Consider the following 72,089-nt stretch of genomic DNA (forward strand, 5'->3'; position numbering starts at 1 on the left):
CCTGGAGTCCACTGGTACTAGAGTTCACTGGTCCTACAGTGCACTGGTACTAGAGTCCATTGTCCCTAACCTCATTATATTATTTGATGGTGTATATTACAACTCCAAACTGATTTTCAAGTTCAATTTACAAAAATAAAAGACATGATTCTGTTGACATGCACCATTAATCACTTTTAATTGTGCTGCTGTCTATAAATCTGTTGAATTGAAAATCAACAAATAATGGTAATTCACCATAATTAAATGTTTTTTAAAATTGTCACACTTTTGTAACATTACTTAACCTGCGTTAGTGCAACATATAGCCTACCATAAATGTAAAAACAACTTCAACATGCTCTCCTTAATACTAAGATTAAGTAGACCCTAGGAGTAGTGGGAAGTTCCCGGTTGAACATTATTAGTATTTGCTCACTAATGTTCATTAGTTAACCTATAACCTAAGGCAAAACTTAAGGTACAACACACTTTTGAGATGTCTGAAATTTTATTTCAAGGTTATTCCAGGCATGAATATGGGAAATGTTTTATAATATTTACAATTACAGGTAAGAAAAATAAATAAATGTTTCAACCCACCACCCACTGTGTTGTTTACCTCTTTTGGTATCCAAAAGAATGAGAGTCCCACAACACCCAACCCCTTTCCCCCAGCACCTCTCATAATTAAAACCACAGTACTAATGCCAACCCTTTTCCATTTTACATAATATCTTGTGGTGATATTTTGGATCTGAAGGCATCGGCATTAAATGAGTCATGAACGCGTACAGCAACGTTGACTTCTGAATAACCCCCTCTTCTCCTCGTTTGAACATCTCATCAAGCTGAGCGGTGGCATATGTCACACTCATTCATTGTGTCCCTCCCATGTCCCCAAGGAGGCCTGGACTTCTTTTAACAAGGTGGGGGAATACCTGATCTCTCTTCTGCTTTAAGTGGTCGGCTCTCGGGTTGCACTCTCCCCTGGGGGCGGTGAGGCACTTGCATTTTGTTGCCTGTTTTCCCACAGAACCTCAGAGCCGACACACTGTCCTGCGTAAAACACTGGAAACCGGAGACGCCTCTCCACAATCCAGGCTGAAGGGATCGGAACACGCAGGGGTATTGACTTTCAACTCCCACGTCTGACAGAGGCTTTACCAGAAAACACCGCACCACACTCAGGCTTGTCAACTCCTGCTGGCGGATGCTACGGTGCTCATTTCAGCTTTAGCAGCTCAGACGATTTAATCCATGACCTTTACTGCTACTCTTCCTACAAACACACACACACACCTCACATTCTGCACATGGGAAATGATAACGTTAACTAATGATGAGAAGCAGCTACGGTGGTAACTATAACTCAATAACTGTTCTGCCATAGCTGGTGTTTTCGTGTATTATATATTGGCGGTAGTAAAGATTTTGCGGTAAAATACCTGAATTCACAAAGTGCTCAACCCAACAGCTCTGTTTGTACAGTGGTCCTCTTCATTAGTGGCCCCTCCCAGGAGAGGCCACCCCTAATATACGGGCACAGTTCTACTGCAACAACTATCTTTCTATTGATTTTACTTCTCAAGAGAGGCCACCCCTCAGACGCAGCCAGCAGCCCACTTAAAAGGATGAAAATCCCCTCAACAGTGGCCATTCCATGGAAATTCCCAACCAGGTTTTTCCACAGAAGTCGCATCAAAACTCTCCCGTGAACGTGAGCTTGCGAGATTACAAAACAAAAGAACAAAAAAATGGCTCCTTTATGCTAGGAACATGAGGATAATCACCGGCACCAAGGGTCTACACTTTAAGAAAGTGCTGTTCTGCTCCATTCTACTGTGAAGCTATGAAACTGACGATACAATAAAAGTTGTACGAACATTTTCACGCTACTGTATCACAATGCCTCAAGGTCATGCTGGGATATTTTATACTCTTTTTTTTTTATATATTGTTTTCCTTTTTGGAGAACCCAAAATGCAACAAGTCAAAATAGACTGGAACAAAGAGATTTCTTATTTGTTTTTGCACAGCTGGGATTTAGTTCAGTTTAGTCGAGTTCAGCACGTGTTTCTGCCATCAAATCTTTCCCTCTCTGTACCAGAATTTCACCCAAAAAACTCTGAAAACACAGCTGCTAAATGGACCACAGATTCAGTCGGAGCACAACGGGAATATTTTATCACCTAAGATGCGAGTCTCCTGGAACAGAGTTAATGCCTGAGTGGGTCAAACAAGCCACCTGATGATTTTAGAGTAGTTTATTGTCTAAATCAAATTTTAAAAAGTTAAAGTAATGTGGTTGTTAAAAAAAGTACAATTATCAGAGTGGATAATTTATCCACCTTGTATTTACCACGAACACGGATGCTGACGGTGCAGGTGGTGGGTTTACAGTCTCCACTCTGCTGTTTGTGCGGTCAGAACGAAGGTGTTCAGCGCTGCGCCGCACAGCTGTGGATCCTGATATAAAGTTGGGAATCTCATAGTTCAGCACAGTTGGGATGTTTTAATTTTCCGGTGGAAGTGCAGACAAACAGGATGGGGGTAAATTCCCAGCATGCTTGTGCTTGAAGACTCTTAAAATTGGGGGGAGCATGTATTATGATTGTCTGTTACCAAGGTAACAGTCACATCTTGGTTTCTGTGACCCACAAAAGGTGTTAAAATTTGTAACAAGCTTTATGCAGGCAGTCATTCATTCATTCGTTAGCTCCTTCTGCAGCACTGTATATAATGGGGCAGCGCAGTCTCGTTTGAACCCCTGTGTGATATCACAGGATTTGACCACATCTGGGGGACAGCCTGCCAAACATGGCAGAGACTAATCCCGGAGTTTCAGCACAAACCATTCAGTCCGGCTCAGCAAACTTTAAAGCATACTCGCTGTCACCTAGGAGACGCATGACGGTTTAAAATGGTTTCCGCTGAAACCCCCATCCTCCCAATAGTTTGTGCTCACACTCCCACACTCCACCCGGGGATTTGTCTCTCCCCACACACAGCGTCACGTCTAATGAAAAAAATGGTGTACTGTTTAGTTTTTGGCTGCAATCGCCAAAGCAGTAGCGAAAAGTACAGTTTTTTCAGTTCCCAGTGGAGAAGAGAAGATGAGGCAAATGGGAGAGGTCGTGTCGGTACGTGTTAGCCTACACAGCCACACAGTAGCTGCGCTCTCTCGCCTGCAAAACCACCTCGACACCTTTGAGCTCCGGGTCATAAACAAGCCGCAACACATTAGATTAGACAGAACTTTATTTATCCCTAGACTCCCTCAGGGAAATTGAGGTTCCTGCAGCATCATATTAGCAGCACACAGGGTAAGAAGCACACAGCGTATGAAAAGTGGAAAAAAAAGAAAAACAGTTTGCAAATATAAATACAAATACACAATATAAATACCAGACATACTGATCAATACTGGTTTACTGGCTACTACTGTTCCTCTCATTCTCATTCCTGACCTCTGCCTTCCTGTTCCTCTTTCCACATGTCCACTCATCACTTTTTCTTTGCACTTTCACTTTGTCATGTAATTTGCCCAAAAAACTCAGAGAAAATGCCATGTTTCTGATGGGGACAGACGAGGCCTGTCCACGGATGTAGAAAAATTGCATCATATGTGTCATATTTTACCTCTTTAGCACCGCCCTCAAATGAGACTGCGCTGTCCAATTCTACCTTTACCATGTTATATTATTATTTTAAAAAAATCTCAGTTTCACAGACAATGTTGTTTACCAAGACATACTGATGCTGTACTTGCCCTATGTATCTAATATAACCCTCAGCATTTCAATGTACTATTTGTCTAGTTTATTATAAAGTAACCCGTTTTTAGATACCGTGCACAGTGCATGCAAACAGCCTTCCCCAAACCACTTTAATTTCCACCAGAGAAAATTCTACAGTAAATTATTGCAGCAGCACCAAAAACATCTTGAGACTGAGCTTTAAAGGACACATGCAGTTTGACCCATTTGCCATCAATAAATACAGTACTCTGATTGTTGGCAGCATGATTCTGCAGAACTTAAGAATGGATTCCTACACTGTTATCTTCATTCATCTTGTCTATGACGGGACACATACAGGCTTTGGGAACTCTGTGATCATGCTTTTGTATTTTTTTTTTTTTATTTTTTTTTTAGGTCATTTGGTTTTGGGGGGGGACTTGAAATATTAAGTACATTATGATTTACGATTATGATAAAAACACACACAGTCATCCTACATCTGACTAACTAAAACAGATGCAAAACTACATTTTTACATCTGTTTTGTCTTGAGGATCCTGAGAAAACATGCATTTAACCCTGTTGGCTGTTGTACCTACCAATCAAAAATTCTGAGGCTTCAATTAAGCAGCAGGTAACTGCACCATAATTCCTTCTTCCTGCAAAAAAAAAAAAAAGAAAAAAAAAAGAAAAATAATAACACTCACTCCTGCATCCAGGCATGAAGCCACGCCGTGGATTCCTGCAGCGTCTCAGAAGATAGATGCCGCTTTGGCAGTGTGAATTTGCTCCGGACCAACACACGGATTCCTGGTTTTCCTCTGGAAAAGTTGCACGTTCCTGCTGAGAAGCTGCTGAGAGAAAAGACGAGAACATGCAAAACAAGCTTGTTAATTCATCCTCCTGCAGGGTTTCTTTTATGTGACTAAAGGAGAAGAAAACAAAACCATTTTGTTCATGCTTTGGTTCTGTACAACAGTAAAAATATATATAATGAGATAATAGGAAGGATCATGGAGATTCGGTTGTTTCTCTTTGGATAACATTTATTATTTTTGCAGCGATGGCCTTTGGAAATGATATGATTTGACAAACAAGCTCATTTCATCCTCCGTCCACTTTCAAAAAGACTTGTTCCTGTTCTCCGTGATGCATGTGATAATAGGATGATGATAGGGTGCATTACATATGCAAAACAAGTCTACTTTTTCTATTGATCTGATGCATCAAACTTTAATCTGTTTTTCTTCATGATCTGCCCTTTTAAACTGTAGGTTTACAAGATGTTTGTGTTTATTGTTTTTGAGTTATCTTGTTAACAAACTGGAGGGGATGGACAATGGAGCAGCTTTGCTGACCTGTTACTAAAATACAGGGACAGGTCATTTCAATGGAGTCAAAGGTCAAAACAGACATTTCTGATCATGTTAATGAAAAACGGTTGAATTGGGACAAAGATCTTTGAGGTAAATGAATCATTTAAATGCAAAATGTGCTGTACAACCCCTGGCAAAAATTATGGAATCACCGGCCTCAGAGGATGTTCATTCAGTTGTTTAATTTTGTAGAAAAAAAGCAGATCACAGACATGACACAAAACTAAAGTCATTTCAAATGGCAACTTTCTGGCTTTAAGAAACACTATAAGAAATCAAGAAAAAAAGATTGTGGCAGTCAGTAACGGTTACTTTTTTAGACCAAGCAGAGGAAAAAAATATGGAATCACTCAATTCTGAGGAAACAATTATGGAATCACCCTGTAAATTTTCATCCCTAAAACTAACACCTGCATCATATCAGATCTGCTCGTTAGTCTGCATCTAAAAAGGAGTGAACACACCTTGGAGAGCTGTTGCACCAAGTGGACTGACATAAATCATGGCTCCAACACGAGAGATGTCAATTGAAACAAACAACAAAATGTTGCAAAAGATGTTGGATGTTCACAGTCAGCTGTGTCTAAACTCTGGACCAAATACAAACAACATGGGAAGGTTGTTAAAGGCAAACATACTGGTAGACCAAGGAAGACATCAAAGCGTCAAGACAGAAAACTTAAAGCAATATGTCTCAAAAATCGAAAAATGTACAACAAAACAAATGAGGAACGAATGGGAGGAAACTGGAGTCAAGGTCTGTGACCGAACTGTAAGAAACCGCCTAAAGGAAATGGGATTTACATACAGAAAAGCTAAATGAAAGGCATCATTAACACCTAAACAGAAAAAAACAAGGTTACAATGGGCTAAGGAAAAGCAATAGTGGACTGTGGATGACTGGATGAAAGTCATATTCAGTGATGAATCTTGAATCTGCATTGGGCAAGGTGATGATGCTGGAACTTTTGTTTGGTGCCTTTCCAATGAGATTTATAAAGATGACTGCCTGAAGAGAACATGTAAATTTCCACAGTCATTGATGTATGGGGCTGCATGTCAGGTAAAGGCACTGGGGAGATGGCTGTCATTACATCATCAATAAATGCACAAGTTTATGTTGATATTTTGGACAATTGAAAGGATGTTTGGGGATGATGAAATCATTTTTCAAGATGATAATGCATCTTGCCATAGAGCAAAAACTGCAAAAACATTCCTTGCAAAAAGACACATAGGGTCAATGTCAATGAGCAGATCTGATTTGATGCAGGTGTTAATTTGGTGGATGAAAATTTACAGGGTGATTCCATAATTTTTTCCTCAGAATTGAGTGATTCCATATTTTTTTCCTCTGCTTGGTCTAAAAAAGTAACCGTTACTGACTGCCACAATCTTTTTTTCTTGATTTCTTATAGTGTTTCTTAAAGCCAGAAAGTTGCCATTTGAAATGACTTTAGTTTTGTGTCATGTCTGTGATCTGCTTTTTTTCTACAAAATTAAACAACTGAATGAACATCCTCTGAGGCCGGTGATTCCATAATTTTTGCCAGGGGTTGTATAAGCTGAGTGGTTACTAAAGCCCCTAGTTGTTCACATTCAAATGAATTCTAAATTGGGTGACCAAGCTGGCATAAATATTACTTTTTGAGTTTATTTGGATCTGTCTAATTCATTTGAGTATAATCAATGTGACAGCAAAATGAACACATAATAACACGATGTCCACTGAAAAAAACATGGCAGAACATAGTGCAGTATCCAATATATATAAAACAAAGTGTAATATATTCAGTAAGTGTGTTCAATACTTTTCCCTGTGTCATTCCATTTTATTACATGTAACTTAATATCTGCATTTATTTGTTTTGGTTTCGTTGCGTCTATGGATCATTTGGGTTCTTACCAACATCTGGTAAAAACTTTATGTTAATAGCGGAGCTAGGACCACTACCTTTGCACCCCCGCCCCAGGACTAAACCAAACCAACTGTTTTAGGTTCCTTAGATGACCCCAAAACACAATCAGGATGTTCCCCAAAATAAAAACTGGCCTCAAGCCAGTTATCCAAGATGGCCACCTATATATATATATATATATATATATATATATATATATATTTTTTTTTTTTCACTAAAACACCTTTAAGATACGAGGTCTATTAGAAAAGTATCCAACCTTATTATTTTTTCAAAAACCATATGGATTTGAATCACGTGTGATTACATCAGACATGCTTGAACCCTCGTGGGCATGCGAGAGTTTTTTCACGCCTGTCGGTTACGTCATTCGCCTGTGGGCAGTCTTTGAGTGAGGAGTCGTCCACCCGCTCGTCGATTTTTTTCATTGTTTATGAATGGCTCAGAGACTGTTGCTTTGTTTGATAAAAAATTTTTCAAAACTGTAAGGCACAACTGAGTGGACACCATTCAATAAATTCAGCTGGTTTTCGGTAAAAATTTTAACGGCTGATGAGAGATTTTGGTCTGGTAGTGTCGCTTTAAGGACGGTCCACGGTGCCTGACGGCGATCTGCGCTTCGAGGCGGCAGCGTCTCGCCGTTTCAAGTTGAAAACTTCCACATTTCAGGCTCTGTTGACGCAGTAAGTCGTCAGAGAACAGAGAACTTTCAGAAGAAGTCGGCATGAGGAGTTTATTTGGACATTCCATTGTTAACGGTCATTTTGTAATGAAAGAACGTGCGGGCAGAGTCGCATGTCGGGGCGGACCCGACCGCGGGGGGTCGCGGCAGGAAAAACACCTCCGTGTTGGAAATCTTAACGGGCAAGTTGGAACATGCCCAAGCTGTTAAACAATTTCTCAGTTACTCACTTGTTGAAAGCCATCAAAAGCCGCCTGAATTTTACAAATGGTTTTCAACACGGAGGTATTTTTCCTGTCGCGGCGCACACAGATTTGCCGAGTCGTCACGGAAACGACTCCGCAAATTTGCGCGCACGTTCTTTCATTACAAAATGACCTTTAACAGTGGAATGTCCACATAAACTCCTCATGCCGGCCTCTTCTGAATCTTCTCTGTTCTCTCATGACGTCCTGGGTCAACAGGACCTTAAATTAGGATGATTTCAGCTCGAAACAGCCAGACAACGTCGCCTGGGAGCGCTGCGCGACGTCCCGCTCCGTGGGAAGTCCTTACACCGACAGAAACACCCCATAATCTCTCATCAGCCGTTAAACTTTTCACAGAAAACCAGCTTAATTTCTCGAATAGTGTCCACTCGGATATTCCTCACAGGTCCAGAAAAAATTTTGATAAAGCAACGCGCGCCGTCTCGAGCAGCGTGTGAAACAAAGGAATTCAGCCGAGAGGGCGGGACCACATCTCACTCAAGGCCTGCCCACAGGGAAATTACGTCACCGACACGCGTGAAAAAACTCACGCATGCGCACGAGGGTTCAAGCATGATTGGTGTAATCGCACGTCATTCAAATCCATATAGTTAAAAAAAAAATAAAAGGGTCGGTTTATTATCTAAGAGACCTCGTATAAACAGTGGTGGGCACAGATAACCAAAAAATTAACTTTGATAACAGATAATCAGATAACTGAAAAGTTATCTTTGATAAAGATAAACCGATAAACCACCCAAAAATGTAACGGAAGTTACAGATAATCGATAACCGATAAATTCCAGTATTGTCTCTGGTACATTTGCAATTACTAAGAAGCTGAAATTTACTTTTAACACGATCACTTTTGAAAGTATCAACGTGACAAAAGACCCAAAGAATGAGCCAGTATTTCCATGTTTGACCATATCTTGACACATAAATGTTGGCTTTATACTGTGCGTGTTTTGGCCATTTTTCAGATGATTTTTCATTTGTGCGAGAATTTTTTGGACCGAGTTTCAGTTTAATCGCGCGTCCTGCATCGCGTAGTGGAGTAACAAGCTTTAACATCTCACGACCACCTCCTGCTGCTGAAGAGCTACAAGCATCCAACCGCAGAGCTGTCTTGTAATGTTTTTTTGTTGTTGTTTTGTTTTTAAACTTAATTTGTAAAAAAAAAAAAAAAAAAAAAAAAAAAAAGCCACCAGTCACCAGTTCTCCTTTGCCTACAGAGGACAGAGTGGTTTCTTCTGAAAACACCTCTTTTCTGTTTGCAGGGGGTAGAACAATATACCTATTAGCAAACCTTTAACAGGTAGGTCTCAACTGCTTTTAAGTTTTAAAAATGTTTTTCACTGTTCACCTTGGTTTACTATGTTATCGATCTAAAAGTTATCGGATGGCAATTCATCGGAAGATAATTAGTCTGATGATGGTTTAAAGTTATCTAAAAAGATAATCCAATAATGAAAACATTATCTTAGATAATTATCTGTTATCGGATTATCGGAAGTGTGCCCACCACTGGATATAAACAACTTAAATATCAAAGAGATTCAATGTGAAGACCATTGCAGGTCACAGCAAACTCATTTGTGCCTAAATTTAATTCAATCATGGGTTTAAAGTTCAAAATGGCGTCCAAAATGGCTGCCAATAGAACTTATCATTAAAATACATAGTAGGAACAAACAACAGACTTAATAATGACAGAAATCATTGGTGTTTAAGTGAAAAAACCCTATATTGGTGACCATCTTGGACGCCATCTTGGATAATTGGCTTGAGGCCAGTTTTTATTTTTGGGAACATCCTGATTGTGTTTTGGAGTCATTTAAGGAACCTAAAAAAGTTGGTTTGGTTTAGTCCTGGGGTGGGGGTGCAAAGGTAGTGGTCGTAGCTCCCCTAGTATGTCATTAGAACCTTTAGAAATATATTTAGTGAGAAAAATGGTTACATGTTCAATACTTATTTTACCTGCTGTGTGTGTGTGTGTGTGTGTGTGTGTGTGTGTGTGTGTGTGTGTGTGTGTGTGTGTGTGTGTATATATATATATATATATATATATATATATATATATATATATATATATATATATATATATATATATATATATATATACACATCCATCCATTTTCTTCCGCTGTATCCGGAGTCGGGTCGCAGGGGCAGCAGCTCAAGCAAAGCCGCCCAGACCTCCCGATCCACACACACCTCCCCCAGCTCCTCTGGGGGAACCCCAAGGCGTTCCCAAGCCAGCCGAGAGATGTAGTCTCTCCAGCGTGTCCTGGGTCTTCCCCGGGGCCTCCTCCCAATGGGACGTGCCCGGAACACCTCTCCAGCGAGGCATCCAGGGGGCATCCGGAAAAGATGCCCGAGCCACCTCAGCTGGCTCCTTTCGACGTGGAGGAGCAGCGGCTCGACTCCGAGCTCCTCCCGAGTGACCGAGATCCTCACCCTATCTCTAAGGGAGCGCCCAGCCACCCTGCGGAGGAAACTCATCTCGGCCGCTTGTACTCGCGATCTCGTTCTTTCGGTCATGAGCCAAATCTCATGACCATAGGTGAGGATCGGAACGTAGATCGATCGGTAAATCGAGAGCTTTGCCCCCCTACTCAGCTCTCTCTTCACCACGACGGTCCGATACAGCGAGCGCATCACTGCAGATGCGCCACAGATCCGTCTATCGATCTCATGCTCCATCCGTCCCTCACTCGTGAACAAGACCCCGAGATACTTAAACTCCTCCACTTGAGGCAAGGACACTCCACCGACCTGAAGAGGGCAAACCACCTTTTTCCGGTCGAGAACCATGGCCTCGGATTTGGAGGTGCTGATTTTCATCCTGGACACTTCACACTTGGCTGCAAACCGCCCCAGTGCACGCTCAAGGTCCTGATTTGACGAAGCCAACAGAACCATATCGTCCGCAAACAGCAGAGACGAGATTCTGTGGTTCCCAAACCAGACCCCCTCTACACCCTGCTGCGCCTAGAAATTCTGTCCATATATATATATATATATATATGTGTGTGTGTGTGTGTGTGTGTGTGTGTGTGTGTGTGTGTGTGTGTGTGTGTGTGTGTGTGTGTGTGTGTTGTGTTCAGTTTAGTCAGGTCAGGACGTGGTGCAGTTTGTTTCATTGTGATAACAGCCACATGAATCACACTGTTTACTGATAATCACATGTTCCATGGATGTATCAATCTGTTTTCTTCATCTGTACCTTAAAATTGATTAATTTGTAACACTTGCAGCCAAAAACACATCTCTATCTTGAACATATCTTAAGATTGAGGTCATTTAAGGGTCTCAGTGATCAAACCACCTGCAGCAAACAAACAATGGTGTCTTTCCTCAGTGATCTGCAAAGGCTGGAGACACACCGCAGAGCGAGACAATGTCTGTAAACACAACGTAGGAGGGCATCATCAAAACATTTCAGCTGGATTAAAATGTTTGAGAAATTGTTTGCAGAAGAGAAAGGTTTGTAAGATCCACAGGGCTGAGCCTGCAGGGATTTACAGCTTGGACAATGGTGCGACCGCTCTCATCTCACACACACACAAACACACACACTTAGTGCACATTGTGTGCACACAGGCAATACAGACAGGATGTACAAAAACAAACTCCAGGTATCATTACAGCAGCAAATCATATGTTGTTATATACCTGAGGTGTTTATTCATAATTACGAATAATCAATTTATTTTTGATCATCAGCTTTGAACACCAGCACTGCAAGTTAACTCCTGAAGGCTTTGTTTGGTTTCTCCTTTCGTCACTGTGTGTAACTTACATCAGTGCACTTCATTATGGTACACTATCAGCTGTCAATCACAGAAAACACATCCTCAGTCTCCTTAAAAACTGATTTGTTCCACATTTGAAAAGAGACTAAATCCACATTTGTTTTGACAGTTTTGCATTTATTTATTTATTTTTTATTATTGGCAAATGATTTGGAGGTCGCAAACTAAATACAGACAGAAAGAACACTACATGCAGAAATCTGTGTAATGTGGAGACGTGCTGACAGCTCAGGGAAGCTGCAGCTGTTTTTTCCACTGGAGAAGGATGTGAGAACAGTGGGGGGTGCAGGTATGAATCCCCAGCAGGTCTTCAGCAAGGCAGTCTGATGATCTCTGCAAAAAGCACCAACCAATATTTCATTGATTCCACCCCCTCCCGTTTCTGTGACAAAAAGAACAGGATTCAAAGATGGCGCGTCCTCGGAGCACTAACCTAAATGTAGCAGCAACAAAAGAGGCTTCAAGTTGCCGTGCCGATGGGACAGTAATAGTCTGGTTAGATTTTGCCGAGACGGGCTCACCTGATTTGGAAACAGCTGCCATAGTGACTGACTTCTCCACTCCTCATGCATATCATGTCTGGATGCAAGACGGTGAAACGGGCACAGGCAGAACTAAATGCAGATGATTTGAGGGGTTTGGAGTCCAACCTGCACAATTTTGCAAAGAAATATCATATATATTAGGTGGTGTGGAGGTTATGTCATACACAGATGCTGACATGATTCTGTGGACAGATTAACTTTGGGTCATGGAAGAGGTGCTGGTGGACACCCGGACCTGCCTGAAAGTATCCTTTTTTGTTTATTATTCATAACAAGAGCAATGCAAAGCATGGAGTATGCCCTTTTGAATGTTAAGATGTTTTTTTTTTTTTTTTTTGATAAAGTCTGAAAATTATTTCCATAGCAAAAGACTGGTGCTTTAAGGGTGATATGTGATGGATTTACCCGCATTTTAGAAAGGGTACTTCCTCTTGCCTCCCCCAAAATACCACCAAGAAATCATTTCAATCAGATGTGTTCTTCACTTATTACGCAAAAATAAAGATAGCCTCTATGGTAGCCAGTGGATGACAGATGAGAACTATTTTTGAATGAAGCCTTCCTCTAGCTCCCCATCCCCACCCCCCAATTCACCATAAAGGAATAGTTTCAATCTGATGATAAGACCTTTAGTTATTATGTGGAAACGAAAATCAAGATGGTGCCTGTGGTGGCCATATTGGATGACGAGTGACAGCCATTTTCAAAAGGAATCTTCCTGTAGTCTCCCACAATACAACAGCAAAAGATACTTCCAATCAGACAAGGCGTTCTTAAGTTATTGTGTAAAAACTAAACATTTACAGGATACCCAGAGGGACGCCCAGAGGGATGCCCAGACAGATATGTGGGCATAAAGACCTGCAGCTAGATCCAAACACCATTAAAAAAGACGAATTATGGTTACTTAAATCTAGATCTCACAGCATTCTATGTTTTCTAATCTGTGGTTATGTCAGGCTTCACACTCAGAATGAGTCTAAGATCCACTTTAACGTTCACGGACTGAGGCGGAGCTCAGCAGTAAAGGAGCTCAGGTTGCCCCCGTGTTCATTCAAAGGAGACGCAGCACCGCAAGCAAACAACAGGAGTGAAAGGCTAACCCTGTTGTTTTGAGCCAACTACATCCTGTACCATAGCCTATAATCTCTAAACGGAGGTCTTTTGTTGAGTAGAACTGAGCTAACTGCGGGGTGGGGCGTGGCGGTACTACTGTACCATACCTCCACACAGCTGTCACCATGAAATACGGCCGATTCCACAAACGGACAAAAGCCAAGAGAAAGAGACGAGAAGAGCAAGTGACAGAAACCACTCTGAATGGGGGGGGTGCATTGCAGTGTGTCTGTCATGGCTTTCTTGGTCAAACACCACAAGGAATTACTGAGCAGTGGATCATCTTAAATAACTATATTTGTATCTTAAATTTTATTTGTAGCACAGAACAAAAGAATATGGTTTTACAATGGGAATGTTGTACTGCAAACAACAACACGCAGTATTCACACCTGCTGGCTAAAAGCAGTTACTGAAAGACAGAGATGAGTTTGAACGGGACTAATCAGACTCCCATCTGCACATCATCAAGTTCATAACAGCATAAAATGTCAATGAGAATTTCTACTGAAAACGGTTACAATGTGTCAGACAGGCCAGCAGAATAAATATAACAGGGGCTTATCCAGTGGATCAGTGCTCCCCCAACCTCTTTAACACCCCCCAATTTGTATCTAAACAGGCTGAGGGCTCCCCCCTCCCCCCTACACTTATCCCACATGAATGTTTGCATGCAAGCGTTGCACTCACAACACAAAAAAATAATGTGATTTATTCCCCCTTTTTGGGTGCGGGGAGTGGAGAATGAAAAATTATCTTTAAAAAACAGTCCATTTTTTTAAAACCTGTGATTCATCATACGAAAAAACATTGATCTTGTACACTTCTAATTTTGACAACCAGACAAAACTTTATAAAGCAAAACGTGGCTGGAAGGACCACAAAGGCAGGGAAAAGGGCTTAAACCCAATAGCAATCTGACACTCCAGGATCCGGATGTGTTCAGCATCACATGCTTCAACGTGTGATGAAAAGTGCCCCATTTTCATGAAATGTTTGGGTTTTTTTTGTCCATTTTGCTATTTATAATGCTCCCCCTTCTCTTAACTTTAACCATAACCATAGCATATGTGTGTCCCTTCCCCTAAATCTAACCATAACCCCCACAATTCATGCCACCATCACAAAATGAAATCATGCCCCTGTCATGAAAGCGCCCGTCACAAATCCATAGATTAACGTATTTTTTGTAATGCCACCACGAACTGCCATGAGACCGGGTTGCTTATTTCTAGTAGGTATTAGAATAACCGTTGGTTAGCAGTATTAAGTACATACTTATTCAAATACCGGGATAGAGATAGAGAAAGAAATAGCAATATAGCTAGAAATACAGAAATATAGACATGTAGATACATGCAGATATAGACAGATGGTGATATAGAGATAGAGATGTAGACAGATATATAGTAGAGACATCTGAGATAGACAGAGAAATGGATAACTTGAAATGTATATTTTTAGATTACTGTGTTTGAAGTGAAAAGGCTGAAGTTCCTCCTGGCAAACTTTTAAAAGAACAAAGAGAGACAGAATTTATCAAACCATAAAATATACTCCATACGGTAAATATAGATTTTAGCCGTTGAAATCTCAACATCTAACAGTCCTCCTGAGTTTTTGCTGGTGTGCCCCGTGGACTCTTCTCACTCACAAACACACACTTTCCTCCTCATTGGTAACATCACAACTCCCGTCTGGCTTCCATAGACAACGTGTGTATAACAAGATGAAATAGGTGAGTGATAAAGGATATGGCATCTTGGCAGAAAGGGTTCAGCCGAGGTGTAAAAGCGGTAAAGCCCCGGGGAAGCTCGGAGGAGACAGACAGGTTGTATCAGGTCGGGATCAGAGCTGGATGCCCTGCAGCGGCCATCACAGTCGGTATCCTGCACGTTTTCATTCCAGCCATCCACGCAGGGACGAACTCTGGTGGAATTGGTTTAGCCGCAGGTAGCAGTGGAATGAAGAATTCCTATTTTCAGATAAATAGTGAAATCTGCATTGCAATGAACACCGTCAGTATACAAAACAATTATATGGTCTGGGATGAAAAGGTTATGGGTTTGCATTATTTCCTTTTGCATACCACATGCCTTTGGATCAAACTGTGAACCAACACCATCACAACAGACCGAGTCTATGAAGCACAACACATTGTATCGCTGATTCAAAATCCAGTTGTTTTGTCCTTAGCTTGGAATATGAAATGATTTACAGCAAGCCACATTTTTCAGGCACATTAAAACTCAGAGCAGCTCCCTTGAGCCAGAGGAAGACAAATATAAACATAAATTTATGTCGCTGTGCCAGATGTACTTAATCGCAAAAACAAATGGTTGGTTAAATCAGTCAGACACATTCTTACACCAATGGCTTTTTCATCTGCTCTGATGGGCTCTTCTTCAGCATCTGTTACTTCAGGGGTGGGCAATCATGTGCCATAAAGGGCCGAGACACTGCAGGTTTTCCGTGCAACCAGTCACCTCAGTAGGTGATTTCATTAATGATCAGGTGTCTCAGCAGGTGATTTCATTGACAACCAGGTGTTTATGTTCAGAGGAGAACCTCATCAGCAACCCTGCTGAGGTGAATGGTTGCATGGAAAACTTGCAGTGTCTCGGCCCTCGATGCCCACCCCTGTGTTACTTGGAAATCTCAGTGTATCAGGGGTCAAGGGAAAGCCAGTGGAAATGTTTCTGGTAGTTCTGTAAATGTCTTAGATATCATCTTTATTAGCTTATTAAAAAAAGTAAGTGGCCTTTAATTTTAGAAGAGTTAGACGATGTTGTTGAACATCTTTGTTTTCAGGTCATTTGAGAGTTGTTTAGAGGCTCCCATGTTGCCACTCACAAGAGATGCAAAGAGGGGAAACATATGCAAATGGCCACCTTAAATACCCTTTCTCATGATTGGATTCACCTGTGTAAGGAGGTCAAGGGTCAGTGAGCTTACCAAACCAATTTTGTCTTCCAATAATTAGTGCGAAATGTATTCAAATCAATAAAATGAAAAGGGTGCCCAAATTTATGCACCTGGCTAATTTTGTTTAAATAATTATTGCACACTTTCCGTAAGTACTAGAAACTTCATTTCACTTCTCAAATATCAGTGTGTTTGTCTGCTACATGATATATTTAACTGAAATTGCTGATCCCAGCAACCAATGATTTATAAAAGAAAATCATGGAAATCATCAGGGGTCCCCAAACATTTACATACCACTGTATATAATAGCCATATAATAAACAAATTATTTACCTCACGTGGTCAGTTACTCCATATTATGCAGCTGTTGTTAGGTGTGATTGGCTTTTAAATTTCTAATCTTTTAGTATTATCATTATGATTGGTTTTTAAACTTTTAATCATTTAGTATTTGTTGGGAAAGTGTAGGTACACGGACCCACAACAGGGGGCGCAAATGAACGGACAATGGAGTAGGTCAAATAACAACACTTTACTGTTGTGAATGGGCACAACATATACAACAGATTGCAACAATAGACAAAGTCAATTCACAAAAGGTGTTGTGTGGGCAGGCTCGAAGATAGGAGACGTCTGTCCAAAGCAGAACCGGAACCACACGATTTCCTCCACCACCAGACCCCGGGAATACTGGAGCCGCCAAGTCCCGAACTCCCAGGTGGCCACTGCCTCCGCGTGTCTGACCTGGTACTGCTGGCGAGGAACAAAGAAACAATTAACTGTGGGCGCGTTTGCACCCAGCAATCCGCACGGTAGGAAAACTACCTCCACCTCTCGTGGAAAAAGGAGTCTGCTAAACAACGCACAAAGTCACAAAAGGTTAGTGTCTCACAGTTAGCTGAGTACGTTACCTTCCAGGTAGAACGATATCTCGGCAAAGAGGTGGAGACGTCGTCCTGCTGATGTACCCCTGCTGATCGGATGATTGGTAACAGCTGTTGCAGGTGATGCGTGACAGCTGTCACCCTGGCTGCTCCTGTGAGGCGGCTGCGCCCTCTGGTGCCTGGAGCCCGCACTCCAGACAGGGCGCCCTCTGGTGGTGGGCCAGCAGTACCTCCTCTTCTGGCGGCCCACACAACAGGACCCCCCCCTCAACGGGCGCCTCCTGGCGCCCGACCAGGCTTGTCCGGGTGGCGGCGGTAGAAATCGGCCAGGAGGGCCGGGTCCAGGATGAAGCTCCTCTTCACCCAGGAGCATTCTTCGGGGCCGTACCCCTCCCAGTCCACCAAATACTGGAAGCCCCGGCCTATCCTTCGAACATCCAAAAGCCGGCGCACAGTCCAAGCCGGCTCGCCCTCGATGATCTGGGCAGGAGGTGGTGCCGGATGTGGTGATGTGGCTTGATCCGGGACACATGGAAAACGGGATGGATCCGCAGTGAGGCCGGAAGCTGAAGCCTCACTGCGGCTGGACTGATGACCTTGAGGATCTTAAACGGACCGATATACCGGTCCTGCAATTTGGGGGAGTCCACTTGGAGGGGAATGTCCTTAGTAGACAACCACACTTCCTGCCCTGGACGATACTTAGGGGCCGGGGTCCGCCGACGGTCTGCATGGGCCTTCGTCCTCATCCGGGCCCTCAGCAAAGCAGAACGGGCGGCACGCCACACCCGACGGCACTTCCGCAGGTGGGCCTGGTCCGAGGGCACACCGACCTCTCCCTCAACCACCTGAAACAAAGAAGGTTGGTACCCCAGACACACCTCGAAAGGGGAGAGGCCGGTGGCTGACGACACCTGGCTGTTATGGGCATACTCGATCCAGGCCAGATGGGTACTCCAGGCCGCCGGGTGCGCGGCTGTCATGCAACGCAGGGCCTGCTCCACCTCCTGATTGGCCCGTTCTGCTTGCCCGTTGGTCTGGGGATGATACCCGGATGAGAGACTCATCGTGGCCCCCAGTTCCCGGCAGAAGCTCCTCCAGACTTGCGAGGAGAACTGGGGACCGCGATCGGAGACAATGTCGGTGGGAATCCCATGCAGCCGGACGACGTGGTGGACCAGGAGGTCCGCTGTCTCCTGGGCCGTCGGGAGCTTCGGCAGGGCCACGAAGTGGGCCGCCTTGGAGAATCGGTCCACTATCGTGAGGATGGTGGTGTTGCCCTGGGACGGCGGGAGGCCCGTGACAAAATCCAGGCCAATGTGGGACCAGGGGCGATGGGGCACGGGCAGCGGCTGGAGCAGTCCCGAAGCCCGGCGATGATCAGCCTTGCCCCTGGCGCAGGTGGTGCAGGCCTGGATATAATCCCGGACGTCGGCCTCTAGGGACGCCCACCAGAAGCGCTGCCGGACAACTGCCACGGTTCTTCGCACCCCTGGATGACAGGAGAGCTTAGAGCCGTGACAGAAGTCCAGGACTGCAGCCCTAGCCTCTGGTGGGACGTAGAGTCTGTTCTTCAGCCCAGTTCCGGGGTCTGGGCTTCGTGCCAGGGCCTCCCGGACGGTTCTCTCTACGTCCCAGGTAAGGGTGGCCACGATAGTGGACTCCGGGATGATGGGTTCCGGTGGATCCGACAACTCCGCTTTGACTTCTTCTTCATGTACCCGGGACAAGGCATCCGATCTCTGGTTTTTGGTCCCGGGACGGTAGGTGATCCGGAAGTCAAAACGGCCGAAGAACAGTGACCAGCGGACTTGCCTGGGGTTCAGCCACTTGGCGGTCCTGATATACTCCAGGTTCCGGTGGTCAGTGAAAACCGTGAATGGCACGGATGTTCCCTCCAACAGATGTCTCCACTCTTCTAGAGCCTCTTTCACCGCAAGGAGTTCTCGATTGCCGACGTCATAGTTCCGTTCGGCCGGGGTCAACCTGCGGGAAAAATAGGCACACGGGTGAAGGACCTTATCGGTCTTCCCGCTCTGGGAAAGCACAGCTCCTATCCCTGAGTCCGAGGCATCCACTTCAACCACTAACTGGTGACTAGGATCGGGCTGCACCAGAACGGGTGCAGACGAGAAGCGCCGTTTCAACTCCTTGAACGCGGCATCGCAACGATCCAACCAGGTGAAGGGGACTTTTGGGGAGGTCAGGGCTGTCAGGGGGCTAACTACCTGACTGTAGCCCTTAATGAACCTCCTGTAGAAATTAGCAAAGCCGAGGAACTGTTGCAGTTTCCTACGGCTGGTGGGTTGGGGCCAGTCTCTCACCGCCGCGACCTTGGCCGGATCAGGAGCGACGGAGTTAGGGGAGATGATAAACCCCAGGAAGGACAAAGAAGTGCGGTGGAACTCGCACTTCTCGCCCTTCACAAACAGCCGGTTCTCCAACAACCGCTGCAGGACCTGACGTACATGCCGGACATGGGTCTCAGGATCCGGAGAAAAGATGAGTATATCATCTAGATATACGAAGAGGAATCGGTGCAGGAAATCCCGCAAGACATCATTAACCAATGCTTGGAACGTCGCGGGGGCGTTTGTAAGACCAAACGGCATGACCAGGTACTCAAAGTGACCTAACGGGGTGTTAAATGCCGTCTTCCACTCGTCTCCCTTCCGGATCCGAACCAGGTGATACGCATTCCTGAGATCTAGCTTGGTGAACATTTGGGCTCCATGCAGGGGCGTGAACACTGAATCCAACAAGGGCAATGGGTATCGGTTACGAACCGTGATTTCGTTCAGCCCCCTGTAATCAATGCATGGACGTAGTCCGCCATCCTTTTTTCCCACAAAAAAGAAACCTGCACCCATCGGGAAAGTGGAATTCCGGATCAACCCGGCAGCTAAAGAGTCCCGGATGTAGGTCTCCATTGATTCGCGCTCAGGTCGTGAGAGGTTGTACAGCCTGCTGGACGGGAACTCAACGCCTGGAACCAAATCAATGGCACAATCGTACGGACGGTGGGGGGGAAGGGTGAGCGCCAGATCCTTACTGAACACATCCACAAGGTCATGGTACTCCACCGGCACCGTCCCTAGATTGGGCGGGACTCTGACCTCCTCCTTAGCCTGGGAACCGGGAGGAACCGAGGAACCTAAACATACCCGATGGCAGGTCTCGCTCCACTGAACCACTACCCCGGACGGCCAATCGATCCGGGGATTGTGTTTTAACATCCAGGTGAACCCTAGAATCACACGGGAGGTGGCAGGAGTCACAAAAAACTCGATCTCCTCCCGGTGATTTCCTGACACCACCAGAGTTACTGGTGGTGTCTTATGTGTGATTGGAGGGAGTAGGGAGCCATCTAGTGCTCGCACCTGCACAGGCGAGGTAAGCACCACCAGAGGGAGCCCTATCTCCCTGGCCCATCTGCTGTCTAACAGATTCCCTTCAGAGCCCGTGTCCACCAGTGCTGGGGCCTTCAGGGTTAAATCCTCATAAAGGATTGTAACTGGGAGTCGTGTGGCAATATGGGTGTGTCCCACATGAATGTCTCGGCCCACCCCTAGCCCAGTTTCTAGGGGTGGGCGTTGGTGTTTAACCGCTCGGGGCAGTCTCTTACCTGATGCTCTATCGAGCCACAAACAAAACACGCTCCGCGGGCCAGCCTCCTCTGTCTATCTGGTGCCCTAAATGTGGCCCTGCTCGTGTCCATAGCTTCGTCAGCAGGGGGAGCTGTAACCACACGGAGCGTAGGGGCCGTGGAGCGTGGGGAGGGCAGAACTCGGTCGGAACCGGAAGGGAGAGGGACGGCGCGTGCCCGGCCACGCCCTTCGTCTCGTTCCCGACGGCGTTCTTCTAACCGATTGTCTAATCGTATAACGAGATCAATAAGCCCATCTAAATCCTGCGGTTTGTCCTTAGCCACCAGGTGCTCCTTTAGGACCAACGACAGTCCGTTTACGAAGGCGGCGCGGAGGGCAGTGCTATTCCAGCCGGACCTCGCAGCCGCGATGCGGAAGTCGACTGCATAGGCAGCTGCGCTCCGGCGCCCCTGTCTCATTGACAGCAGCACGGCTGAAGCGGTCTCTCCTCTATTTGGGTGATCGAACACTGTTCTGAACTCCCTCACAAACCCATCATATGTCTGAAGGAGCCGTGAATTCTGCTCCCAGAGCGCTGTAGCCCAAGCGCGTGCCTCACCGCGAAGCAGATTTATTACATAAGCTATCTTGCTGGCATCAGTCGCGTACATGACAGGACGTTGTGTGAAGACGAGCGAACACTGCATAAGGAAGTCCGCGCACGTCTCCACACAACCTCCGTACGGCTCTGGAGGGCTTATGTATGCTTCCGGAGAAGGTGGGAGGGGTCGTTGAACGACCTGTGGAACGTCACTGTTACGCACAGGGTCGACAGGAGGGAGAGCCGCAGCAGCGCCCTGAGGGCGCGCTTCCACCTGCGCGGCGAGAGCCTCCACCCTGCGGTTAAGGAGGACGTTCTGCTCGGTCATTAGATCCAACCGAGCCGTGAAGGCGGTGAGGATTCGCTGCAACTCACCGATCATTCCTCCTGCGGACGCCTGTGCGCCCTGCTCTTCCATTGGCCATTCAACAGCCGGTTGACGCCCCTCGGAGTCCATGACGTTGGCCGAGATATCCTGTTGGGAAAGTGTAGGTACACGGATCCACAACAGGGGGCGCAAATGAATGGACAATGGAGTAGGTCAAATAACAACACTTTACTGTTGTGAATGGGCACAACAAATACAACAGATTGCAACAATAGACAAAGTCAATTCACAAAAGGTGTTGTGTGGGCAGGCTCGAAGATAGGAGACGTCTGTCCAAAGCAGAACCGGAACCACACGATTTCCTCCGCCACCAGACCCCGGGAATACTGGAGCCGCCAAGTCCCGAACTCCCAGGTGGCCACTGCCTCCGCGTGTCGGACCTGGTACTGCTGGCGAGGAACAAAGAAACAATTAACTGTGGGCGCGTTTGCACCCAGCAATCCGCACGGTAGGAAAACTACCTCCACCTCTCGTGGAAAAAGGAGTCTGCTAAACAACGCACAAAGTCACAAAAGGTTAGTGTCTCACAGTTAGCTGAGTACGTTACCTTCCAGGTAGAACGATATCTCGGCAAAGAGGTGGAGACGTCGTCCTGCTGATGTACCCCTGCTGATCGGATGATTGGTAACAGCTGTTGCAGGTGATGCGTGACAGCTGTCACCCTGGCTGCTCCTGTGAGGCGGCTGCGCCCTCTGGTGCCTGGAGCCCGCACTCCAGACAGGGCGCCCTCTGGTGGTGGGCCAGCAGTACCTCCTCTTCTGGCGGCCCACACAACAGTATTTTTAGTATTACATTGGTATTTATTTATTTATTATACATACATGCACTTGGAACTGAGATTGCTTTTTAGTTTCAAAATAAAGATATATTGATATTCATAATATGGCTAACTAAAGTCAAATATAAAGTCATACTTGCCAACTAAAATCACTGCAAACAATAAAGTGGCTAACTAAAGTCAAAAAAGTCATACTTGCCAGCTACAGTTACTGCTAACAATAAAGTGGCTAACTAAAGTCAAATATAAAGTCATACTTGCCAACTAAAATCACTGCGAACAATAAAGTGGCTAACTAAAGTCAAATATAAAGTCATACTTGCCAACTAAAATCATTGCTAACAATAAACTGGCTAACTAAAGTCAAATATAAAGTCTTACTTGCCAACTAAAATCATTGCTAACAATAAAGTGGCTAACTAAAGTCAAATATAAAGTCGTACTTGCCAACTAAAATCACTGCGAACAATAAAGTGGCTAACTAAAGTCAAAAAAGTCATACTTACCAGCTAAAGTTACTGCTAACAATAAAGTGGCTAACTAAAGTCAAATATAGTCGTACTTGCCAACTAAAATCACTGCGAACAATAAAGTGGCTAACTAAAGTAAAAAAGTCATACTTGCCAGCTAAAGTCACTACTAACAATAAAGTGGCTAACTAAAGTCAAATATAAAGTCTTACTTGCCAACTAAAATCATTGCTAACAATAAAGTGGCTAATTAAGTTTAAAAAAAAGTCATACCTGTCAGCTAAAATCAATGCGAACAATGAAGTGGCTAACTAAAGTTAAATAAAAAGTCATACTTGCCAGCTAAAGTCACTGCTAACAATAAAGTGGTTAACTAAAGTCAAATATAAAGTTGTACTTGCCAACTAAAATCACTGCTAACAATAAAGTGGCTAACTAAAGTCAAATATAAAGTCATACTTGCTAGCTAAAGTCACTGCTAACATTAAAGTGACTAACTAAAATCAAATATAAAGTCGTACTTGCCAACTAAAATCACTGCGAACAATAAAGTGGCTAACTAAAGTCAAAAAAGTCATACTTGCCAGCTACAGTTACTGCTAACAATAAAGTGGCTAACTAAAGTCAAATATAAAGTCATACTTGCCAACTAAAATCACTGCGAACAATAAAGTGGCTAATTAAGTAAAAAAAAGTCATACTTGTCAGCTAAAATCACTGCGAACAATAAAGTGGCTAACTAAAGTCAAATATAAAGTCATACTTGCCAACTAAAATCATTGCTAAAAATAAACTGGCTAACTAAAGTCAAATATAAAGTCTTACTTGCCAACTAAAATCATTGCTAACAATAAAGTGGCTAATTAAGTAAAAAAAAGTCATACTTGCCAGCTAAAATTACTGCGAACAATAAAGTGGCTAACTAAAGTAAAAAAGTCATACTTGCCAGCTAAAGTCACTGCTAACAATAAAGTGGATAACTAAAGTCAAATATAAAGTCGTACTTGCCAACTAAAATCACTGCGAACAATAAAGTGGAAAACTAAAGTCAAAAAAGTCATACTTGCCAGCTAAAGTTACTGCTAACAATAAAGTGGCTACCTAAAGTCAAATATAGTCGTACTTGCCAACTAAATTCACTGTGAACAATAAAGTGGCTAACTAAAGTCAAATATAAAGTCGTACTTGCCAACTAAAATCACTGCGAACAATAAAGTGACTAACTAAAGTCAAATATAAAGTCGTACTTGCCAACTAAAATCACTGCGAACAATAAAGTGGCTAACTAAAGTCAAAAAAGTCATACTTGCCAGCTAAAGTTACTGCTAACAATAAAGTGACTAACTAAAGTCAAATATAAAGTCGTACTTGCCAACTAAAATCACTGCGAACAATAAAGTGGCTAACTAAAGTCAAAAAAGTCATACTTGCCAGCTACAGTTACTGCTAACAATAAAGTGGCTAACTAAAGTCAAATATAAAGTCATACTTGCCAACTAAAATCATTGCTAACAATAAACTGGCTAACTAAAGTCAAATATAAAGTCTTACTTGCCAACTAAAATCATTGCTAACAATAAAGTGGCTAATTAAGTAAAAAAAAGTCATACTTGTCAGCTAAAATCACTGCGAACAATAAAGTGGCTAACTAAAGTCAAGAAAGTCATACTTGCCAGCTAAAGTTACTGCTAACAATAAAGTGGCTAACTAAAGTCAAAAAAGTCATACTTGCCAGCTAAAGTTACTGCTAACAATAAAGTGGCTAACAAAGTCAAATATAGTCATACTTGCCAACTAAAATCACTGCGAACAATAAAGTGGCTAACTAAAGTTAAATAAAAAGTCATACTTGTCAGCTAAAATCACTGCGAACAATGAAGTGGCTAACTAAAGTTAAATAAAAAGTCATACTTGCCAACTAAAATCACTGCGAACAATAAAGTGGCTAACTAAAGTTAAATAAAAAGTCATACTTGCCAACTAAAATCACTGCGAACAATGAAGTGGCTAACTAAAGTCAACTATAAAGTCGTACTTGCCAACTAAAATCATTGCTAACAATAAAGTGGCTAACTAAAGTTAAATAAAAAGTCATACTTGTCAGCTAAAATCACTGCAAACAATAAAGTGGCTAACTAAAGTCAAATATAAAGGCCTACTTAACTACAATCACTGCTAACAGTAAACTGGACAACTAAAGACCAACGTAAACACTGACTTGCTAATTACTACAGAGTAGCGGCCATCTACAGGCAAATATAAATATTTACTTTGGATTAGAATGGGGTTGAAATAAACCACTTTTCAGGGACCCAATTTTGAAAACAACCGGACCTTATTAGATCAGTCATTCACAGTAAATTAGCAAATAAACATCTTTTTTTGTTTTTTGTTTTTATCTTTTCTGTGAAACAGATCTTTGGGCACTTCCAGTCCACATGACCTCCATGATGATGCCAGACATAGTTGTCGAGCCTCCAGTTGCTTGAGGTTGTCTGTTTACTTCCATTTCAAGCTGACAGTATGTTGCGTAGTTAATACCAGTGATGTCCTGAGTTACACCACGTCCCTTCATGTTCCTTCCACCCACTGCCAACATCAGATCCAAGTCGAAGTCAAATGCTTGATTTACTTACAGCCACAGATCCTGGGCAAAGCTCCGTGTCCTGACAACGGTAACCAGAAAGCAATCAGAGCGTTCAGACTCTTTCTCAAGAGCCACAATTAGATTGGCAGCATTTCGCTCCAGACCTGGTGTTAAGCAATCCTCCAGCCCAGACTACACCCTGCTATGAGTTCATTAAGAAACGACCCACACTACACCCATTCATCTCAGGCAGCAGGGTATGCAAGAAACCAGAACTCCATTTCCATTGCACCACTGGATGTACCAGACACACAAATAATATCCAGCACGGTTGGCGTGCATTCTATCACTGACGTTCCTACATACTAAAATACTTGCTCGGGCCTGTTCGCTGTTGTGCTTTGTTGTGATTTGTTTTGGTGCACATGCACCGCAGGAAAGCATAGCCACAGGGAACACGAGAAGGTCTGGCTAAGGTAAGCAAAAAAAGCAGAAACTGTAAATGTGTACTGCGCAGGCAGAAGATGCTAGAAGTAGGTCACTTGGCAGAAAGCGGTTTATCTCGCAGCAAAATGGTGTGTAAGAAAACCAGAGGTGGGGGGGTTAAAGGTCAGGAATCCTTCTTGAAACGATGTTTCCTATGTGGTTGGCTGTACTCTGGTGCACCGTATTTGTGTGTCTGCATGTATTTAAAAAGCCACAGGCACTGGCACTCGCTACGGATTTGCTGTCCACCATCATAGGTTTTAAGTGTTGGGGGGAGTTAGTGGGGGTGGGGGGGTGGTGCATCCTTCATTTATGGATTTTGCACTTCCCAGAATTCCCACCCGCATCGCCAGCGCCCGCAGGGCACAGAAGAATGGATGGATGGATCCTCTCCATAAATAACCAGCAGAGCCTCGCCAAACCACAGTTTTGTGTTTTCCTCTCTTTGTTTTCAAAGACCCAGACTGCTCCTCTGCAAAAAGAAGCTGTCCAAAAGTGCTGGACCCATCACACAGCAAATTCTCTGGCACACATTTGAATCAAGGAAAAGAAAAGGATGGAATCTGTGCACCGATACAGACTAATAAGACGTCTGTACACAACATTAGAGGGACAGTATAATGTCAAATCACGAAGATGTGTTGTATTCATTCAAAAGCAAACTCACTGAATTAAAAGCACATAATGTGGATAATTTCAATTTAATTCAATTTATTTCATTTATACAGCACTAAATCTCAACAAAGCTGACTCAAAGCACTTCACACTCGTAAGATCTAACCTTACCAACCCCTAGAGCAAGCACACAGGCAACAGTGGTAAGAAAAAACTCCCTCTGATGATTTGAGGAAGAAACCTCAAGCAGACCAGGCTCAGAGGCGTGACCCTCTGCTTGGGCCATGCTACAGACACAATTGACAATACAAATATACAGGAAATTTTGGGAGTCCATGCTGGTGTACAGGACAGGAGGCCTGCAGAAGAAGACACCACCCCCACCTCTGGATGAAGCCAAACCTCAGAGAGAAAAAAAAAAAAAACAGAATCAGGCGGCAGAAAGACAACAAATACAGGAGAATTTTTCGGCATTAAGCAACAAGAAAAACCGAAGAAATACTAAAGCGATAAGAAAAAGCTCTGTGACCCGCAGACTTTTTATTCACCCTAGGGACACCAAGTAGTCCTGCACCCTGAGAATGCAGAGCCCGGGCCGGTACATAGGGTTTAATTAGGTCAGCTAAGTAGGGAAGTGTTAGTCCGTGAATAATTTTATAGGTTAATAGCAGAACCTTAAAATCTGATCTCACAGGGATAATGCAGTTAGATGGTGATTAACTTTGATGCACCAGACCAAGCAAAAAAAAAGGAACTTTGTGTTGCTGATGTGACATCCCATAGACGTGTCTGCCACCTGCTGTTAATGGAGGTGCCTGCCTTCACATGAGCATCAACAAGTTAACCTAGCAACAGCAGAGAGAAGCATGATGCCATCTACGTCTGCAACTACGGCGTGCAATGTACAACAGGAACAGGAAAGTGAACATAAGTTATGGACAGAACATGTAGTTGGAAATTACAGCGAACTTTTCATCAGTGCTGCCAAACTAGAAACACTGATCAAGAACATTTTGAAATCTTTGCAAGAACAGTGTTTTTGGAACATTGTTCTGGAGTCTAAGAGAAAGACGTCATATATTTCCCTAAATTGTGCCTGATTAAGAAACCAACTGTTCAGTTGGTTACGTAATGAGCTACGAGGTGATCGTATGTAGGTGATTACGTATTACAATCTACATTCCGGTTGATTTGCCCCCTCTGTTGAAGCATTCCAGAGCAGAGTTACGAATTATCACTGGTCAAAAATAAATAAATAAATTAATTAATTTCTTCCATGGACTTTGGGAACTGATTTTGGGTCATTTTGGGGTGCTGAATCCGAATCTAAGCTCAGAGTTCCTCAATCACATCACATTTTTTGCATTCTGCATGTTCCGCATTGATGAATTACACAAACGTTGCTCATTCACTCACAGGTTTAATGGCACTAATCATGCACAAAATCAGTTTCAAAAGCAGGTTAGCAAAATGTGAACAAGAGCCATAATATCATTTATGCGCCAAAGATGTGTGCGAGACTGCAGCTTTTGCTTCAATGCTTGATACCATAAATATGTTTTCATATCTCAAAAACATGATATGATTGGCAAAAGATAACACCAGCTTCTGATTCAGCACCCCCAAATTACCCAAAATCCATTGACTAACTCCATGCAAGAAAAATCGTGTTATCCACCATTAATATGTAGTACTGATGAAATGTTTTAGCACCATCCCCAGCCACACATCCTATCTATTATTTAATCCTGTTATTAAAATTCCTGTGATCTCTTCATCCCAAATTTGACCATGTAACAGCCATCTGGTTTCTCCCCGCAACTGCTAGTTTGTTATCCGGGAAGGCCGGTGCAACAGTGTTCAGGGGGTAGATAACCTACATTGAAGTTTAAACCACAGCTGTTTGTAATATTCAGCAATTTATACAGCATCCACTAACCATCCAGTAGGGGGCAGACATATCTATGGGATAGAGGTGGGCGATACTGGGAATTTTGGTATTGATCTGATACCAAGTAAATACAAGCCCAATATCACCGATATCGATAGTGATACCGATACTTTTTCATATTTAAGCTTCATAGATGCAAAGGATCCAAAAGACCTAGGATAGAATTTTGCCAAACATTGTACATGACAACAAAATACTTTATTATCACAATCAACATTTTTTGTTTAAAAAAATATCACTCAACACAACTTAAAACAAAATCTCCTGAGGTAGAGGGCTGACAAACCACAATACAAGGGTGCGCTGCTCTGTGTTGTGTGACGCAGTGCAGCGCTGCTCTTACAGACAGAGAGTAGACTTTGATGAATCTGCATGTGCAGCAGTCAGTGCGTGCGGGAGAGGATCGTTCAATATCAATACCAGCGTTGGTATCGATATTAGGATCGATCCGCCCACCTCTACTATGGGATATTACATGGGCAAAACTAAGTGGGTCATTCAAGTAATCCGGTGCATCAAAGCTCTCCAGATGCAGCAGAGTTTGTCCTCATGTTCTTTTAATTTAGTGAGTTATGAGTTATTGTCTACATTATCTGGCTGGGAAGGACAAACTCACTCATTCACTCGCTCACCTACTCATCACCACTTTTGTTGTCCAAGCTCTACACTGTTACCACCGAATACTAAACGCCATCCTCTGAAGCTCTGCTTTCATTGTCTCATTTCACTCTGGGCATTGCTGCTGCTTTTGGCGAAGGCTTAGCGGGCTGATTAACGCTGTGTGTGTGTGTGTGTGTGTGTGTGTGTGTGTGTGTGTGTGTGTGTGTGTGTGTGTGTGTGTGTGTGTGTGTGTGTGTGTGTGTGTGCCCGCATACGGCAAACACACGTGCTCACTCGCCACATGCACATACACACAGCTTTCCAGACAGAGAGGCAGAAGGCGGTCAATACACATCGACTGTCACCTTGCCAGCTCGAGATGCGATTGCGCTGCCAAGCAGGCGAAGCACGACACGGCAGGAGTGTCAACACATTAAACATTAAGCATCATCACCCTCAAATTACAACCGTGACGCCATATAGTCCAGATAACGCGCACGTCAAACAAGAAATGGTTGATATGACCTCAGGATCAACTTCTCTATACTGACTTAATAGCTGAATGTTTTTGTTTTTCAGAGTGGCACACACAGGCTGATTGTTCAGTGGAGTGAATGATTGGCTGCGTACACCTTGTCAAGATCACATGTATGACCACACTGTCCTCCTCACTCACTGCAAAACCAGGATTTTCACCCCTCTTGTTTCCACTTATAGGTCTGTGCTGCATGCAAGGATCTGTATGTCGTCTGAATTTTAAAACCCTTCTTGACACTGAAGCATTATCCTGCAGTAGCTGGTGACAGGATGATGAACAGTTCGCTCTGCAGCAGCGTGCAACACCAATCCACAAGCAAATTACTCAGCGGGGAAGGTGTGCCCAGGCTACGTACAATGAATGAACAAGGCAAAGGGATAAAAACAGAGTGAACATTGAACTCTGGGATTTTAAAAGATGGCCTCGGCAACCGGTTAAGTGTATTTCACATTCAGAGTGTTTATGTGCGCAGCACAATCAAACTCTAATGCAGACTTTTATTGCCTTGTTTTTCACCGACTGTGGATCACTTATATCGCTGCTAAGCCGAAGGCCAAATAAAGCAAAGCCTTTAGCCGCACACAAGGAGCTATTCAGGTCAATGAAATACAGCGGTGACAATCAGACGTAAATGAAACCCTTTACGTTGGCGAGGCCGTGGAGCCGCTGCTGAAGGCTGCAGTGCTATTAGTGTTTCCCCTGATGTGTGGATAATTCAGCTAACGATGCTGAAGGGGAGTTAGTCTACTGTAATGCTTGAGTACGGCGCCTGAGAAGATGACGCACAGAAAATGATGTGTGAAGAGCGTTTCAAACTGTGACTGTAAGAGCTGAGCCATGCATGCCTCTGTAGTTTGGATTTAATTTGTAATGTTTGACTGGAGAGAAGGACATTTGGTGTGTGGGCACACAGGTCACGTCTGGGAAAACAGTCGATCTTCTGAAGCAAATGGTTCATTAATGTTTCAAGCTTTTTGACTGATTTGAAATTCACTATTTTGAAACAAAAGCCATGAAACAGGAATCGATTCCAGGTGGCCATTTAAATTTAGCCTGGCACTCACTAAAGTTTGATGAAGAGCTCAACCGCATTGTGGATTTTTGGACATTTGAATTTAAATGGTAAATAAATGGACTGTATTTATATAGCGCTTTTCCATCTGCATCAGACGCTCAAAGCGCTTTACAAATAATGACTCACATTAGTGATTTTCCAGTCAGGCTGGGATTTGAACCAAGGATCTTCTGGTCTCAAGCCCAACGCCTTAATATTGAAAAGCCCATTTAATGTATTTCAATTTTGAGATTGATCTGGATCTGATCCGGATTACAGATTTTGTGGCCATTTAAATTTAACATTGAAAACCCCTTTTAATATATATTTTACATTATATCGTTATCAAACAGGCCCCAATCACTCTCATATTTGAGAGTTTGGTACAGACTGACACTCACTATCAACTGACAAAATTTGATTTGGATCTGATCCAGATTACAGATTTTATGGCCATTTAAATTTAACAGTGAAAATGTTATGTGACGGACGCAGCCCGGAGAACCGACCAGCGTTTGAAGGACCCAGTATAAAATAAGCAGAGCACGGTACAAAGGATAACAGAGTTTAATAAACATAACAGTGATGTGATAAATATAACAAAAGAGTGCGCGGTCTGGCGTGGTGGATTACGGTGCGCTCCCAGCAGCACTACGGTCCGGAGCCAGAACCAGTTCGGACCCAAGGACCCCGCCGACACCCCCCCAGGTGGCCGCGACAAACCGAGTCTGTGAATGAGGAAATCATCATGTGAGTCCACACTCCACACACAGAGAGACCGCTCAAAGGTGTACAAACAGCAAACACTTCCTGGCTTAATTACTAATCAGCTTCCCACCCTGCAGGCATGGAACACCCTGTTCACAAACTCACTGCAGTGGAAGCTGATTAAAACGACTAACATAACAGCTCAATATAATAAGGTGTGAGGGACACCACATTTACTGACTGTACAAATGTTAGTCACAAAACCTAACGTACCTCAGGAAGTGTGCTGACGAGCGTGAGACCTCACCCTCTCCTCTTTCACAGACCATGCATCAAACCTGGACGTTCTCTGCATCCACTGATGATGAGATGGCTCTCGAGACGACGATCTCACCCGTCTGGTCACAAGGTCGAGTCTCTGGCAAATACACACTGTGTATTCCAGACTTAAATGCTACCATGTTCCAATCCGTGTAGATGCACCACAGCTGTGAGTCCTGACGAGCCTCAGGTGATCAGGGTGAGGTCCTAATAACTCAGCCACACAGCCACTCAGTCCTAAACGCGCACCACCTGGAAGGAAAACCAAAAGACAGAAACAGAAGACAAACAAAAGCCAGCCAGGCACGCCAGCCAGGCATGCCAGCCACAACAGCAAACTCCATTTAAAGGATATTTTCATTATAGCTTAATCAAGTATGCCCCAATCACTCTTATATTTGAGAGTGAGGTGCAGATCGTCACCCCTTATCGCCTGACTAAGATTGATCTGGATCTGATCCGGATTGTGGATTTTGTGGACATTTGAATTTAATATTGAAAAGCCTATTTAATGTATTTTTTACATTATATCTTAATCAAATGTGCCCCAATCACTTTCATATTTGAGAGTGAGGTGCAGACTGGCGCTCACTATCACCTGATTAAGTTTGATCCAGATCTCATCTGGATTGTGGATTTTGTGGACATTTGAATTTAATATTGAAAAGCCCATTTTGTGTACATTTTGCATTATATCTTTATTTTAATTTAACCAGGTTAGTCCAAATGAGATTGAGATCTCTTTTGCAAGGGAGACCTGGACAGTTATAAAGTTTCCAATCCACCTAAGCCGGAGCACACAGAGGAAACTCACACAAACACGGGGAGAACATGCAAACTCCACACAGAAAGCCCACAGGTGGGAACTGATCCCATGACCTTCTTGCTGTGAGGTAACATTGCTAACCAGTAAGCCACGGTGCTCAATCAAAAGTGCCTCAATCACTCTCCTTTGTGACAATGAGGTGCAGAGTGGCACTCTCAATGAAGTTTGATCGGATATGATTTTAACACTGAAAAGCCCTTTTGATCTATATTTTGTATTACATTTTAGCTTATGAAAAGCCACTTCTAACAGAACTTTGACCTTGAAATTTTTTTAAAGGTAAAAGTTTGTGGAATTAGAAACTAGTGTTGCTCCACGAGCATGTTGCCATAGTTCTTCTGTGCGATGCTTTGCTTCTCGTGTTTTCCTGTCAGTTTGACTTTAAGACCTTCACGCACAGTGTGGTGCAGCCTGTGATGAAAACAAAAGTTCCACATCGTGGCCTCTATAGTGTGCTGGGCTCCTATTTTCTCACTCCTTGTCCTTTGTGTTGTGTGTTCTGTGGATTCCTCTGCGTTGCTTCCAAGACACAAGGTCACAGGGCACAAAGAGGGAGACCCAGAGGATGAACAGGGGGCCTCGCTGCCTCGGTAGACAAGAAGGGAAGAGCTGGTGGAAAGCCGTAAATCTGCCTGAGATGGTGTGCAAGAGTTGGAGGGAGAGCGTTTCATGTGGAGAGGTAAAGGGGCCACTTCTGACAACAGCTCCTCTGTTGTCAGGCTTCTCCTGTCTGAGTCCGTCCGAAAAATGGCAGCACGGATCCCTGCTTCAGGCAAGGACACTGCAGCTTGTGCAGCCTTGTGATCTCCACTTATGGAAGATATATGACAACTGTGACCTCGTCAAAATGGGGTCAAATCCGCGGGGGTGCTTACAGGCCTAACCCAAACATCACAGACACCTGGTAGAGATAAAAGCAGGCCGGCTCATTTTTCACTCGCGCTATTATTGGCTATTTCTGTGCTGAAATGTGCCGTAACAATACCGAGTGACCTCTACTTCTAAAGTTAGGCCGCCTTTCTGTGCGCAGATCTTTCAGTGGATCAAGCTCTTGACGATGACTTTACAGCTCTGAAGCCCGACATGAGAGTCTCTAAATCTCTCACGGTTTGATCGTTCATGTCAGCTTTGAGTTGAAGGCACCGAAAGCGGCTCACCGCTGCAGACTGACGACTAATGGACCGATGTGATGAAGCCAAATGCTGTGCAAATGGAATAAACAACCTCACTGGCTCATTTCAAGCTGTTTTCATCCCAGCGCTGATATGAACAGATGAGAAAATAAGTTGTTTGTCAGAGGAAACAGGTGCTCGTACTCACGTAATCACATGCCATGTATAGAAAAGAATAGCCCCCTTACCCACTTGTGGCCCAGAGAATGGGCTCCAGCTGGGCACGGTGTACATTACACAAACGAGTGTTTGGAGCGCCTTCACCAGAGGCATTCATCTCAGGATATGACTGTTCACCAGGGACAATGAGAGACGTCAGGGTGCCTGTGATTGTGATAAATGGGCTGACACAAATTAGAAACACAAGAGAAGTAGGTTAATTACAGGCGGGTTCGTGTCCTTTCATGTATCCATGATGGCAGAGGCATAAATGTGTCAATAACAACATGCAAATGAAGTTTGACAAAGAGGTTTCATTGCAACTTATGAGGCACCGTCAGGAAGGAGAGGTGTGAGTTTTGTGACGCACACACAGCTCGTCCTGACACTTTGTCACACGTCGGTGTGGGTGTTCCTCCTCTTCTTCTTGTTAATCTACTGTGCACGTGGAGGATATGCGTTTATAACATCTTCACACAGGTGGGTGATGTAAGTTTATTGGAATTATCTCCGTGCAAAGGACCCGCGTTGAGTAGGCTGACCTACAACAGCAGAGCCCGACTGTTATATCAGTTGGTCAGTATCAGGCTTGTCTGTCAAAGCAGGCTGGACACAACTGCAGGACACAAATACACAGTTCTCTAGGCTTAAATCATTTGCTGGAGTTGGTACACGGTAAGGCAGTCAAGAATAGGCAACAGTACAAAAAAACATCAGCTAAGGCGTGGTTGAAGAAAACAAGCAGGTGGTCAAAAAACATGATGAGGCAATCAAGGCAAGGCAAAAATACAAACAGAGCTGGAAGGAAGGCACAAGACACATCAATCTGACAAGGGACTAAAGCACACTGGGCCTCATGTATCAATGTTGCGCACTTGTGGCATAAATTTACGATGTAAACTTGAAATACAACAAAGTCACCGTAACATGTATCAAGCAGTGCGCACTTGCCCATTTCCGGCGTACGCCTGACGTGATCTTGATAAATGCGGCGGGTGGAAACGATCGTAATTACAATAAACACGCCCATAAATATTTAGACTCCGCTTCAGACACACCCTCATTTTACGACATGGAAGTCGGGAAGACGGCAAAGAAAAAGAACTCCACTAATCACGACGCGTGCCAATAGAGTGTCAAAAGCGGCTGTCGTATCAATTGTTTTGTAGTATAATCAATAAAGTGTTACAGTGGTCCCTCATTAATCGCTGGAGTTACGTTCTAAAAAATAGCCCGTAATACGCAAAACCGCGACATAGTCAGCGTTATTTTTTACAATTATTATAGATGTTTCAAAGCTGTAAAACCCCTCACTACACAGTTTATACACTTTCTCAATCAGGCATGAACATTTTCTCACTTTTCTCTTGTGTGTAAACACTCTCAAAGTTCAAACATTAGTAGAAAAATAAGACCAAACTGTTTTCAGGCCCAAACATTTGTTTGAGAAATAAAAACAGAACGTTTTCCTATAAATAATTATGATGGCTTTTAGAACGAACAAATTTAATTTTAACGATCAACGTACAAGGTTGGACACATAAGAAATTATTAATAGTGACTGACCAGTATGTCACAGATCACTCCTCTGCGTCCTGGCGCTGCGCCTTTCCCACTCACACCTGGCTGCAGGTGTCTGTTTCCGAGTGACAAACACAGTTATGAGTAGTTGTTGGTGCTCTTTTCTCTTCTGGGCGACAACATTCTTATAAACAGATACGCAGAACACAGAACACTGTAAAAAAAAAAGGCATGCAAAATTGGACTAAATACTCCGCGAGACTCCGAGGCCACGACAGGTGAACGGCGTTATAGCGAGGGACCACTGTATTCTCTTTTCACATGTCAATAATTCTTGACATGTGGATATTTGCTCGCTCAATTAATAAGACACACCTAATCTGTCAGATTTCTTTATTTTTTAAATGTATTTCTGTATTTATTTTATTGTGACAACCGAATGGAGACGACAAAACCTGGTTGCAGCACGGGCGAATTAAGGGAATGATGAAACTACAGTTGTTATTATCAATTTCATTGTCTAAAAACGATCACACCACATGAAGTTAAGCTCAGCGCTGCTCTGGCTCCAGGCTCGAAGTCTGGAGAAAAAGGCGAGCAGCGCTTTCCTTCCTGTCAGCGCTGTGACCACGGATCGTGCTCCATAACAATCCCGCAAAGGCGGGATGTGTATTGATTATTATGTAGTATAATCAGGAAAGTGTTATTTATGTAACATATGCATTGATTTGTATAATGGCACTGTTTATCATGTTGATCATCTTCATTTTTATGTGGATTCCAGCGCTGGTTCATTTTGGTGTATAATTTACGCCACCTCTCGACCTGGTGTATATTTTCAGCGTAGCGTACGCCAACGACCACATTGATAAATGCCAAGTACCGCAGCCGTTTTGGCGTACACCCCATATACGCTCAAATATCGCTGTACGCAACGTTGATACATGAGGCCCACTGTGAACTCTAAATACACCCAGGTGATGAGCTGCATATTCGGAACAGGTGTGAGTAGAGACTTCCAGAACCGTAATATCGGCCGATATGAGCCTTTCACAAACACATTGGCATAGACATTACTTTTGCCGATATGAAAACTTTTATTTTCCAGGATAAACAATGCAGCAAAATACTTAGGCTGATAGAACGTTTATCCAGCAGAGGGGGCTCGGACTGCATTGTTTACAATACTGTCAAGCATGGCTGGGACCCCATCACCCCTTTGTCAATTAGCTACAACAGGCAGGCAAAGCGACCAGCTACCATTCATTTTCAATCAGAATGGATACTTTACAGTGACAAGAGACAAGTAATCCCTATGACACCAGTTAGACAGGACCAAAATAGACAAGAAGCCTATTTCATGCAAATGCTGACCAATGTGACACGGCACCTACCATTCAGAGTGAAGGCAGCACAATAGCAGTGTGATGTGCGTTGGTTGGTTGTTGGTTATATTTAAAGCTATTTATCATAAAGTTCATGTTTAAACTGAGCCGGCTGACCGACAATATAGCTGCATGGCAGAGCCTGACTGTTATATTGGTTGACCAGTAATATCGGCCGATACGAGCTTTCATAAACACAATGGTATTGACATTACTTGTGCCGATATGAAAACTTTTATTTTCCAGAATAAACAATGCAGCAAAACACTTTGGCTGATGGAAATGGTAAATTACAAAGTTTGTCCAGCAGAGGGGGCTCTGACTGCATTGTTTCCAATACTGTCAAGCATGGCTGGGACCCCATCACCCCTTGGTTAATTAGCTACAACAGACAGGCAAAGCAACCAGCTACCATTCATTTTCAATCAGAGTGGGTGCTTTACATTGACGAGAGACAGGTAATCCCTATGATGCCAGTTAGACAGGGCCAAAATAGACAAGAAGCCTATTTCAACAAATGCTGACCGATGCAACACAGTATCTACCAATCAGAGTGAAGGCAGCAGGATTGCAGCATGATGTACGTTTGTTGGTTATATATGTATAGGTATTTATAATAAAGTTCATGTTTAAATTGTAAAACATCAAGTTACATTTCATTACATTTCTTTGTCATTTTAATAACAATTTTAATGTATGCATTAACAGATATATTGGTGTCCAAAATTTTTTTTGCTCCTTAACATATGTATCACATCCACCCCCCCCCCCCCCCCCCCCCCCCCCCCCCCCCCACACACACACACACACACACACACACACACACACACACACACACACACACACACACACATACGCATGCACAAAAAAAACAAACAAACAAAAAAAAACATATCAATCAGGCTTTAATTAAGGGTATTAACATTTAAAACCAGTTTGGACTTGCTTGTGTACAATCATAACCTCTTAAAATATGGCAGCACAAAAAACAAAAAGAGGTTTTACTCCAGTAGTGTAGTTTTGGGCCTTTTTTGCATACTTGCACTCTCACTTTGCTTGTGCAACTCATCAACTCATTTTGATGAATAATGAATTTATTTTTTAAATTTAGTTTTACTTTCTTTTTACACTATTACATTTATCTGAAGAGTGCGGCTTTGTTACACCATGTGCTGCCCATTCTGTAAATGTTCATGTTTTTTAGGAACTTGATAGCACTTGTTTTTAGCACCACTGAAGGTATCCAGTTTCAAGTGACAGGTTTTGTAAACAAGCTTTAAAAATTGATGCAATCAACAAATGGCATTCTTGTTGCTCAGTGATCCTGTAACGTTGCTTCAATTTCTGCTGAACTGTGAGAGTGTGTATTATGCTGCAGAAGTGTGGGGCAGCAATGAGAATATTTTTTACAGAAAAATGCAGAAGAAAACTGGGTGGAGGAGGACAAACCCTCTGTGACCCAGTTATTCCTGTATCTCATCATTTTATTTGCCTGTGCTTTGTGTGTAGTATTTCCTGTATTTATTGATTTAAAGTACACATTAAGTTCTTCAGCTGCACATTTAAAGCTACAGTGTGTAGGATTTAGAGGCTTTTATTAACATAAATGTATTCATCGCCTGTTTGTTCAGTCTGTTCATTAGTGCATAATGACCTGCATCAATGAGTCAGTGTCTTTTCATAAGCTTAATGCACCTTGACAATTGCATGTATTTAACCCCCGCACTGCTGTGCAATTCTTTGTGCCAATGCAACCCTCTGTGTTCCACTGGATGCTGTGCTTTGTGCCGCTGGATGCTGCATTATATAAAATAATTATTTCATAGCGGATTCAGGCCCAGATTCAGACCAGGTTGGACCGATGCAGTTACATCGGTCAGATTTTTTTACGCATCATTCGTCATCGGTAAAAAAAAAAAAAAATCTTGAATAATCCCAAATAGTGCCGAACGTGTCCCCGCAGTGAACACAGCTTTTGATTTGATCCCACAATGCACCACGCAGGTGTACACAGACAAATTCAAACCAGATCAAACAAACATAGCGTCAGTCCAGTCGGGTTGATGATCATGGCATCCAGGAAAAAAGTTGTGCAAGGAAAATTAGGCACTTATTTCAGCAAGAAACAGTGAGTGGTTTACAAATAGTTTTCAGACAATAGTGTGTTTGAAAGGCATTCTATGATGACTGAAATTACATTTTTGGTGGTTTTCCGACCATACATGTCAACCTATACGGATTGTCCGTAAATTATAAAGATTTTTCCAAGTTTCAGAGTCATACGGACATACAAATAAAGTTGGATATTCAGGATTTGGTCTGCAGCGGGTCTGTAATCAACCATTTCTGCAGCGCGACTCCACTTTAAAGAGTGAACCACTGAAGCAATGCTTCGATCCACTAGCTCGTTGGTTCTTTGATTCGCTGCTCTTCAGAAAAGGCAACTCCGCTTCTTCACCCCTCTCAAAGCCATTAAAATCTTGTGAGTCACTTTTGTGTGGATTAAAGTCACTAACTGGGACTCTTGTCTTGTTATAGTCAAGAAACGAGAATCGTCCTCCATTCCATCGTCACAGCTCCAAACGCTGTGTGGCTCTTTGCTGAGACAGAGTCCAGTCGGTATTAATAACTTCAAAATTAATTGCCGTTTTAAATAAAATGACACTTCTTACAAACGTTGTAATACAGATAAGAAACTATAGTCAACTAAAACATTTTTTTCCTCCCAAAATGAGACGTGCTGTATTTCTTTACAAATTACATCCTGACGTGCAGCACAGCCAGCTGCAAGAGCTCAGCTCAGATGTATGGAAAGGCATTCATGCCAATAATGTCTGAAAGGAAATGCTTTTGACAAAAACTACAGATTTTGTTTATTCCTATTTATGTCCAGAGATCAAGGATCCACTATGTCAATTTTAGTTATAGTGTTGTTGTTTTTTTAGGACATCATATTTATACAAATAAGAAGTGTTCACTATGGTCCATGAAGTATAATAAATATATTAAAAGAAGTGTGACGGTGTATGTTGCACACAAATAAAAGAATGAAGATTACTGAATAATAAGACGAGTATGATTTTTATTTTATCAAAATTGCATCTGTCAGATTTTCACTCTGGATCCAGCCCTGGGATTAATGATTTTCTCTCAGAGTTTGGCTGATGAAACCACATCTAATTGTTTACGGAATCACAGAGGAATTTTCTACAGCTGCAGCTTTTTTTCTCTTTCTCGTGCACTTCATGACATGGAGAACACATTTGGAATCATCTAAAAGGTCATTAATATTTATTTTGTAATGGCTTGGTAAAACAGTTGCATGCATGAAAAATTATATTTATGATAGATTTAACATCTCGTCATAATCAGAGAGATGAGCTGCGCATCACAGCGCAGCTCATCTCTCTGGCACAGCAGATTGCGTATCAGTGCATGTATCAAATTTGTGTAAGTGTCACGGCACCTTTAGAATGAAACCTTCATATTTACATTAAAGTGGGCCCCCTCATGGGGGCTGCCATCTTGGACTGCAATGTTGACATGGGACATGCTTACTCTGCTTTTCACATTTTGCATTATGGCCTACTGAAGAAGAAGAAACAATGAAGTGTTGTGAAAGTGTAGGTACACGGACCCACAACAGGGGGCGCAATGAACGGACAATGGAGAAAGGTGAATAACAAGTTTTACTGTTGTGAAAAGAGCACAACCAATACAACAATTAATAATTTGGAGTTTGAAGCCGAAATCTGCTGGTGTCGTGTGGGCAGGCTCGAAGGTAGGAGGCGTCCGTCCTAGTCGAACCGGAACCACCCAGATTTCCTCTGCCACCGAACCCCAGAAGTACTGGAACCGCCAAGTCCCGAATTCCCAGGTGGCCACTGCCTCCGCTCGTCGGATCCGGTACTGCTGGCGGGAAAGAGCACAAACACACAGGTATGGGTGCGACAGCACCCAGTAGACAGAGAGGGGAGAAGCCGCCTCCACCTCTTGTTACAATGAAGCAGGAAAGGTGAGTACTTATCCAAGCAAGTAGCTTTCTGTAGTCAGCTGTCCTGAAAAGGTTTACCAAGGTTTATCAGAGTCTTCAATATGAGCTTGCAGAGAAGGTTACCTTAATCTCAAGGCGATATCTCGGCACTGAGGTGGAGACGCTGTCCTGCTGATATACCTCCGTCCTGAGTGCAGTCAGCTGTGTCCAGTAATGGGTGACAGCTGTCACCCTGGCAGCCTTCGTCGGCGGCAGCGCCCTCTGGTGCCTGGAGCCCGCACTCCAGGCAGGGCGCCCTCTGGTGGTGGTGGGCCAGCAGTACCTCCTCTTCAGCGGCCCACACAACAGGACCCCCCCCTCAACGGGCGCCTCCTGGCGCACGACCGGGCTTGTCCGGATGGCGTCGGTAGAAGTCGGCCAGGAGGGCCGGGTCCAGGATGAAGCCCTTCTTCACCCAGGAGCGCTCCTCGGGGCCGTACCCCTCCCAGTCCACCAGGTACTGAAAACCCCGGCCCATTCGACGGACATCGAGGAGCCGGCGCACGGTCCAAGCCGGTTCCCCGTCGATGATCCGGGCAGGAGGTGGTGCCGGACCCGGGGTGCAGAGGGGTGAGGTGTGATGGGGTTTTATCCGGGAGACGTGAAACACTGGGTGAATCCGCAGTGAGGCCGGAAGCTGAAGCCTCACTGCGGCGGGATTGATGACTTTGAGGACCTTGAAGGGACCGATGTATCGTTCTTGGAGCTTGGGGGAGTCCACTTGAAGGGGAATGTCCTTGGTGGACAACCACACTTCCTGCCCAGGACGATACGTGGGGGCCGGGGCCCGCCGCCGGTCTGCATGTTTCTTCGCCCTCGTCCGGGCCTTCAACAAAGCAGAGCGGGCAGCACGCCACACCCGACGGCACTTCCGTAGGTGGGCCTGGACCGAGGGCACACCGACCTCTCCCTCGACCACCGGAAACAAGGGGGGCTGATACCCCAAGCACACCTCAAACGGGGAGAGGCCGGTGGCTGATGACACTTGGCTGTTGTGGGCGTACTCGATCCAGGCCAGGTGGGTACTCCAGGCCGTCGGGTGCGCGGCTGTCACACAGCGTAGTGTCTGCTCCAATTCTTGGTTGGCCCGCTCTGCTTGCCCGTTGGTCTGGGGGTGGTACCCGGACGAAAGGCTGACCGAGGCCCCCAGTTCCCGGCAGAAGCTCCTCCAGACATGTGAGGTGAACTGGGGACCGCGATCGGAGACGATGTCTGATGGTATGCCATGCAGACGGACGACGTGGTGGACCAGGAGGTCCGCTGTCTCCTGGGCCGTAGGGAGCTTCGGGAGGGCCACGAAGTGGGCCGCCTTGGAGAAACGGTCCACTATCGTGAAGACGACGGTGTTTCCCTGGGACGGCGGGAGACCCGTGACGAAGTCCAGGCCGATGTGGGACCAGGGGCGATGAGGCACGGGCAGTGGCTGTAGCTGCCCTGAGGTCTTCTGGTGATTGGCCTTGCCCCTGGCGCAGGTGGTACAAGCCTGGACGTAGTCCCGGACGTCGGTCTCCAGGGATGCCCACCAGAAGCGTTGCCGGACGACTGCCACGGTCCTTCGCACCCCTGGGTGACAGGAGAGCTTAGAACCGTGACAGAAGTCTAGGACTGCGGCCCTGGCCTCTGGTGGGACGTATAGTTTGTTCTTTGGTCCGTTTCCGGGGTCCGGGACACGGGTCAGGGCCTCCCGGACGGTCTTCTCCACGTCCCAGGTGAGGGCGGCCACGATAGCGGACTCCGGGATGATGGGATCCGGGGGATCCGACGGTTCCGTTTTGACCTCATCTTCGTGCACCCGGGACAATGCATCCGATCTCTGGTTCTTGGTCCCGGGGCGGTAGGTAATCCGGAAGTCAAAACGGCCAAAGAACAATAACCAGCGGGCTTGCCTGGGGTTCAGACGCTTAGCGGTCCTGATGTACTCCAGGTTCCGATGGTCAGTGAAAACCGTGAATGGCACGGCTGTTCCCTCCAACAGATGTCTCCACTCTTCGAGGGCCTCTTTCACAGCAAGGAGTTCCCGATTGCCGACGTCATAGTTCCGTTCAGCGGGGGTCAACCTGCGGGAAAAATAGGCACACGGGTGAAGGACCTTATCGGTCTTCCCGCTCTGGGAGAGCACCGCTCCTATCCCTGAGTCCGAGGCATCCACTTCAACCACTAACTGGCGGCTAGGATCGGGCTGCACCAGAACTGGTGCAGACGAGAAGCGCCGTTTCAACTCCTTGAACGCGGCCTCGCACCGGTCCGACCAGGTGAAGGGAACTTTTGGAGAGGTCAGGGCTGTCAGGGGGCTAACTACCTGACTGTAGCCCTTGATGAACCTCCTGTAGAAATTAGCAAAGCCGAGGAACTGTTGCAGCTTCCTACGGCTTGTGGGTTGGGGCCAGTCTCTCACCGCCGCAACCTTGGCCGGGTCCGGGGCGACGGAGTTAGAGGAGATGATAAACCCCAGGAAGGACAAAGAAGTGCGGTGGAACTCACACTTCTCGCCCTTCACAAACAGACGGTTCTCCAACAACCGCTGTAGGACCTGACGTACATGCTTGACATGGGTCTCAGGATCCGGAGAAAAGATGAGTATATCGTCTAGATATACGAAGACGAACCGGTGCAGGAAGTCCCGCAAGACATCGTTTACCAACGCTTGGAAGGTCGCGGGAGCATTAGTGAGACCGAACGGCATGACCAGGTACTCAAAATGACCTAAGGGGGTGTTAAATGCCGTCTTCCATTCGTCTCCCTTCCGAATCCGAACCAAATGGTACGCGTTCCTAAGATCCAGCTTGGTGAAGATTCTGGCTCCATGCAAGGGGGTGAACACTGAATCCAACAAGGGCAACGGGTATCGGTTGCGAACCGTGATCTCATTCAACCCCCTGTAATCAATGCATGGACGAAGTCCGCCATCTTTTTTACCCACAAAAAAGAAACCAGCGCCCATCGGTGAGGTGGAATTCCGGATCAACCCGGCGGCTAATGAGTCCCGGATGTAGGTCTCCATTGACTCACGCTCCGGCCGTGAGAGGTTGTACAGCCTACTGGACGGGAACTCACTGCCTGGAACCAAATCAATGGCACAATCGTACGGGCGGTGGGGAGGAAGCGTGAGAGCCAGATCCTTGCTGAACACGTCCGCAAGGTCATGGTACTCCGCTGGCACCGCCTTCAGATTGGGCGGGACTCGGACCTCCTCCTTAGCTTGGGAGCCGGGAGGAACCGAGGAACCGAGACACTCCCGATGGCAGGTTTCGCTCCACTGAACCACCACCCCGGACGGCCAATCAATCCGGGGATTGTGCTTAAGCATCCATGGAAATCCTAAAACCACACGGGAGGTGGCCTGAGTCACGAAGAACTCGATCACCTCCCGGTGGTTGCCTGACACCACCAGAGTTACTGGAGGTGTCTTGTGTGTGATTGGTGGGAGTAGGGAGCCATCTAGTGCTCGAACCTGCACAGGCGAGGTAAGAGCCACCAGAGGGAGCCCTATCTCCCTGGCCCATCTACTGTCTAGCAGATTCCCCTCAGAGCCCGTGTCCACCAGTGCTGGGGCCTTCAGGGTTGAATCCTCAAACAGGATCGTGACTGGGAGTCGTGTAGCAATGTGGGTATGTCCCACGTGAATGTTTTGGCCCTCCCCTGGCCCAGTCTCTAAGGGCGGGCGTTTGGCGTTTGACCGCTCTGGGCAGTCTCTCACATGGTGCTCTATTGAACCACAAACAAGACACGCTCCGTGGGTCCATCTCCTTTGTGCATCTGGTGCCCTAAATGTTGCCCTACTCGTGTCCCTAGCTTCGTCAGTAGGGGGAGCTGTGACCCCACGGAGCGCAGGAACAGAGGAGCGTGGGGAGGGCGGAGCTCGATCGGACCCGGAAGGGAGAGGGACGACGCGTGCCTGGCCACGCCCTTCGCCTCGTTCCCGGCGGCGTTCTTCTAACCGGTTGTCAAGCCGTATGACCAGATCAATGAGCCCATCTAAATCCCGCGGTTCGTCTTTAGCCACCAGGTGCTCTTTTAGGACCAGAGACAATCCATTTACAAAGGCAGCGCGGAGGGCAGTGCTATTCCAGCCGGATCTCGCTGCCGCGATGCGGAAGGCGACTGCATAGGCAGCTGCGCTCCGACGTCCCTGTCGTATGGACAGTAATGCGGTTGAAGCGGACTCTCCTCTGTTGGGATGATCGAACACCGTTCTGAGCTCCCGTACAAACCCGGCGTATGACTGAAGGAGCCGTGAGTTCTGCTCCCAGAGCGCTGTAGCCCAAGCGCGTGCCTCCCCGCGAAGCAGATTTATCACATAAGCTACCCTGCTAGCATCAGCTGCGTACATCACGGGACGCTGAGCGAAGACGAGCGAACATTGCATAAGGAAGTCCGCGCACGTCTCCACACAGCCGTCGTACGGTTCTGGAGGGCTTATGTATGCTTCTGGGGACGGAGGAAGGGACCGTTGAACGACCAGTGGAACGTTACTTTCACGCGCAGGGTCCTCGGGAGGGAGAGCCGCAGCGGCGCCCGGAGGGCGCGCCTCCACTTGTGCGGCGAGAGCCTCTACCCTGCGGTTTAGGAGAACGTGTTGCTCGGTCATTAAATCGATCCGAGAGGTGAAAGCGGTGAGGATCCGCTGCAACTCACCGATTACCCCTCCCGAAGCCTCCGCCGCGCCTTGGTCTTCCATTTGCCGTTCAACAGCCGGTTGACGCCCCTCGGGGTCCATGACGGTGGCCGAGATATCCTGTTGTGAAAGTGTAGGTACACGGACCCACAACAGGGGGCGCAATGAACGGACAATGGAGAAAGGTGAATAACAAGTTTTACTGTTGTGAAAAGAGCACAACCAATACAACAATTAATAATTTGGAGTTTGAAGCCGAAATCTGCTGGTGTCGTGTGGGCAGGCTCGAAGGTAGGAGGCGTCCGTCCTAGTCGAACCGGAACCACCCAGATTTCCTCTGCCACCGAACCCCAGAAGTACTGGAACCGCCAAGTCCCGAATTCCCAGGTGGCCACTGCCTCCGCTCGTCGGATCCGGTACTGCTGGCGGGAAAGAGCACAAACACACAGGTATGGGTGCGACAGCACCCAGTAGACAGAGAGGGGAGAAGCCGCCTCCACCTCTTGTTACAATGAAGCAGGAAAGGTGAGTACTTATCCAAGCAAGTAGCTTTCTGTAGTCAGCTGTCCTGAAAAGGTTTACCAAGGTTTATCAGAGTCTTCAATATGAGCTTGCAGAGAAGGTTACCTTAATCTCAAGGCGATATCTCGGCACTGAGGTGGAGACGCTGTCCTGCTGATATACCTCCGTCCTGAGTGCAGTCAGCTGTGTCCAGTAATGGGTGACAGCTGTCACCCTGGCAGCCTTCGTCGGCGGCAGCGCCCTCTGGTGCCTGGAGCCCGCACTCCAGGCAGGGCGCCCTCTGGTGGTGGTGGGCCAGCAGTACCTCCTCTTCAGCGGCCCACACAACAATGAAGAACAGGAATCAGTGGTTGCTTCTCTATACACTGTCTATTGGGTGCTTGTGCAGGCTAACGAGTGTAAGAACCAAGTCCTTCCCAAGTACAGGACCAGCAGGCTGAAAAACTCCTTTGTCCCTCAGGCCATCAGACTGTGCAACTTGTCACTCGGTGAGAGTAACAGGAAGACAGAGGGCGGGAAGGAGAGGAGCAGTTGTTGCCAGTTAAATACCAGTATTTCTGGTATTTATATTTGTATTTCCATCCATCCATTTTCTTCCGCTTTATCCGGAGTCGGGTCACGGAGGCAGCAGCTCAAGCAAAGCCGCCCAGACCTCCCGATCCACACACACCTCCCCCAGCTCCTCCGGGGGAACCCCAAGGCGTTCCCAACCAGTCGAGAGATGTAGTCCCTCCAGCGTATCCTGGGTCTTCCCCGGGGCCTCCTCCCAATGGGACGTGCCCGGAACACCTCTCCAGCGAGGCGTCCAGGGGGCATCCGGAAAAGATGCCCGAGCCACCTCAACTGACTCCTTTCAACGTGGAGGAGCAGCGGCTCGACTCCGAGCTCCTCCCGAGTGACCGAGCTCCTCACTCTATCTCTAATGGAGCGCCCAGCCACCCTGCGGAGGAAACTCATCTCGGCCGCTTGTACTCGCGATCTTGCTCTTTCGGTCATGAGCCAAATCTCATGACCATAGGTGAGGATCGGAAAGTAGATCGATTGGTAAATCGAGAGCTTTGCCCCCCTACTCAGCTCTCTCTTCACCATGACGGTCCGATACAGCGACCGCTGTGGCTGGGGTCACTGAGGTGGTTAGAAAGCTCCTCGGTGGCAGGGCTCCTGGGGTGGATGAAATCAATCCTGAGTACCTTAGGTCTCTGGGTGTTGTGAGACTGTCTTGGTTGACACGCCTCTGCAACACCGCGTGGCAATCGGGGAAAGTGCCTCTGGATTGGCAGACCGGGGTGGTGGTCCTTCTGTTTAAGAAGGAGGACCAGAGGGTGTGTTCCAACTATAGGGGGATCACACTCCTCAGCCTCCCCGGTAAGGTCTGTTCTAGAGTACTGGAGAGGAGAATTCGACCGATGGTTGAACCTCGGATTCAGGAGGAGCAGTGTGGTTTTCGTCCTGGTCGCGGCACACTGGACCAGCTCTACATGCTCCATCGGGTGCTCGAGGGTTCATGGGAGTTCACACAACCAGTCCACATGTGGTCTGTGGATCTGGAGAAGGCTTTCAACCGTGTCCCTCGGGGCACCCTGTGGGGGGTGCTCTGGGAGTACGGGATCCGGGGTCCTTTGCTAAGGGCTATCCGGTCCCTGTACGACCGCAGCAGGAGCTTGGTTCGCATTGCCGGTAGTAAGACAAACCTGTTTCCAGTGCATGTTGGCCTCCGCCAGGGCTGCCCTTTATCACCGGTTCTGTTCATTATTTTTATGGACAGAATTTCTAGGTGCAGCCAGAGTGTAAAGGGGGTCTGGTTTGGGAACCACAGAAGCTCGTCTCTGCTGTTTGCAGACGATGTGGTTCTGTTGGCTTCGTCAAATCAGGACCTTCAGCGTGCACTGGGGCGGTTTGCAGCCAAGTGTGAAGTGTCCGGGATGAAAATCAGCACCTCCAAATCCGAGGCCATGGTTCTCGACCAGAAAAAGGTGATTTGCCCTCTTCAGGTCGGTGGAGTGTCCTTGCCTCAAGTGGAGGAGTTTAAGTATCTCGGGGTCTTGTTCACGAGTGGGGGACGGATGGAGCGTGAGATCGACAGATGGATATTTGTATTTATGTTTTGCAAATTATCTCTTACATCTACTTCTGATACTATGTGTGCTTCTTACCCTGTGTGCTGCTATCCAATGCTGCTGGAATCTCAATTTCCCTGAGGGAGTCTTCCCAAGGGACTAATACAAGTTCTGTCTAATCTAACCCTCATTTTTTATGAAATAGATGATTGTACATATTGCTGATCATAAGACAAGACAAATGAGCGTGATTCGCCATTGTCAAAAAAAAAACAAAACAGCAAAAACACGAAGGAAAACAAAATCACGACAGGCAGCAGCATATTCCAATCTGCACCCTCGCCGCTAAATCTTACACACTGTAGCTTTACTTGTTGCAGCAAGTGTATCTAGTCGCATCTAAAATATTGTTAAAAATGACTCTATCATAATGTAAATCCAATCAGACTTGAGTTCACACACTAATTGAAATGCTTTAATTGCTAAATGTTTACTGTGTGGGAAAATACCAGAACTCTGAAAACATTAGTATTTTGATTGACTGATAGATTGAAAGTGTCTTCTAAAAGTGAAGTGCTTTTGATTGGGCCCCTTCCAGACAAAGGAGAATAAAAGCTGTTCATTGTGATGCGTTTTCATTTTAACCTTGAACATACCACAAGCTGCTCTGCAAGTGTTACCTAATCACACTTACAGTTAACATGTCACTTTCTCAGAGAAACAGCAGCATTTGTTTCATTTCACACCATCATCACCTGACATTTCCAGCCCAGTCTCACGTTGTTGTTGTTTGTTTGTTTGTTTGTTTGTTTGTTTGTTTGTTTTTGTGCTCTTGTGACAAAAAACTGGATTGGACATTTCATATGTGAACATTTAAAAAGCATTTATAGTTGGAGTCACCCACTAAGGGCAATGGCATCTACAGCAATAATAATAATAATAATAATAATAATAATAATAACAACAATAGTTGCAGTCATGAAAATAATGTTTAATAGCATTCATCATAATAATTTTGCTAACATATTTTTTGAATAACAGCAGTGCCAAAAGAAAAAAGGAGCAGTTTCAGGAACCCTGTCATACAAAGTAAATAGTCTTATGTGTTTATAACCTCAAACAAACTGTTTGTCTGTCGCTTTGATTGTCTATAAAATATCTCAACAAACCGTTTTCAGAGAAGTTTGATACAGATGTCCCCTCTGGGGGAAGGAAAAGTTGATTAGCTATTTAGGCAGATATTGTTTCAGGATCATTTTTAATCATTTTTAAATGTCTTTCTTTGGTTTATACATACACCTGGACTTCGACTCAGACAATCAAAGGTCGGCTGAGCCTTGGCAGACGTATGCACTCCACTGAGTGCCCTTTCAGACTCCACTCTGTCTGCTTTGACTTATTTTTAGTGAACCATTGTGAACATTAACCAGAGTTATTTATTCATAATGAACCACTATGAACATGAACCAATCATTCTGAACTTATTTGTTTAATTCATTATAAACATGAACCAATAATTCAACATTTATTTATTTACATTAAGCCATTATAAACATGAACCAGTTATTCTACACATATTTATTTATACATTCATATTAAATGTTTATAACATTAATCAATAATTATAGACATATTTATTCATAATGAGCCATTAGAAACATGAACCCATAAATCTACACTCATTTCATTCATTTCAATATTTATTGAAATCATTCTGAACATGAAGCAATAACTCAGTTATTTATTTACATTATGCATTATAAACATGAACCAATAATTCTACACTTAGTTATTTATACATTTACATTATGAGCGAAGCATCACGCAGTGGTGTGACGCTCGCTCATGGTACAAGGCATCCTAAACAGGAAGTGCCAAAATTCAAATCCACAGTAAAACAGGAAATGCTCAAATGTCAAACACTTCCTGGATTGACAGATGAGATCTCATGGAATCTCGCAGGAACTCAGTGGCAAGCTCACACTCAAACAGAAAGTGATGAATTCTCAGTCACACTGAAACAGGAAATGTCCAATGTTGAACACTTCCTGGCATGGGTGGAGCTAGAGCAGAGGCCGGGGTTTCACTGGACTCCCTTGAAATCTGATTGGACACAGGTGATTGACATGTCACGGCACCACACGTCTGGTTGAAAGACCTGCATTTTCAAATCAGTGAGTCACATTGACTGCTAGGTTCCTCCTCTCCAGTAGTTTGTGCTGTGTACCACAAAAAAAAGTTCTAATCCACCTTAGTAGAAGAAGAAAAATGTTTGCTTCAGATTTGAACTGAACACGTCATTTGAACTATGGACTTCTAATGACACCAAACTTATATTGGTGAGTAAACGACCGTATTTTATGCCAGAAATGAGGTCCAGGTTGTTAAAAGCAGCATTTCTCCTTTAATTTGGGTGGCCTTATATACACATGTTTAAGCTAACAGACAGCAGCTGGTTTCTTGGCTGGCTTATTATTGCAGCAGATAACTGAAACAATCCTTCAAATGGTGATATAAGCATCAAATTCAGCACAAATACAGCAGGAACAAAATTAATGGGGCAACTTTAACTTTTGACCCCTGTACAAACTGAAACTGACCTTTGTCACCATTCTTGCTGCTTTTACCTCATAACTCCATAACATTCAGTCACAGATTGTCCAAACTATGCCTTTTTGGAATCTTTATGATCAGACAAATAATGTGGTGTAGTTTTCTATATGATTGGAGCATCTTTTAATTTTGACCTCTACCTGGCTGCCTCTTGAAAATTCAAGTGGCCAATCAGTTATTTTTTTAGAGTTAATGTCTATGGATTATTTGTGCCAAATGTGATGCTTGTATCACCACTCAAAACATTCTTTTATCTGCTGCACTATATATGAGATGTAAGATGCTGCTCCTCAGTGTTTCTTTATTGCCCTCAAAAGTACTGGAACACTTGGTATTTCACACATTTTAATTTGTTTATTCCATTTCAAATATTTTTTTGGTAAAATTATCTTCCTTAACTCAAACTGAAAACAAATCTCTACAACCTGATATAAATTAATTAAAAATATAAAATCTAGCTTCCTGATGAAGTGGTGTAGAGGAGGATTTTCTTAAAAAGAAGACCTGAAAGTCCAGCTACAATTTGACATGAAAGCCTAGATTTGATGTTTTGGTGAAGGAAACTTTTGTATTTCTTCATAACTGATGTAAATAAAGTCCAAGAGATATTCAGTGACTTGGAAATGTTGGTTTTTCCATCCCCTGACTTGTCTAAAGAAAACTGGCAATAAAACTGATTATTATTTGCAGGTTTTATCAAGTTTTAGAGATTTGCTTTCAGTTTGATTTTGAGGAAGATAATTTTAGAATTTTTTATTCTTTATTTTTTGTATTTCTTGTATTTAAAATGGCATAGACAAATTAAATATCGTATATCATATACGTACATTTCAAATCTAAGGTGGAACTGTACTAGTGTTTACTAAGATACACTTAAAGCTGAAAGGTTTTAATCATGCTCATGCTCCCAAGAACCATTTTACTGAAAAAAGTCTGAAGGACCTAAAGGACATGGTTAGATGGCGAGGAGCTTTTCCAGGCATGTGAGAGGCAAATAAAGAAAAATGCTTAAAAAGGCGGCTCCCCAGAAGCTGAAAGGTTTTTGCCATGCTAATGCTCCCCTGAAGCATTTACTCAAAATAAAGTCTGAAGGACCTAAATGACATGGTGAGATGCTGACGAGCTTCGCTCATTCATGTCCGCGACATATGCATATTAAATCATAATAACATTACCCAAAAATTATAAACACATTTATTCATAGTGAATCATTAGAAACATGAACCCATAAATCTACACTCATTTATTTGCTCATTTATTTATTTAAATCATTATGAACATCAACCAATGATTCAAAATTTATTGTTTTATTTGGTTTGGGTTTACTGTTATTAAAATGAACCAATAACTTCCATTCTTATTTATTTATAATGAACCACTCTGAGCATTCTCATCGTGATAGTGACGTCACCTTCCGCCGCAGAAGGATACGGAGAGGGGTGGTAGTGGGAGGGGTTTGTTTTTGTTATGACCAATGAGAGGCGTCGCATGCTAATGAGCTGGCGGACGGTCGGAGCAGTCCGCTGTAGCGGCGTCACGTCTCACTCCGTGTCAGCGGAGTAGAAGCGAAGTGGATTCTCATAGATAGTTGTACTTTCTGTTATCTCCACCTGCGAAGAGCTGCATGGTTTGTTAACGCTTCGGCTCCGGTTCTTCAGATGCGATAAAGCGGATATTTCACACTTTCCCGGAGTCTAGAGAAGAACTGAAAAGTACCAGAAAATGAAATACAAAGTAAGTGAAACGGCGCGCGCGCACTGTAGGTTTGCTAGTCTGAAGTGTCAAATAATAATAATAATAATAATAATAATAATAACTGCTGTGTTTGATTATTTGAAACTTTTGGGTCTTAATGTTCTTCAGTCGTTTTAACTTAATGCATCCGGGTTGTTGGAAAAAAAAAATGCAAATATAGACAAAATAAGGAAACTGCCCTTCCAGAGAATGCAGCCACATTACTTCTTTATGCTGCAACCCAGGGGCGTAAAAACATAAAGATAGGACCAACCCCACGATTCTTTACCCACAATAAACCTTCATTTATGGATTAAAATAATAATAATAATAATACAGTAATAATAATGCATGACCAACATATTACAAGCTGATATGTCAAAATGTTACTTGGGCCCATTTGTTATAGTTTTGCTCTATCATTTGTTCAGTGCACTTCAGTGCAGTCACCAAAAAATAAATAAATTTTAAAAATCAGTTTTGAGGAAAAATCCAGACAGCCAACAAAAAGGGAGTTATGTTCCATAATAATTTTTTTTATTGTTATTCCAGTTCCATATTCATCCTTTAAAGCTGCAGCCACACTACAGTTTGACAAATTTAATTTGATCTGCATGGTGGTGGTGCTGGGTGGGGGGGGGGGGGGGGGGGCTGCATTCATATTACTGGCTGAACTGACCTGAATCAGTTTTTTCCTACAATGTGATGCTGACACTATTCGCACTGCCGTATGAACGTGTCAAATCTGTAATCTTTATTTTTGTATCACTTCAGGACAATTCCATATGTGATCTGAGATGTGATTTATATCATATCTCTTCCAGTGTGGCTGTTATCCGATTGGGTACAGGTCACTTACAATACTGAATGTGCTCAAGAAGACAGGGAATAAATTCCAAATTTAACAAAAAAACTAAAACATTTCAGACCACTTTAGCTGGTACACTCAAAAAAACTGACTCATAGAATGAACAAGCTGTGTGCTAGCTAGCCAAGATAGCATACATAGTTTACAGACTCATAATCTCGACCTGGCTAGGTAGTTTGCTAGCTAGTTGTGTGTTGCTACTTCTACCACCCTACCCTAATATGCGACTACATACTTTTTTTTGGGGGGGGGGGGGGGGGGTTGAAGATTTATACTGGGAGCTAAAAAAATAGATTACATGAGAAAGCTACCTTATATGAGAGCTGTAATGGACATTGCTTTTGCCACCTCAAAGGTCATTCGCATCAATACAGCTTGTGATTGGGCATAAACGCAAATGTGTGTGTCAAAGTTCACTAATGGCAAACACAACATGAGATATATCTCCGGAGATTACTCATGAATATTTTGCTTTCTTGAACAAATCAACAAATGGCTGTGAATTACTTTCAAATGGACTGAGATTTTGAGTGAAACAATACTGCCAAAATGCTCCATTGACGGTCTATAGGTTTTACAGGAAAAACAACAATGGATCACAAAGATGAGAATCTTGCCCAGTGTGTGTGCCATTATGTTCACAATTATTTATCTTACTTTGACCATAAGGACACATCCGCAAATGAGTTCAGAAAGTGAAAGAAAAATAGACATGGATGATTTTCTGGCCTGAATAGATGGTGGTTGATGTACCAAATGAAGCCGCATTACAATTTTTGTTGTTCCTTTTTACAAACCTACTGAAATGATAGAGCTTAGGCTTGTGTGTTGAATAGATGCCAGTAGTGCTGAAAGAATTAACTGATTAGTTGATCAGTAGAAAAATATAATCAGCTACCATGATAATCAAGTTAAGTCCTTAATGTAATTTGTCAAACACAAATTAACATTTTTTTAAATCCAGCGTCAGAGATATGAGGATTTCCTGCTTTTCTATATTCTTTATTTTATTATTGTTTTATTATTTTAGACTTGTAGTAAACTGATCATTTCCTTTGTAACCAGATGTTTGCATATTTGGGGTCCTTCCACAGAGCAACGTTCTCTCAGCTTTTTGAACCCGCAGCTTTATAAAGCAAATGAGCTCTTAACTGTGTTTGGGGTAATATAGGGCATTTAATAGAAGAGATGGTGAAAGGAATATTTAATACCCATTAATTGTGTCGTTCTAATCTTATTTCTTTTGTCGTAGCCTACATGCATCTGGCTCTGCCTCAGCACACCATATTAGGAATGCAGAAATGCGCTCGCTCTCTCATGCAAAGCTGAGAGCAGTGTTATGGTGATTTAGGGGCATCCAGGGCAATTCCTCCACTACTTCACCGGCTGCTTTCTGAAGTGTGAAGTTGCCGTTTGGGGTTCTGACACAGTTCAAACTGTATGTTCAGATTGTGTCCACTGCGCCTTGTCTCACACTTGGGGATTGTCGTGATGGATGGGTGTGCACGCTGTGTATTTGCGTCAGCTCCTAACTGACTCATAGTCCTGCTAAGTACACAGTTCATATAGTAGACAGCCGGAACAGAGTCCAGCGTGCTGGTGGCAGCGGTGGTGGTCATCTGGTCTCGGGTCCGTTAGGTGTTACAACCTTGACTACAGGAGGGCTGATTGATCAGTGTAATCATCCTAATCAAGAGGCCTGACCAGAGCATAATAAGATTTATTTGATCAGCTGCAGCATTTTCAGACCGTTGTCTGTTTGTTGAGATTAGATTAGACAATGACGTATATTTGTGTCTCTGTTGCTCTTCTTTTTGTCCCTCTCCCCTCTCCGATACATCCAGGTGTGATAGGGAGAGTAGAGCGAGTGCAAAGATAACCCGTCTGCATTATGCAACAGTGACAAGCAAAAGTTAATTTTGGCATCAATACTTTTCATGTGTTGCCAGTTACTTTGAAAAGCTACTTTATTAGTTACTTTATACAACCCCTGGCAAAAATTATGGAATCACCGGCCTCGGAGGATGTTCATTCAGTTGTTTAATTTTGTAGAAAAAAAAGCAGATCACAGACATGACACAAAACTACGAGGTCTGTGATAAAAGTAACAGACCTTATTATTTTTTTCAAAAACCATATGGATTTGAATCACGTGTGATTACATCAGACATGCTTGAACCCTCGTGGGCATGCGAGAGTTTTTTCACGCCTGTCGGTTACGTCATTCGCCTGTGGGTAGTCTTTGAGTGAGGAGTGGCCCACCCTCTCGTCGTTTTTTCATTGTTTAGGAATGGCTCAGAGACTGCTGCTTTGTATGATCAAAATTTTTTCAAAAACTGTAAGGCACAACTGAGTGGACACCATTCGATAAATTCAGCTGGTTTTCGGTAAAAATTTTAACAGCTGATGAGAGATTTTGGTCTGGTAGTGTCGCCGTAACGACGGCCCACGGTGCCTGACGGCGATCTGCGCATCGAGGCGGCAGCGTCTCACCGTTTCAAGTTTAAAACTTCCACATTTCAGGCTCTGTTGACCCAGTAAGTCGTCAGAGAACAGAGAACTTTCAGAAGAAGTCTGCATGAGGAGTTTATTCGGACATTCCATTGTTAACGGACATTTTGTAATAAAAGAACGTGCGGTCAGAGTCGCATGTCGGGCCGGACCCGACCGCGGGGAGTCGCGACAGGAAAAACACCTCCGTTGGAAACCTTAACGGGCAAGTTGGAACATGCCCAAGCTGTTAAACAATTTCTCAGTTACTCACTTGTTGAAAGCCATCAAAAGCCACCTGAATTTTACAAATGGTTTTCAACACGGAGGTGTTTTTCCTGTCGTGGCGCACACAGATTCGCCGAGTCGTCACGGAAACGACTCTGCGAATTTGCGTGCACGTCTTTCATTACAAAATGTCCTTAAACAGTGGAATGTCCGCATAAAGTCCTCATGCCGGCCTCTTCTGAATCTTCTCTGTTCTCTCACGACGTCCTGGGTGAATTAAGCCTTAAATTAGGATGTTTTCAGGTCGAAACAGGCCGACGACGGCGCCTGGAAGTGCTGCGCCACGTCCTGCTCTGTGGGAAGTCCTTACAGCGACAGAAACACCCCATAATCTCTCATCAGCCGTTAAACTTTTCACCGAAAACCAGCTTAATTTCTCGAATAGTGTCCACTCGGATATTCCTCACAAGTCCAGAAAAAATGTTGATAAAGCAACGCGCGCCGTCCGCAGCGGCTATTCAGACAAAGAGATTCCGACGGGCGGGGTGAAGCACTCCTCACTCAAGGCCTGCCCACAGGCGAATGACGTCACCGACACGCGTGAAAAAACTCACGCATGCGCACGAGGGTTCAAGCATGTCTGACGTAAAAACATATGAATCAAATCCATTTATTTTTTGAAAAAAAATAAAAAGGACCGCTTTTTTCATCACAGACCTCGTAAAGTCATTTCAAATGGCAACTTTCTGGCTTTAAGAAACACTATAAGAAATCAAGAAAAAAAAATTGTGGCAGTCAGTAACGGTTACTTTTTTAGACCAAGCAGAGGAGAAAAAATATGGACTCACTCAATTCTGAGGAATAAATTATGGAATCACCCTGTAAATTTTCATCCCCAAAACTAACACCTGCATCAGATCAGATCTCCTCGTTAGTCTGCATCTAAAAAGGAGTGATCACACCTTGGAGAGCTGTTGCACCAAGTGGACTGACATGAATCATGGCTCTAACACGAGAGATGTCAATTGAAACAAAGGAGAGGATTATCAAACTCTTAAAAGAGGGTAAATCATCACGCAACGCTCCAACACATCACTAGTATTTTGTTGCACCACCTCTGGCTTTTATAACAGCTTGTAGTCTCTGAGGCATGGACTTAATGAGTGACAAACAGTACTCTTCATCAATCTGGCTCCAACTTTCTCTGATTGCTGTTGCCAGATCAGCTTTGCAGGTTGGAGCCTTGTCATGGCCCATTTTCTTCAACTTCCACCAAAGATTTTCAATTGGATTAAGATCCAGACTATTTGCAGGCCATGACATTGACCCTATGTGTCTTTTTGCAAGGAATGTTTTCACAGTTTTTGCTCTATGGCAAGATGCATTATCATCTTGAAAAATGATTTCATCATCCCCAAACATCCTTTCAATTGATGGGATAAGAAAAGTGTCCAAAATATCAACGTAAACTTGTGCATTTATTGATGATGTAATGACAGCCATCTCCCCAGTGCCTTTACCTGACATGCAACCCCATATCATCAATGACTGTGGAAATTTACATGTTCTCTTCAGGCAGTCATCTTTATAAATCTCATTGGAACGGCACCAAACAAAAGTTCCAGTATCATCACCTTGCCCAACGCAGATTCAAGATTCATCACTGAATATGACTTTCATCCAGTCATCCACAGTCCACGATTGCTTTTCCTTAGCCCATTGTAACCTTGTTTTTTTCTGTTTAGGTGTTAATGATGGCTTTCGTTTAGCTTTTCTGTATGTAAATCCCATTTCCTTTAGGCGGTTTCTTACAGTTCGGTCACAGACGTTGACTCCAGTTTCCTCCCATTCGTTCCTCATTTGTTTTGTTGTGCATTTTCGATTTTTGAGACATATTGCTTTAAGTTTTCTGTCTTGACACTTTGATGTCTTCTTTGGTCTACCAGTATGTTTGCCTTTAACAACCTTCCCATGTTGTTTGTATTTGGTCCAGAGTTTAGACACAGCTGACTGTGAACAACCAACATCTTTTGCAACATTGCGTGATGATTTACCCTCTTTTAAGAGTTTGATAATCCTCTCCTTTGTTTCAATTGACATCTCTCGTGTTGGAGCCATGATTCATGTCAGTCCACTTGGTGCAACAGCTCTCCAAGGTGTGATCACTCCTTTTTAGATGCAGACTAATGAGCAGATCTGATTTGATGCAGGTGTTAGTTTTGGGGATGAAAATTTAAAGGGTGATTCCATAATTTATTCCTCAGAATTGAGTGAGTCCATATTTTTTTCCCTCTGCTTGGTCTAAAAAAGTAACCGTTACTGACTGCCATAATTTTTTTTCCTGATTTCTTATAGTGTTTCTTAAAAACAGAAAGTTGCCATTTGAAATGACTTTAGTATTGTGTCATGTCTGTGATCTGCTTTTTTTCTACAAAATTAAACAACTGAATGAACATCCTCCGAGGCCGGTGATTCCATAATTTTTGCCAGGGGTTGTAGTTACTTTTTACAGTTACTTCATTAGCAGCTTCACGCAGCTACTTTATTAGCAATTGCCGACAACTTGTAACTAATACGTAATGCAACTAATAAGGTAACTAGTAATCTAAATTGGTTATTCTTAAGATTGAGGAATCAGCAAAGTAACTAATCAGCAAAGTAACTAATAGTTATTCTGAGTACTCAATCTTAAAAATAACCAAGTCATTGGGGTCCAGGATGAAGCTCCTCTTCACCCAGGAGCGCTCTTCGGGCCCGTAACCCTCCCAGTCCACCAGATATTGGAACCCCCGGCCCTTCCGACGAACGTCCAGGAGCCTGCGAACAGTCCAAGCAGGCTCTCCGTCGATGATCCGGGCAGGAGGACCTTGGTTGAGAGCCATACCTCCTGCCCGGGCTGGTATGCAGGGGCCGGGGAACGACGGCGGTCTGCATGGACCTTGGCCCTCGTCCGGGCCTTCAGCAGGGCAGAGCGGGCAGTGCGCCACACCCGACGGCACCTCCTGAGGTGGGCCTGGACCGAGGGAACCCCGACCTCTCCCTCCACGAGCGGGAACAATGGGGGCTGGTACCCCAAACGTACCTCAAACGGGGAGAGGCCGGTGGCAGATGAAACTTGGTTATTGTGAGCATACTCGATCCAGGCCAGATGGTTGCTCCAGGCTGTCGGGTGCACGGAGGTCACGCAGCGGAGGGCCTGTTCCAATTCCTGGTTCGCCCGCTCTGCCTGTTCATTCGTCTGGGGATGATACCTGGACGAGCGGCTCAGGGTGGCCCCCGGTTCCCTACAGAAACTCCTCCAGACTTGCGAGGAGAACTGGGGACCACGGTCAGAGACGATGTTAATCGGAATCCCATGCAGACGCATGACATGCTGGACCAGGAGGTATGCTCTCTCCTGGGCCGTGGGGAGCTTCGGGAGGGCCACGAAGTGGGCCACCTTGGAGAACCGGTCCACTATCGTGAGGATGGTAGTCATGCCCTGGGACGGCGGGAGGCCCGTAACAAAGTCCAGGCCGATGTGGGACCAGGGACAACGAGGCACAGGCAACGGCTGGAGGAGTCCTTGTCCCTTCTTATGGTCTGCCTTGCCCCTGGCGCAGGTGGTGCAGGCCTGGACATATTCCCGGACGTTGGCTTCCATGGACGCCCACCAGAAGCGCTGCTGGACCACTGCCACGGTTCTTCGCACCCCTGGGTGGCAGGAGAGCTTGGAACCGTGACAGAAGTCCAAGACTGCAGCCCTGGCCTCTGGTGGGACGTATAGTTTGTTCGGGGGTCCATTCCCCGGGTCCGGGTTCCGTGTCAGGGCCTCCAGGATGGTCTTCTCCACGTCCCAGGTGAGGGTGGCCAGGACAGTGGACTCGGGGATGATGGTGTCTGGTGGATCTTACAGCTCTGTCCTGACTTCCTCCTCGTCCACCCGGGACAATGCATCGGGCCATTGATTTTTGGTCCCGGACGTGATTCAGAAGTCAAAACGACCAAAGAACAATGACCAGCGGGCTTGCCTGGGGTTCAGACGCTTGGCGGTCCAGATGTATTCCAGGTTCCGATGGTCCATGAAAACCGTAAATGGTACTGCAGCTCCCTCCAACAGGTGTCTCCACTCCTCAAGGGCCTCTTTCACTGCCAGGAGCTCTCGATTGCCGACGTCATAGTTCCTTTCAGCCGGGGTCAGCCTGCGGGAAAAATAGGCACAAGGGTGGAGGACCTTATCAGACTCCCTGCTCTGGGACAGCACGGCTCCTATCCCTGAGTCAGAGGCATCCACTTCAACAATGAACTGGTGGTTAGGATCGGGCTGCACCAGAACAGGCGCAGTTGAGAACCGGCTTTTCAACTCCCTAAATGCGGCTTCGCACCGATCCGACCAAGTGAAGGGGACTTTTGTGGAGGTCAGAGCCGTCAGGGGACTAACCACCTGGCTATAGCCCTTTATGAACCTCCGATAGAAGTTTGCAAATCCGAGGAACTGCTGCAGTTTCCTACAGCTTGTTGGTTGGGGCCAATCTGTCACCGCCGCAACCTTGGCGGGATCAGGGGTGACGGAGTTGGAGGAGATTATGAACCCCAGGAAGGACAAAGAAGTGCGGTGGAACTCACACTTCTCGCCCTTCACAAACAGCCGGTTCTCCAATAACTGCTGCAGGACCTGACGTACATGCTTCACATGGGTCTCAGGATCCGGGGAGAAGATGAGAATATCGTCCAGGTATACGAAGTCGAACCGATGCAGGAAGTCCCGCAAGACGTCATTTACCAAACCTTGGAACGTCGCAGGCGCATTGGTGAGGCCGAAAAGCATGACCAGGTACTCAAAGTGACCTAACAGGGTGTTGAATGCCGTCTTCCACTCGTCTCCCTTCCGGATCCGAACCAGGTAGTATGCATTTCTAAGATCCAACTTTGTGAAAATTTGGGCTCCATGCAAGGGTGTGAACACTGAATCTAACAGAGGTAACGGGTATTGGTTGCACGTCTCCTCTCAGGACGTGAGAGGTTGTACAGCCTGCTGGACGGGTACTCAACGCCCAGGATCAAATCAATGGCACAATTGTACGGACGGTGCGGGGGCAGCGTGAGTGCCAGATCTTTGCTGAAAACGTCAGCGAGATTGTGGTACTCAGCTGGCACTGCCACAAGATTGGGGGGGATTTGAACCTCTTTAGCGGTCACACCGGGTGGAACCGAGGATCTGAAACACTCCCGGTGGCAGGTTTCGCTCCACTGAGCCACAGCCCCAGACGGCCAGTCTATCCGAGGATTGTGCTTAACCATCCATGGAAAACCCAAAATCACTCGGGAGGTATGTAGAATGTGTTACAAAAAACACAATCTCCTCCCTGTGATTCCCAGACACAACCAATGTTACAGGCTGTGTCTGGTGTGTGATTAGTGGAAGAAGAGTGCCATCTAGTGCCCGTACCTTCAGTGGTGAAGGGAGGGCCACTAGAGGGAGCTCTACTTCCTTTGCCCATCTGCTGTCCAGCAGATTCCCTTCCGACCCCGTGTCCACCAGTGCTGGGGCGTGAAGGGTTAGATCTCCACTCAGGATCGTGACTGGGATATGTGCGGATTTGCGTGTGTTCCCCGCGTGAGTGTTATGGCCCACCCTTAGCCCGGTCTCTAAGGGCGGGCATTGGTGTTTAACCGCTTGGGGCAGTTCTTCTGTATGTGCTCGCTCGAGCCGCAGATAAAACACTCCCCGCGGGCCAGCCTCCATTGTCTATTGGTAGATTTAACTTTGGCCCTGCTTGCGTCCATAGCTTCGTCAGCAGGGGGAGCTGTTGCCACACGTTGCCCTCTGGCTGTGGAGCATGGGGACGGTGGCACCTTTTCGGACCCGGAAGGAAGAGGTACGGCTCGTGCCTGACCACGCCCTTTGCCTCGCTCCTGATGATGTTCTTCCAATTGGTTGTCCAACCGTATAACCAGGTCTATAAGCCCGTCTAAATCCTGCGGCTCGTCCTTAGCCACCAGGTGCTCCTTTAGGACTGGAGACAGTCCGTTTACAAAGGCGGCGCGGGGTGCAACAGTATTCCAGCGGTGGAATGTGGATATTCCAGTGGAACGACCACTGGAATATCTGTATTTGGCACCAGGTCAGCAGGAGGAGGTGCTGCAGCCGCGCCCTGCGTGCGCGCTTCCACCTGCGCATTGAGAGCCTCCATCCTCCGATTGAGTATGATGTTCTGCTCGGTCACTAAATCCAACCGAGCAGTGAAGGCGGTTAAGATCTGTTGCAACTCACCTAACATGCCTCCTGCTGGCGCCTGTGCACCTTGCGTTTCCATTGATTGTTCAATCGATGGCTGACGCCCCTCGGGATCCATGACGTATGGCCGAGAAATCCTGTTGTGAAAGTGAAATGACACAGACCCACAACGGGGGGCGTAAATGAACGGACAATGGAAATGCCAAAAATATAACAATTTAATGTTGTGAAAAGTGCACAACGGGATACAGATGCTGCCTTTAGATAACAGTCAATTAAATCACAGATGGCATGTGGGCAGGCTCGAGGATAGGAGACGCCTGTCCAGAGAAGAGCCGGGCCCCACACGGCTTCCACTGCCAACGGAGACCTGCAACACACCGGAGCCGCCAAGTCCTGTGTCCCCAGGTGGCCACTGCCTCCAGCTGTCAGGTCTGGTACTGCTGGCAGGAAGAACAAACAGGTTATGGTAGGTGTGCGAACACCCAGCAAACAGTCAGCAAAAGTCACAGTTCCTTCCTGAGAGAAAATCCACCACTCCCAGGAAAAACAGGAACACTAAGAACATGCAGTACCAATAGTATACTTAAGTGATCAGGAAAGTGAGGAGTGGGAAACACCACCTCCCTCCAACCTCCACAACCCAGCTCCAAGCTGTGAGTATACAAAGGTTACGACTGCCAAACTCAGTAGCAAGTAATGTGCAAACGGCACAACAACGGCTGAAAACGTTTACCTGTCGGGTAAGCTGATTTCTCGGCAGAGAGGTGGAGTCACTGCCCGGCTTTTATGGAAGGAGGTGATGATGATGATGTGTGACAGCTGTCCATCCCGGTGCTCCTGGTTGCTCCTGAGAGGCGACTGCGCCCTCTGGTGCCTGAAGCCCGCCTTCAGGCAGGGCGCCCTCTGGTGTTGGGCTAGCAGTACCTCCTCTTCTGGCGGCCCACACAACAGTCAGATTACTAGTTACTTTATTAGTTACATTCAGCAGCTGCTGACAAGTTGTCCGCAGCTGCTAATGAAGTAACTGTATAAAGTAACTGTAAAATTGAACTGAAAAAAGTAACTAATATAGTAACTTTTCAAAGTAACTGTGGCAACACTGATACATGAAAAGTACTTGTTTGGCAAAGCGGTGCATGGTTTTGTCAGCTTAATTGCACATCTCTAGGTTTTTTTGTTTGTTTGTTTGTTTGTTTGTTTATTGCCAGCGTAAACACTGTTTATTCACTTTAATGCACGTCAGACACCACAGCTTTAACCCCTGCTGCCTTAGCTTAGTTAAAGTTTCTTTGTCCCATATTGGATATCGGAACGTCCTCATCCAAGTTGTCATTAATTATTTACTTGCTACTTGTACAGTAATGGCCCCTTTCCTCACACAGTGGTAATGTTTCAACAACAGGTTTAACTAAGTGCCTCGGTGTTTGGCGGCTTGCCGTGTATCCTGACGCAGGATGATACTGTGTGTGTTTGGGCACAGGAAGATGCAAGTGTGACAAGACAGCTTTGACATCTGAGATGATTTGTGGCAGGTGTAAGACTTGTCTTCCACAGAGAACCTCAATATCTCTTTGTGTAGCTCCGTGCACAGACAGTGCAGTGGTAGCTGAGATAGTTAAAGTATTACACATGTTTAAAATAATCATTCCATTTACTTACTCATACTGACTTACTCGCCACCACCTTTAAACTCGTCCTTCTGCAGCTGACGTAACTGTTGCAGAAATAGCTTCATAACCACAGTATAGTACGATTAACTGAACCCATATTCTGGCCAACATTTGTGTGCATGTTTTCCTAAGTGTTTCTTTTTTTTACGGGTTCAGGTTCCAGGCACTGGTCCAAAGTGGGGGAGCTGGAGGAGTGTGAGGCAGACATTGTTCTGGGGGGGGGGGGTAGGATCTCTGATGCTGAAAGGGCCAGAAAAAAATGAAAGGGATAGGAAGTTGTGGGGGGAACAAAAGGGCAAACAGAGTTGGATGTAATGGGGGGGGATATGACTGGGTGGACAAGGAGCGCTCCGTGAGAATGAGAACATTCCAGGCGGTCCTGCATGGGAAGGTTGTTGGGAAGATGCACAGGATTGTGTGAAGGTGCCCCTTTACATTGCTAACGAGGGTTTGTCTGGCAGAGGGGCCTCTCTAGATTCTGTGTGTTGCGCTCTGTGCAAGTTAGGTTATGGAGGGGGGGGGGGGGTTAAACAGACATTCCTGTTCTCCTGAAAGACGAAACAGAATAAACTAAAGCCACAAATGCAGCAGAATTTCCATGCTGCTTTTCCCAAATTATGATCTTTCTGCCTTTTAATTCCATTATCGTAAATGTAGAACAGGCCCTCCGTAATTCCAGAAAACCTTTTATTATCATGCTACGGAGTGAAATACATTTGCAATTTTTATGATTTTCCTATATTTAAAAAAAATTACATTTAACAATGAATAGCAGGAAAACACTACATTTTGTGTTTATTTCAAAGCCCAAAATAAAGCCAATATTCCGCTGGGTTATCTTCCAAGATTGGGGGTACCTGTCAGCCTTGACAGATGAGGACACTGCTTCTACACAAATTAACTACAGTATTTCATGACTTATATTTTGAAAGTATGCTCGGAGGGCTGTGACTCTGACCAGTGACCTAAGGTGAGGAGTGGATGTCTTTGGTACTAGGTCACTTCAGAGGATTCTTGGGTACTGCTGGAATGACTTTGTGTCAGTGTCACTTGCATTGTGAGGACGCACCACCTGAGACATTTTGGACACGTGGCATCTTTCTCTGGGCATGATCCAGCAGACAGGTGCCTCAATGCTGAGGATTCCAGAGGCTGGAGAACTCCAAGAAACACCCATGTTTCATAGGGCTCTGGCAGATAGATGGTTACTTTCAAAAAGGGGGAATGGACCTGTTGTCTGCGCCTGGATGGTTGCCATCCAGAATTCAAGGTGGCTCTATAATGTGGTGGATGTAGAAACTCACTCTATCTGACCTGACCTGCTAACCATGTGACAGGCATTTGTACACCTCAAAAGATTATTTTATATATCTGTGAGTACCAACAAACTAATTTACAGTTTTAAGGGAAACTCCTGAGTTATTTGCAGTATTGTAATCTACGATGATGATGTTTTTCACAGTGACTGCTTGCAAAAAGTAGCTCAGAAAGGTGTAAATTTGTGTTTACACCTTTGGATTATATGTGCATGTTGACAGCAATATTGTTGAAGTTTGCAAAAGCAAGTCTTACCGTGTGCACCCCCCCCCCCCCCAAAAAAGAAAAAGAAAAAGCAATATTTTAAGACCAGTGACAAAACAATTAACTGAATCAGTCCAATTAAAATTAAAAACCTCTTTCATATACAGTGGCTTGCAAAAGTATTCAGCTCCTTGGTATTTCACGCATTTTAATTTGTTTATGGTGTTTCAAATACAAAATTAAATCAGACTTCTCAATATAAAAATTTCTAAAATTATCTTCCTTAGACGCAAACTGAAAACAAATCTCTACAACTTGATATAAATTAATTACAAATATAAAAGCCAAGATGATGGGTTTGCGTAAGTAATCAGCCCCTTTGGTATAAAACCTGTAAATAATCAGTTTAATTGCCAGTTTTCTTCAGACAAGTCAGGGGATGGATACATGAACATTTCCAAGTCGCTGAATATGTCTTGAATGTTATGAAGAAATACAAACAGTATGGCACTCTATGGTAAATCTGTGTGGAGTAGACAGTTCTCAAAAACTGAGTGACTGTGCAATAAGGAGAACAGTGAGGAAAGCCACCAAGACACCCAGACAACCCAGAAAAAGTTTTAGGCTTCTGTGGCTGTGATTGAAGAAATTGTGCATAGTGCAAATTCTGCGTTTTGTACCTCCAGTTATAAAGCTTCATGATGATGTGGTATAGACGAGGGTCTTCTTTCACTAAAACATCAGATCTAGGCTTGCATCTCAGATGTACCCTCTGGCAAATTGTAGGTGAACTTTCAGGTCTTCTTTTTAAGCAAATCCTCCTCTACCCCACTTCATCATGAAGCTGTATATAACCAAGGATATAAAATCCAAAACTTGCATGGTGCACAATTTCTTCAATCACAGCCACAGAAGCCTATAACTGGTGGCTTTCCTCACTCTTTTCCTTCTTGCACAGTCACTCAGTTTTTGAGAAATGTCTCCTCCACACAGATTTACCACAGAGTGCCATACTGTTTGTATTTCTTCAAAACTGATGTAAATAAAGTCCAAGACATATTCAGTGACTTGGAAATGTTCATGTATCCATCCCCTGACTTGTCTGAAGAAAACTGGCAATTTAACAGATTATTTACAGGTTTTATACCAAAGGGGCACATATATTTATATTTTTAATTAATTTATGTCAAGTTGTAGAGATTTACTTTCAGTTTGAGTTTAAGGAAGATAATTTTAAACATTTTTATATTGAGAAGCCTGGTTTACTTTTTGTATTTGAAATGTCATAAACAAATTAAAATGTGTGAAATACCAAGGAGCTGAATACTTTGCAAGCCACTGTAAGCAACCATTGATGAGGATGACAAGGATAAGGAAATGTGTGTGAGCTGTTTTCAGTGGTTGTCTACCATTTCGGGGGGGGGGGGGGGGGGGGGGGGGGTTCTTTTCTTCCAGCGATGCTTTTATCTCAGTTTGGCCTTGTGTTTTGGACAAGACGATGGGCAGGCTCAAGCTTTTTGTGTCTACGAGATCTTTGTGCAGCGTGAAATCAAGAAGACATCGGAGTAAATTTCCATCTCATTGGGTATTCCTATATGTAAAACCCTTCAATGTGGCCCTGCAGAGATACTGTGAAAACATACAGTATATTTTTCAAATCTTGACTAAGGCCCCCTTGAGGGATTAGCGGGAGTCTCTGGGGCCCACAATGATGCACCCTAGTACCCTAATTTGGCAGCAGCATTCATTGCTGAAATAATCCACATCGCTGATGTGCCAGATTGGGACATCCGGCCAGAGTATCATCCATACTGTTGTTTATGTGGTTTTAATAATACTTCACTGACCCCTGTAGGTCAGTTATCATTTCAGGTCAGACATAGGGTGTCAGCAATTAAAGTTAAAAAAAAGATGCAGAAAAGGGGTGGTTTAAATTCAAAGCCTGTGATTGAAGAGAATTGCAAAAATGCAGTGTATGAATGGATAACTGAATAAGGCTCAACATGACTCAAAAACTATAAATTTTGTCACACGTCTCCAGAATAGAAAAATAGAATTGAACATTGTCTTCTTTATAATTTGCAGTTGTTTAATTAATTATTAAGATCCTACTGCCTTACGTACAATTTCTACATGTTCAATAAAGCCCCTCTATCAATCAGTCAATCATATAAAATATTTATGTTTTAAAGGTGTCTGAAGGAGGGTGTGCCTGTATGTGTACATGAGCTTCTGATAAGAGCAGAAGTTAGCTTTGAGTTAGCTTTGCGTTAGCGGAAGTTAATGTGTTAATGTCAGCGAAATGTCTTATGAATCACTTCAGAGGTGTTATTAGGTTCCAAAAACAGCGTTTTCAGGTTTGGAAGTGTTTATTTCTCACTAGCTTTTACATAATATATGATATAGGTGTTCTATTTAGCCAAAAATGAAGCAAAGTTAGCAGCTAGCAATACCAGGAAATGGTGTTACCACGATGACATCTGTGAGATTGTACCATAAAAATAGGAACAGAATGTGACTTTTTAACCTCTTAAACTAGGTCAAGGTTAGCCATCTTTGAACTTGTCCAAAGGCTGTGTCCCAAGAATGTTCCCTGTAAATTTGAAGACTCTGGCAGTAATAGGACTGGACTTATGCTGAACACAGACAGTCGGACAGACAAACAGTCTTCGCAATACCTGATGGCCATATTTGATGGCCTCGGATAATCATATAATAAGGACAGACTGATTAAAATTTGGTGAACTCTGATGCACCATCAGTACAAAAGCTTCTTTGCCTTCTTATGTAACATCACTGCCACCTGCTGGATGGTAGGTGAGTAATGGATGGATGATTAAAAATTAGGAGCAGGTGTGTAGTTGCATGTACATGTAACTTGTCTGTCACCTGCTTGACATGTCTGGGTTAACTGCAGGGAATAATCTTATCGCATGCATGATGGAAAGTAGGAAAAGATATGTTGAATATATATTGATTATGTATTGGCTTGTTTGCCATTTTCTTCATTCCCTCTGCTTGTTATATGACTGAATGAACAGGCTTGTGTCAGACTGGATTAAAATTCAAATCCCATCTCTCCATTTTTGTTGAATTTTGGATAAAACACCTCATTGTAGTTTTTTTATTATGTTCTGGTGGAACACGAGCAGTGGTTGTCTTTTTAAATGAAAGAAGCTACATGTAACCTATATATCTGATGAGAATACTTATTCACTGCAACAAGCCCTCTCAGGCGGCTAATAGGTATATGATTTTTTTTTCCAGTTTATCCTCACTACAGCGTGTTTGATTTACAGGCATAAAATTTATTTACTCCCTGAATTTTGCAGAGTATGTGCTTCAGCTTTCCCAAAGCAAGTAAGGATTTGGTGCCTTGCTTGCATGCGCCTCTGAAGTGTGGGTACCCCTCAAACTGAAGGATAGCTTCTTGGAAGCGTTTGAGAGACGATGATACACTATACTATCCAGCAGCGTTTCCAGTCCACACAATTTGATACGCTTTTGAAAGAATATATCCATTTTGGCTTTCACACATAAATGGAAATCTTTGGCATTGAAAAGTCTTAAGATATGAGAGGAAAAGGTTGGGGTTTCTTAAGTTGGTGAGTTCAGCAGAAGGCAGGAAGGGCTCCGGGCTAAGGAGTGGGGTGAAAAACAGACAAGAGTGTCATGTCGAGTCACTTTGTATTTTATGTGACAGGGGAAACTTACTGTGATGAATAGACGGAGTGAGGAGGAGGTGAAGGAGAGCAGTCATCTAAGAAGTTACTCAGATCACTTCCTGTGTTTAAATCAAAAGGCGTCACAATGTTTCACTTGTATCCAGCCCGTGTCATAGTTCTGACATTAGTGGACATCTTATGCATCAAGTGCTCAACTATGAAAAGATCAGCTAACACGGTTCAATAAATTCACAAAATCTTGAATCTTGGACTAGACAGCATATCCATTCCATGGCAACAGGTTTCTTCTCGTGGTCATCACTATAGGTTACCCATTTTATGGTCTGTTAAGCACAACAGTATTTCTACTCGTAGGCTTTGAAAAATCCCGGACGTGTACACAGGCTGTGACAAATGCAGTGTCACATCTTGCAACTTACCAAATTAGAAGGGCAAATATTGAGGATAAACTCATTAAAACCTGATGAATTTTAATGCGGAAGAACAATCCAAAAAGTATCTTTGTCGGTGTAATATCCCATAGACGTGTCAGCCACCTGCTGTATGGTTAGTTGATAAATAAATGGACTGTACAGTGCTTTTCAATTTGTTATAGAGCCAAAAAGTGGTTTACAGTGATGCCTCACATTCACCCATTCACATTTCAATTTCAATTTATTTTCATTTATCTAGCGCCAAATCGCAACAAATTTTCCGCAAGGGGCTTCACACAAGTAAGGTCTAACCTTACCAACCCCTACAGCAAGCACACAGGTGACAGTGGTAAGGAAAAACTCCCTATGATGATTTGAGGAAGAAACCTCAAGCAGACCAGACTCAAAGGGGTGACACGCTGCTTGGGCCATGCTACCGACACAATTGACAAAAACGAATGTACAGGAAATTTTGGGAGGCTTGCAGAAAAAAACACCACCCCTCTGGATGGAGCCGCACCTCAAACAGAGAGACGAAAACAGAATCAGGCATCAGAAAAACAACAAATACAGTATAATTTTTCAGCATTAAGCAACAAGAAAAACAGAAGAAATACTAAGGTGATCGCCAGCCACTAGCCCTAAGCTTCACTAAAAGACCCAAACTTTAGATAAAGTTGAGGCTGCGTTCTGCTCTCTTTACTAATAAAATTAATTTAAAAGGGTCAAAAGCATAGTAACATACTATGCCAGTATGCTAGCCATAGGAAAGGGAAAATAAGTGCATCTTAAGTCTGGACTTGAAAGTCTCTACAGAATCTGACTGTTTTATTGACGCAGGGAGATCATTCCACAGAACAGGAGCACAATAAGAGAAAGCTCTGTGACCTGCAGACTTCTTATTCACCCTAGGTACACAAAGTAGTGCTGCACCCTGAAAACGCAGAGTCCAGGCTGGTACAAAGGGTTTAATTAGGTCAGCTAGGTAGGGAGGTGCTCGTCTGTGAATAATTTTATAGGTTAATAACAGAACCTTAAAATCTGATCTCACAGGGACAGGAAGCCAGTGAAGAGATGCCAAAATCAGCCCAGTCTCACTTTTTTTTCTTCGTGCTCCCGTGACGAAATGAGTCAAATTTTCGTGACAGGGCTTTTTTAACTCACTATTCCTAACCTTACTCCCACCCCAACCCTAACCTTAACCATAACTACCCCGACCCCCCTGCCTCACTTTTAATTTCATGCAGCCATCACGGAATGAATTAGAATGAATTTGTGCTGCTATGACGAAAATGACGCGCTTGTCGTCACAATATCACAAACCAATAGATTAATGTATATTTCATGCTGCGGAATCAGGACTTGCTGTGAGACCAGGTTGGCCAAAATGGGTGTAATGTGGTCAAACCTTCTGCTTCCCGGCAAAAGTCTGGCAGCAGCATTTTGAACCAATTGGAGACCCCTAATGCTGGACTGCAGTAAACCAGAAAATAGAACGTTGCCGTAGTCCAATCTAGAAGAAACAAATGCATGAATCAGGGTCTCAGCATCAGCCATAGACAGGATGGGGTGAATCAAAAAGTGGTTTACAGTGATGCCTCACATTCACCCAATCACATGCCCAATCACACACATGCTGCACACCAGTAGCAACTTGTGGATTAAAGATGCTTCAAGGAAACCTTAGTGAGTTGCCTATGTGATGGGGAAGTCAAATTGAGTATCCTCTGTCGAGAGGCCTCACTTTGTAGCCTCCAGGCTGTCAGCTAGGTACTGGATTGATGATGGATTAGGAGCAGGTGTGTTTGTCAGGGGGAGAGACAGACTGTTTCAAGTTTCTGCACAGAATTGTAATAAATGACAGAAGTAAGTCTGTACTTTCTGACTGTTTCACAGTGGTTACATTGTAAAACTCAAATTACATAGTTACAAATCCACACAACCCTGTAGGAAGGATTTTATAGAAATGTAGCCACGCAATGATGGAAGAGCAAGTTGCACAGTGAAAGGGGTCCGAGAGAGAGAGAGAGAGAGAGAGAGAGAGAGAGAGAGAGAGAGAGAGAGAGAGAGAGAGAATTTCTGCACAGAATGTTACTTGAGCAGAGAAGTAAAGCATTATTTCATAAATGCATTCAATTCAATTCAATCCTGCATTCATATTATGTTCTAATACTCAAGTCACAACTCCACATAACACTGTAGGAAAGATTTTGAAAGAATGTAACTGAAGTAGACACACATTCTCTCGCTATCCATGTAGCTTGAAATCAGTTTTGTTGTTGGTATTTTTATTTTCAAAGCCGATGTCAAACTGTGGAGTTGCTTTGTAGTAATCTCTAGCCGTCTTTTACTCAACATTATTGAAGTATAAATCAGATTTTTCACCTTTATAGTGATTCAGCATATTGTCTCATTTCTGTGTTGCAGTATTCTG

The sequence above is a fragment of the Thalassophryne amazonica genome, chromosome 20 (genome assembly GCF_902500255.1).
Source record: "Thalassophryne amazonica chromosome 20, fThaAma1.1, whole genome shotgun sequence".
Classification (NCBI taxonomy): domain Eukaryota; kingdom Metazoa; phylum Chordata; class Actinopteri; order Batrachoidiformes; family Batrachoididae; genus Thalassophryne; species Thalassophryne amazonica.